General features: G+C 37.7%; 5 protein-coding genes and 1 non-coding gene across 9 annotated transcripts; all 6 read right to left on the bottom strand.

Annotated features, from left to right (window-relative positions):
- Positions 1–575: 575 nt before the first annotated feature.
- LOC121247946 lies at positions 576–675 on the bottom strand. The gene has a single exon (XR_005937347.1). It is a non-coding gene; the product is annotated as a U6 spliceosomal RNA (small nuclear RNA).
- Positions 676–12,028: 11,353 nt separating this feature from the next.
- Positions 12,029–18,725, bottom strand: LOC121246233 (extra-large guanine nucleotide-binding protein 1-like). 3 transcript variants are annotated; one of them, XM_041144321.1, is made up of 9 exons: positions 17,134–18,725; positions 16,905–17,042; positions 16,716–16,820; positions 16,442–16,627; positions 15,162–15,342; positions 14,311–14,552; positions 13,672–13,835; positions 12,876–13,003; positions 12,671–12,795 (listed from the first exon to the last, which is right to left on the bottom strand). In XM_041144321.1, exons 1-9 carry the CDS (start codon positions 18,430–18,432, stop codon positions 12,755–12,757), a joined length of 2,484 nt encoding a protein of 827 aa, XP_041000255.1. In that variant the 5' UTR covers positions 18,433–18,725; the 3' UTR covers positions 12,671–12,754. The 3 variants fall into 3 exon arrangements, with proteins under 3 accessions (XP_041000254.1, XP_041000253.1, XP_041000255.1); XM_041144320.1 differs by having other exon boundaries at positions 12,029–13,003; positions 14,311–14,459; positions 17,134–18,724; XM_041144319.1 differs by having other exon boundaries at positions 12,029–13,003; positions 17,134–18,723.
- A 4,693-nt stretch (positions 18,726–23,418) lies between these two features.
- Positions 23,419–24,891, bottom strand: LOC121246516 (protein JINGUBANG-like). The gene has a single exon (XM_041144695.1). It carries the CDS (start codon positions 24,889–24,891, stop codon positions 23,419–23,421), a length of 1,473 nt encoding a protein of 490 aa, XP_041000629.1.
- A 2,207-nt stretch (positions 24,892–27,098) lies between these two features.
- Positions 27,099–35,485, bottom strand: LOC121246515 (putative B3 domain-containing protein Os03g0621600). The gene is made up of 10 exons (XM_041144694.1): positions 35,351–35,485; positions 34,552–34,750; positions 33,296–33,854; positions 32,993–33,177; positions 31,920–32,157; positions 31,762–31,820; positions 30,308–30,514; positions 28,611–29,000; positions 28,370–28,504; positions 27,099–27,624 (listed from the first exon to the last, which is right to left on the bottom strand). Exons 2-10 carry the CDS (start codon positions 34,654–34,656, stop codon positions 27,316–27,318), a joined length of 2,187 nt encoding a protein of 728 aa, XP_041000628.1. The 5' UTR covers positions 34,657–34,750; positions 35,351–35,485; the 3' UTR covers positions 27,099–27,315.
- A 476-nt stretch (positions 35,486–35,961) lies between these two features.
- Positions 35,962–42,042, bottom strand: LOC121247676 (B3 domain-containing transcription factor VRN1-like). 2 transcript variants are annotated; one of them, XM_041146081.1, is made up of 7 exons: positions 41,639–42,042; positions 40,836–41,034; positions 38,463–38,973; positions 38,196–38,347; positions 37,798–38,074; positions 37,222–37,424; positions 35,962–36,424 (listed from the first exon to the last, which is right to left on the bottom strand). In XM_041146081.1, exons 2-7 carry the CDS (start codon positions 40,938–40,940, stop codon positions 36,179–36,181), a joined length of 1,494 nt encoding a protein of 497 aa, XP_041002015.1. In that variant the 5' UTR covers positions 40,941–41,034; positions 41,639–42,042; the 3' UTR covers positions 35,962–36,178. The 2 variants fall into 2 exon arrangements, with proteins under 2 accessions (XP_041002015.1, XP_041002014.1); XM_041146080.1 differs by having other exon boundaries at positions 38,196–38,371; positions 41,639–42,040.
- A 5,375-nt stretch (positions 42,043–47,417) lies between these two features.
- LOC121245069 lies at positions 47,418–51,421 on the bottom strand. Its single transcript, XM_041143353.1, has 2 exons — positions 51,281–51,421; positions 47,418–51,020 (listed from the first exon to the last, which is right to left on the bottom strand). The coding sequence occupies exon 2, from the start codon at positions 50,827–50,829 to the stop codon at positions 47,992–47,994; it is 2,838 nt and encodes a 945-aa protein (XP_040999287.1). The 5' UTR covers positions 50,830–51,020; positions 51,281–51,421; the 3' UTR covers positions 47,418–47,991.
- Between the last annotated feature and the right edge of the window lie 2,525 nt (positions 51,422–53,946).

Below are 53,946 nucleotides of genomic sequence, written 5' to 3'. Positions count from 1 at the left end.
CAAACGCAAGATATTTTTAAAATTTCAATTTTTAATTTTTTATTCAATCATTATTTAATTATTATAATTTTTTCAAACTCTCAAATAAAATACAAAAAATAATAATACATTTTCAAATTAAAAAAAAATATTCATATAATTTTGTAACTTTATAATATTTTTATTCAATATTTTCTTTATCATTTTTAAGGTCTAATAAAATAAGTTAACTTAAACTATTTAATTACTATTCACAGATATATTAAATTATTCTAAATATCCAAACGGATCATGAGTTATTCTATGCTTAAGTCGTTTAGAATATACCATTCACACACTTAAATTGTAATATTTGATTTATAAAATTTAAATTTTTAAAAATTATTTTTTAAATAAAATTATTTCACATAAATATTTTATTATATGTGCTTTATCGACTTACTTTCATGTTGAGGGAGACTTTATATTGACTTTAGATCCACACACCTTTAGAAGTAGAAAGATGGGATAGCCACGGCCCACCACATGCACAAAACACCTACGCACCAGCATATGGAGGAGCTTAGATGATTAGCTACAATCCAGATTTGTTATCATTTCGCGTTATGAATTTCTTTCATTTGTGTGTCATCTTGCAAAGGGACCATGCTAATCTTCTTGTATGGTTCTAATTTTTTCAGTTGTCTTCGAAGGGATTTCGGCTTATGAATATAAATATGAAAATCTCATTGTTTGTAATATGGCTCACTCTTTAGATTTTTCATTCTTATTATCGAATATTTTATGATTGTTGTGTCTTTGATTTTTAAAATTGGATGATTTGTATGACCCGAAAAAAGGGCACATTTTTGTCTGTCAATCAATTGCTCACCAGTACTGACCTGCCATATGGTGCAGAAATCATGACGACGCCGCTCTTGCCAAAGTTCAAGGTTCTGCTGATTGAGATGTAAGATGGATCCAAAGATCTCGTCGAACACTTGAAAACGTTCAAAACTCATATGAAACTCCATGGGTTTCTTGGGAGATTGCATGCTGGGCATTCCCTTTAACCCTGAAGGGGGCTGCCTAGGGATGGTTTGGAGCACTATAGCCAGGCTACATAGGCAGCTTTGAAGAACTAGGTAGGCAATTCCTAACGCAATTTATGGCAAGCAGAAAGAGAATGAGACATATTGCGTATCTCCTTATCGTGAAACAAAGGGAAGACGAAAGCCTAAAATCATATATCCTTCGTTTCAATAAAGAATGCATGGTTGCGGATGACTAAGACTAAAAAATCACGTTAGTAATGTTGTTGGGAGGAGTTTGGCCTAGAAACCCATTCATGGCAGAGTTGGCGAGGAAGACCCCAACCACTTTGAGTGAATTCATGGACCGTGCATATGACTTTGTCAATATTGAAGATACCCTATGAGCCCTCAGCGCACTGAGAAAGTTGAAGATGGATTAGTCAGAGGATTGGAAAAGGAAAGTCGGTTAAGGAGGAGATTGAGAAAGGGACCCGAAGACAAGAAAGAACCAACAGGACAAAAGGTAAGAAGGAGGTGCTCCAATGCGAATGTTGAATGTCTGAGTCCAATACTTTAACATGAATGTCCAAGACAGAACTGAGGAAACAACTTAGGGCGACGACCACCATGGTCAAATGACCCAATGATTCTGCACCTATCACACCATAGGAGGACACCAAACGAAGGATTGTCACTCCTTAAAGCGAAGAATTGAGGAAATGCAAGGTAGCAGAGAGCTCGAGCGGCTAGTTGCCCAGAACTCCTCGCCACCATGGCAACCGAGTGAAAGGAGATAGGATCGAGAGCAAAGGATTCGTAGGAATTAAAACTCGAGAAGGAGAAGGACAACAAGAGAAAACCACACCCAGGTCCCTCGCCAAAGTCAAGACCGAAACACTGCTCCCCTAGAGGAAATATGCACCATCGCTAGAGGGTTCGTTGAAGGTGGCTTGACCTCCTCCGAAAGGAAAGGCTGTGTCCGCAAAGGAAGATGTGAAGAATTCTTCAACATCGGAAGACTGAATAAAGAACTGGAGTCATGACAAGCGGCCATCATATCCTTCATTGACGACGACTGCAAGGGAGTAATCTACCCTTCATGATGATGTGTTGGTAGTAACGATGTTGATAGCTAATTACAACACATATAGGATATTGGTCGATAACAACAGTTCAACTTACATCCTTTTTCGGGATGCTTTTATGAAGATGGAGATCGACCAAAGTAGACTATGTCTGTCGCCCACCCTACTAAAAGGGGTTTTAGGAGAAGTGGTGCAACCAGTCAAGTCCATCACCCTACCAGTATCCGCAGGATCTAGCCAAACATAAAGATGTCGCCTGGAGCCACAAGGACATGCTCGGTATAGATGCGGAGGTGATAGAGCACCACCTATGTCTTAACCCACGTAAAGGGCTGTCGAGCAAAGAAGGAGAGGTTTCAGTATCAAGAAATATGCAACGATTGCAAAAGAAGTCAACCGCCTTTTGGCAGCAGAGTTCATCAGAGAAACCCACTGCCCAGATTGGTGCTCAAACGTAGTACTCGTAAAGAAACTTGAAGGAAATTGGCGAATGTGTATTGATTTCACTGATCTTAATAAAGCATGCTCAAAAGACAGCTTCTCACTACTAAGAATCTATCTAATTGTAGACTCAATAGTGGGACATTGGATGTTAAGTTTCATAGACACCTACTTTGGATATAACTAGATTCGGATGAGCCAAGACGACTAAGAGAAAAATAACCAACCAAGGGTTAAATTGCTACGAAGTAATACCTTTCGATTTGAAAAACGTCGAAACAACATACTAGAGGTTAGTGAACCTTTCTCTCGCCTAAATATAAAAGCCGAGTGTCTCAACTTGCCCATGGCGAACAAAGGAGAAAACAAATTAGTAAAGTACTTCTCTCCTCGTCCCTAAACACGGTCAAACTTATCTCCGCCTAAATATAAAAGCCGAGTGTCTCCACTCGCCCATGGAAAACAAAGGAGGAAATAACTTGTAAAGTGTTTCCCTCCTCGCCCCTAAATGCGATTGAGTCCCTCTCTCGTCCAAAACGTAAACCAATTGTCTCCACTTGTCCATGGCAAACAAATGAGGAAACCACTTAGTTTCCTTCTCCCGCCTAAACGAAGAAACTAGGAGGCCAGTTGTAAAACTTATCTACCGAACAACAAACCAAGCAAAATAAGCAAAACCACCATCTACTCACATACGAAATCAAAAGCACAAAACAGACTAATAGAGAAAAGGAGTTTCAAATGTCTTAACATCATTACACACTGCTCAATGTCAAAACGTTCTTATGGTAGTGTAAATAATAAAAGGAAAAAAAAATAAAGCATTGTGGTGAACTGGGAAAGAAAAGGTGCCAAGCATCGTGTCCCTACCCTAAGAGTCAAAGACTTGGTAGGAAGTGTGACTGACCTAGATGGACTTCAATTTCAGCGATCGCAAGTTAGCCCCAGGATGAGCCATCAGATGGTCTTTTAGTTTTTTAAGGCCAAGCTTGTAGCCAAGGCCCCACGTCCTATCACAGACCTTATGGGCAGCCACCAATTGCGGAGAAAGGTGAACAACCTCCTCTTGGGAGACCTCCAATTTAGCATTCAACTCAACCACTTTTAGCTTAGAAGCAACCGACTTCCTCCTATGGCTCTTAGAGACAGTGTGCAATTGCATGAAGCGTTGGTCTTGCCCCTTTAGCTCCGGGCTCACCTCTGCAAGTTGGGCCTCAATGCTAACTTTCTAACCACGAGCAAGGCTAAGATGGATACATAGTTCCCGCTGAGCCTCTTCAGATTGAGTCAAAAGGGCAGCATAATTGGAAATATGCTGTTGAACCTCCTCCAGTTCCTTATCCATATGACCAAGATGATCGCGTAATGTGTCACACTCTTCCTCCAAAATCTTTGCCTCAGAATAGCATCGTTTCTCTTCTCCTTGAGATTTCCCAAGTCATACTAGAAATCGCCCACCTAACCCCGGAGAAAAGAAACCTGATCCTTTAAATAGTGGGAGTACGACTCTAATTGAGATAAGTTTCTCGCCATTTCATCCCTATCTACCCGGGCAGCCAAGATAGCACAATGCGCCCTCTCAATATATGAGCACATCGATTGGTTGTCCTCTTCAAAGTCAATCTAACGATTGACTATCCAAGCCACAAGATGGTCAACTCCCTAGGCCATAAAACAAGTAACGATCAAAGAGTTGGAAATGCATAAAACAAAGATAGAACTTATCGGAGACAGAAAACCTTGGAGCTTATGCGCCATGGCGCAAACGGCCTCCTCCCTATAACCACCTGCTCGTAGGGTACGTCGAGCAACACAGGAACTTAAAGGTCCAGGCAACCTTAAAAGGTTAAACGTCTCCATTAGGGGGAAGGAAGTCACCCACCTCACCAAGGCCCCATGGGGATAGGTGATCCAGAAGATGTTGAGGAAAGGCAACAGGAGTTGCAAAAACACCCTCCCCTAGCTGCTCAATTGAGTCCAAATGGTGATCTCTAGCCATGGGATCACCTAGAGGCACAGGCGAGGAAGCATCGCCCCTATAGGTCAAATACCAGGGTTCCCTGGCTGTTCAACTAAGTCTAAAGGGCGATCTTGGGGACATGATCACCCAGATGAACGGGCAAGGAAACATCACCCCTCACTAGCAAAGTACTAGAAAGCGATGAAGGGATGGACACCAACCTCCACTAAAGTCCAATCCCGAGGGTTCTTCATGAAGACACTCATGAATAACAAAGGGGATCTCAAGGGTTGCACCACCAAAAACCGTGGAGGGAGTAAAGAGTGAAGCAGGGCCGCACTCTAACCCAAAGGGACCGACACTGCCACCAGGGGTCAAAGGCGCCTCACCCACATCATTAAAAAGGGCGGTAGAACTCTTTAGGATTGTAGGTGCAATTTCCAAAAATGAAAAATGAAGAGCCACTTCAATATCATCTTCGTCATCGTCAGAACCAGAAGTGTCACCTTAACATTCCGCAATAGGAAGGGTTAGTCAGACGACCTCCTGACCGGGCGCCATAAAGGACTCCACATCCAACACCAGTGCTAGGTTAGTCTCGGCTGGGTCCATGATTTCCTCCAGCAAATCGAAAATGGGAGAAGTTGGGCTAGTTGAACTACTTTCCCCAATAGGCACAGAAGCCTGAACGGGCCTTTCCCCAATAGATCTTGATTCTTCAGAAGGCCCAACCTCACCATGAAAAGGCTACGTTCTAAATGAGGCTTATTCCCCCTTTTGGCCTGAAGGGGTGAAGACCCTCTTTTTCGTCCCCGAGACAATGAGGGAGTGCCTAAGAACTAGCGACCAAAAATATGAGCTCGATTGGGTGAAGCCAAAATCCTGCCAATATTGGCACGGGTGAGATGAACATCAAACTAAGTGGCGTTGTCATTCCTTTCCACCCAAGCATAAACCAGAGGCAAATGGGCATCTTCCAGATTAGAAAGAATGATGGCAAAGTCACGGTCTTTCGAAACAAGGCCCCATAATGCACGAACGGGGAACTCACGACGGGCAACCTCGCCTAGAGGAAATTTCCAACCACTACCAGAAACAATTCCTTTGCCACTTGTTGGCATGAGAGTAACGGCGTTCCAAAAGCACCACCCAGTTGCCAATCCAAGATCGGAAATTGCACAAGTTTCCATCTATGCGTCTAATTATGTGAGTAAAGAGGAATTTCCTTGCCATAAGGTCTAGGTAGTCTTCACTAGTGGGTTCCAAAACTGTCGTCACGCAACGAAGCACGCCATCAATATCCTCCATGCTTTAGGAATAAGCTGTGAAGGAGCAAACCCCAAGAAATTGAGCATATCACGAACAAGGCGGCAAAACGGCAAGCGAAGCCCTATAAAAAACATCAGAGAGTACAATGTCACTTGGGCGGTGAAACCCCTGAAATCAATGGTCCTGTGGCTAGATTCCAGTAAACTCAACACCACAAAGTTAGGAACTCCGTATTGATTTCTCACGAAGTCCAAGTCGGCACGCGACGTTGTATCCGACTACTAAGTCCACTCAAAGTCAGGGGAATGACGCGAATCAGTTTCTCCAGCCTGACGAAGAGAGTCGCGGGGTCCGGAGGACCTAGAGACATGGGCGCCAGAACAGAAGGAATTGCCCAAAGCGATCAAGGGAAGGAGATTCAAAAAAGGGAGAACAATAAGTCGAGAAGGGGAAATAGAGAAAGGGAAGAACACAATAACAAAGAACGAGTTAGTGTTGGAGAAGGAATGAAGTGATAAAGTTGGCAGTATAGAGAGATAAATAGCCCAGGAGACACAACGTTGTTTGAGCGTTCCCCTATAAGACAAAGAAACATATCACGTACAAAGGGGGATAGGAAAGGGCGCAAAGGTGGAACGACGCATGCCCTTGACGTACGGAAGTGCACCTACATAAAGCTAAGAGTGAGGGTATAGTCCGAGTAACGAGGTGGCATAAAGGAAAAGTCTCATCACATGAAGGCTTTGCAAGATAACTAGAGGGACCAAAGTCCTCCCTCGCTAACAGGACTGCTCCCACACCTTAAAGGCCCAACAAAGCCAGCCTGCTACACCGACACCAAGGAATTCCCCATGGCTAGTAATAACAAACCCTAAACCACTTGGCTTAACTATCGGATAAGATAACCACAAAGTCTTCCCCAAATAATATGGAGATTCAAATGCTCCTCCAGATAACCACGCAAGATCAGATAATGGAAAGTTGAAATAATAGCAACCCCAGACCTAACTTGAATCAAAGGCTTGTGTTGTTACACAAACCTATTACTCTCTCCCCTACTTTATATATACTAGAGGAAATTAACAATTGAGGTAAGTTGAATTAGTCCTTCGATTCGCAGAGAAACAGTGTATACAATTTGATTGACTTTGACATTGGAGGCGTTTCACACCCATCAAACCTTCCTTGATTCTTCTAGTACAGGTAGGAGTGTCAAATCGTGTTAACGGGTCGTGTTTGTGTCGTGTCAAGGTATATACATTACACTTAACGGGTCAACACGAACACGACCCGTTAAGGATTTCATGTCAAAATTCTAAACCCGAACACGACACGGTAAGATAACGGGTTGACACGACACGACCCGTTATGACCTGTTAATGAATAATAAATAAATTGACACGAAATCACACGACACGACCTGTTCCGTTTCAACCAGTTTACGTTAATGGGTTGAACAGACACGATACAACACGATCTGTTTGACTTAATTGATTTTATATAAATATTTAAATATAAATAATATCTATAAAAAATAAAAAACTAACTACAAGTCTAAAATTACAATCCAAACAAATATGATCCACATAATTTGTAATAATATTCATTATTAAAATTACATTCCAAATATAATAAACAAAACATACAATGTAAATATATTATTGTTACAATCTCAAATATAATAAAAAAATTTAAAACACAGATCTAAACAAATTTAGAACTTAAAAAAGGAAGTGGAGCGTCCTTCTTGCCCTTTAGGTCTAAGGGTATAAAGATAAATTTAATTTTCTTAACGGGTCACTAACGGGTTGAATCGTGTATTAACGGGTCAATCTGTTTTAACCCGAACCCGTTAAGGCTAAACCCTAACCCGCTTTTATCGTGTCGTGTTCGTATTGGATTAACGAGTCGTGTCACATATTGTCATCTCTAAGTACAAGTTTATCGTAGGAATTTACAGGAGTGCGAAATACGCACATAATATTAATAATTGTATCAGGTAGCAATAGGGTAAATTACAAAAAAGAGTTATATTTTGAGTCGAGGGACTTGGAGTGACCATTTTCATAATTTTAATATTTCCAATAGAATTCTATTTTGGCTGATATGGCTGATTGGTTTATGAGAAATTAATCACTCTTTCTTCAATAATAGGACAAAAATAATTAGTCGAAACAAGTAGCGTCGTTGTCATTGGACATGACGACTGTAGTGTTTGTTCAACACGTATTTCTTTTCAAGATTTTTAATGACTGCAGTCCGTTTCTTGTGACCAACAGCTTCTTCTACTCGACTTGGTCCGTTTGCCGTAAACACTAAGCTGTCCTTTTATTTTTACGAGTATTTTCTTTAAAACTATTTTTTAAAAAAAGTGCTCCGTTTGTCAAATGATCTTATGTCTTTATTTTTTATTTCTTTTGTAAGGATGAAAAAGTGTTTTGAGATAAAAAAAAAAAAGATAAAAAAGTTTGTGCTGAAAGATGACACACACATATATATATATATATGTATGTATATGTATATGTGTATTTATATTCATATAATTCTTTCAAGAAATACCCATGTATTTATATTCATATAATTCTTTCACGCATAGAACACGTACTGGTAAATCGTTTTTAAGGTAACGTTTATTTTTGTTGATGAGATGAGATGAAAATTAAATAAAATCTTGTTAGAATCTTTTTTTAATATTATTTTTATTTTGAGATTTAAAAATTTTGAATTTTTTATTTTATTTTATGTGAAAAATTTTTAAAAATTATTACAATTAGATGAGATGAGATGAAAAATTTTATAAAAATAATGGAGGCAAGAAGAGTAGTCTGTAGATAAGAGTAGGGATGTGCAAAAATACCGAGAAACCGAAAGACCCGATTAAAATCACCCGACCCGACCCGACTTTATCGGGTTGTTATATGGTTGGGTCTCAACCCGACTAGAAACGGGTTTTTATCTTCGGTGTCGACCCGTCCTTATAAATACAAACTTCTCCTCAAGCTCAAACCCTAGCCGCCCAAATATTCTGCAAATTTCTCAGTTTGTGATACTCTACAAATTTCTCACCTCCACTTGCCTTCATCAACGCAGAATAAAGTAAATTTCATTTCACTACAACCATCAATGTAGCAAATTTCTCACCGCCAATGCAGCCATTTCCTCGGGCTGGAGTGGTTGCTTCAACTTCCTCAATGGCAAAGCAAAATAAAACAGAGAAGGTTGAACTTTGAAGCTGTTCATCTTCGTTCACGATGGATAAGACGTCGTCGAAGTCCATCTCTTCGAGTAAACTTGGGGTTCTTTTGCAGAACATAAGAAACCTTAGCAATCGAAGCGGACTGTCTTGTAATTAGATGAGCTTGGTCGTGGCGACATCCGTCGAACTAGACGAACTACAAATAACCATTTGTGTTGTGCCAACTGCCAACCGGAGCTGATTCCAATGAGTAAGAAAAAAATAAAAAATAAAAACCAGACAATTGAAGTGGGCGATAAAGGAGATCGAAGATGTAGTTTGGGAAAGGAGAAATTATGGAGATCGAATGTTGTGTAACACTTTAGTACTGCAGGTTGGGATTTAAAAGGGGGTTTCTCACTTCAGACCAGACTTCTTCGTCTTGTTCCTTCCCGAGACCTCCAAGATTCTGCCTTTCTTACCTCTCAAACCGCTGATTATAACATGTTGGAACCCTAGATCTGGGAACAAAAGACTCGAGTTGAAGATGAAGTGGAGAAAGCAACTGGGCTGAAGTCGTGGGCTTTGTTGCAGCGTCTGTTGAAGGCTTGGGTTGGGAACTGTGGGTTTCTTCAGTAAATGTTGGGTCATACGGATTCGACCCGATTCCATTTTATAGGGTCGGATCGAATCGATTTGGCACCTTAAATAATTGCTTTCGGGTTGGATCAGGTACAAACTCGATTATTTCATGTCGGGTTGCAGGCCTAGATAGGAGAGATGTTGAATGAAAGGACTCACCAAAACTAATTAGATTCTGGATCATGTTGCAATATATCATCTCTTTTGACAACTGATCTTTATGATAACTATCAACAAAATTGTCTTTTTCCCAATCACATTTCTCAAATATCAATAAAAATTTCATTTTCATTAAAAAAATATAAAAAATAAAAAGGAATAAATTTTTATTAATGATTGTAAAAAGAATTGTCATCATTATATATACATTGTGGCAGGCTCTGATATTTTATCATTAATCTATGATGCATGGTGTGATACATATATACATATATATGTATGTATGTATGTATGAGAAGATCAGGTTGAAATTTAAACGCAAAAAAAGTCAAATATTGTATAAATTACGTCTGCAATTGAAAATATCCGGTGGTTACGTATACTTGAAATCATGTGATCATATTTGACCTTAAACGTGGGTGAAGTATGGGAACACACACACACACATATATATATATATTAGTGTATACATACGTATGTATATATGCTGTCAATGGATTTGGTGCAACGACTTTTTTTCATGGACGTAATACTTTTTGAAAATATTTACTGTTCATGACGTGCTGATCATTAGGTTGTTAAGCAACTGCATGCATATCTTTGCTATTTATTTATATAAAAGGCCAAGATCTCATATAAATTAAATTATCATCTATAATTGTAAGATATTTTTTATTTATTCCAAAATATTTAGAAAATATAACTATAAAGGGAAAAAAAATCTTATTTTTAAGGTTGCGTTTGGTTGCAAGACTCAGTTGAGCTCAGTATAATTTTAAACTGAGTCTAACATCTAAATACTCAACTCTTAAATTATTAAACTCATCTCAACTCAAAAATTCCTTACACGTGAACTCATAACTTTTTTCAACTTCACACATATTTATACGTGGTATCCATAACTTTTTTTAACTTCTTATAAAAAGTATTAAACTCATCTTAACATTAAAACACACTTTAAAATCAATTTAGATGAATTCAACATAACTCATTTTATTACTCGACTCACTACTATTCATAAAGAACTAAGCTCAATTAAACTCAGCTCAATATATAATACAAGCTAAGTGAGAGGTGATAAGGCGATCAAAGAGGCGAAAAGTCTATGTACGTGTAAAAGTGGACAAAGCTAAGCGAAACACGCCGTGTAAGCCAATGCACAGAGCCATCGAGGATAACAAATGAGATGAGGGAGAGGGTTGTCAATGAAGTCAAGCAAATAAGACTTTTTTAAGGCTTGTACCATTCCCTTTAATCCACGCATGACTATATGCTTATATATTTCATCTAAAAGATTTACAGATCCGCGTCCGCCTGCCCGCTCCAGATAATTGATGGAAAAATATGACCATTATCCCCAACAAACGGGCAATTTGGGCAAGGGACGGGGCTCGATCGTTGTCATCACACATGCAGTATCTAGAGCCGATATACAGTGGAGACCAGCTAGACAGATCTGACTAAACCTAAAGCCTAAACGACAAAGCAGCATTAGTTGACCGACAGGCTTAGTCCATGTTAATTGCCTTGTCCAGACGAAAATGTTAGCATGTGGTGGGCGTTGCCGTTGTTACATAAAAATAGAGGGCATCACTTTGCATTGCATAACTCGACATATTACGTCAAGTTATGTCTGTTTGATATTTAGTTTCAAATAATCTTTTTGTGATTATTAGATAAAGTAGTTATTTTAGTACATGGCTTTGAGTAAAAACTTTTCTTGTTTTACAAAGTTTTTATCATGATTATTTTTCTCTTTATTAAAATAAAATATGCTAATAATATTATAACTCTTCATGTTTTATATATGTGAGAAATATTATATAAAAAAGAGAGAGGGAAAAGAAAAGAAATAATTCAAAAAAAATTACAAAGATGAATAGTGCAATCAAAATATAGAGAAACGCTTGATCAGCACAAATGCCTTTTGCACTTAAAATGAATAAAAATAATAATATTTAAATGACAATAAACAATTAATAAGTCGATGTATAGTGTACTGTAGAAAATTAAAATCATTAACTAAAACAGCTCATGTGAGTTTTATTAACCATTTTCTATAGAAATTTAGAAAAGCCACTTGAAATCCTCTACGGTGCTCTCAGAAATCTGTCTCTAAAGATAATATTGTGAACTGCATGCTCACCTAGCAATCCTCGTACCTATGAAACAGTTGCGCCTATGGCCTTGAGATCGGAGGAGAATATCCCGGTGGCATTCAGATTACAGAAATGCTTGTAACACAGGCAGTACATATGGAGAAGGAAAAAAAAAAAAAAGGATCGTGGTTCTTCAGTTTAACCAGTTATAGTGAATCTGCATCTTCTCATATTCACGTATGTTGATTCAGTACAACCAACATATCATATAAAAGATCACAAAAGGGTTGGCTACAATGCTTACATACCTACATACTCCTGATGAATTCCATATTCTGTTTCCAAAATGAATATTTCGAATCATGTTCTTAGATGGCACGACCACATAACCATAGTAAAAAAACAAACACATGGAAATCCATTCAGACTCACCTTTCTGATGTGGTCCTGCCAATCTCAAGTATCAGCAATAATAGCCTATGCGAGGAAACAATCTTCTCTTTTCCATTTACTTAACCATTATATTTACAACCGAAAGAAATGTGTCCCAGAGGAAATTGACCCAATTGACAAGCCTTCTCTGCCTTGAACATCACTGAGAGGAGCTCACCTCAGTACTATAAATTGAATACTCGCTCAGGCTGAAGTTGGCTCTCTCTTCATCCCATTTCAAAATCTCCCTTGCATATTTAAGAGCTGCATCAACAGTATCAGGCTCCAGCCCCTTCACCAGAGAAACATACAGCTTCCGCCCAGTGAGAGAAGAATAAAGTCTCTTGAACTTCACAGCAATGTAGTGGGATGCCAGATGACCCAGAGAAGGGCTATTATTGATGCTGTTGCTGTTGCTATTGGAGTGATGACGACCGAGCACCGGATGAAAATCATGAAACCAGTCACATTGAGTCAATGGTACTCGTTCTATCTTTTCCTCAAATAGATCGAATTTGTTTAGTATCAAAAGGAAGTCCATCTGATCAAAGGTTGAATGATTCACAATAAATTCAAATAACTGTCTGCTCTGCACCATCTTGTTAGTGATAGAACCATTACCATCAACAGAAAACTGGTCATAGTCACTGAGGGCAACACAGAAAATGACCATTCCAACATCTTCAAACATCTCTAGCCACTTGCAGTTTTCTCCCAAGCCTCTTGCATGTACTCTAATTAGCTGGTACCTGGGAACCAACAACAGGCAATGTTAAGGACAGCAAACAAAGAACCATTTTCCAAGTGTACAAATAGGATGATATATAGCCACTGATTCAGATCAGTTGTAAATTAAGACTGAGGTAAGCAGTATAACACAGGTTCAGGCTTGATGATAGCATGGGGAAGTAGTTTTCTCCAAATTTTCGTGCATTTGATAATGTGCCAGAGTAAAATGACCAGTATAATAGGATCTCTAGTGGTGATACAAGAATTTATCACTTGAGGGAGAAATGTACTTAATGGTCCCTGAACGTAGAAGGTAATAACGTTGTGCCTTCGTTCAATATAGAAGTTCAAGGGACCGTGCAGAGAATAACATATAATCTCACACATGTATATCCATCATTAATAGCACTAGCTGAACACAGATATTGATGCATGAAAGTGTAATTCTCTATGGGTCTGATTATAGAACCAGACACAGATGGTCTGATAGTTAACCATAGAAGGCACACAATTTTCCTTATGCTTCATACAACGGATAGTGAACAGTCACACATGTTTGCTCCTCATGGGTATATGATCTATCGGATAGTGATGTGCACTCAACTTGATGGGGAACTATCATTATCAGAGCTACCCATCTTCAAGGCACCAAAGTAAGGAATTTAGCCAACAAAACATTTGCAGCTACCTAAGTAAAGAATCATGCTGATCAGCAGCATCAATGTCAGCATCAGGTGCTGACTGGGGAAATGAGAAGTCCACACAAGCAAGCCCATTTAATGAAGTAACACCTTCAGCATTTAGGATATCCAAATTTGACGGTTCATAGTCTGTTCTCAATACTGTAATGGCCTGAATAGAAAGCAAAATCATATATGAAGATATCATCAAGAATTGCAATAGATCTTTATAGCAAATAATCACATAAAGAATTATGTATCAATACAACTGTGATCCTCATTGAGATTGCAGGACAGCTTAACAGAAGGCTGGTAAAAAAATGGGAAACTATTATCAATTTAAGCTTCGGTCATTAAAAGCTCAATCAGCCTCAAAACTGATGATCCATAGGGAAAAATAACTAAGATTAAGCAACACCTGGCTCAGCTTAGTCAGGCTCATAAACATAACATCTTGTAAACCTTCAATTCCCTGTTTTCATGGTAATTCTCATGTTTACTGCAAACCACCTCTCTAACAAACTATTACTTTTCCACGACAGCAAAAGTGCTCCCAAAAACCATCCCAGGTTAAGAAGCATAACCTTAAACAAGTTTTTTCATAATTTTGCAAATTTCACCCAGCAGAGGAACATGCAGCTTCTTACCCGCTCTAGGAAATAACTAGCAACAGTAGGTAGCATTTCCAATTCACTTCTTCGATTGTATGTGGCCTGAATGGCTGGATCATTCCATAACTCCTCAACCAGTGGAGCATATTCCCGAGTAGCAGCTGGAAAGATAGTTTCCAAATTTCCTGACACCATAGTTTTGAGAAGCCAATCGGAGAAAACTTTCAGCCTTGGGCCAACAGAATAAATAGTTTTGTCATCATTGTTGCCTGTGTTCCCTGTTAGTTTGCCAGAAACTAGTTTCAGATGCTTAATTTATACAAGTCAGGCACCAATGTCTATAAGGACCAGATGAAGCTAAATTTCTATCATATTTGCAGATCGGGGACCATCATCCAGTTAGTATACTTCACAAAGCATCTTGATTAAGAGGAAGAAAACAAACTCAATCCTTATACTGATATCAATAATTAAGATACCAATGTTTAGTTGAGTGCTTATTATTACATACAACCGTCAAAGCACTATATAAAGGAAGATAGTTCTCATTATTACATACAATGAAGCATCCTCTAAATTTCAAGATATGTTGATAGATCTATATGTGACAGATCAATTAGTATTTTGAAGACATTGTTCCATCTAGAAGCTAAAATTTCAAGAAAGTTTGAAGTAGGGGGAAACACATGGAGTATAGTAACTAAAGCCTTATTATAAGTCCTTGCGGAAAATATTTAACATGCCTAATATATGCTCATACAAGTTAAAGATAAGAATGGAAAATGACAGAATTGGTTTCCTGTGTACTTGCGCTCTTGCCTATCCTGATTATTAATAAAAAAAATTCTGTTTACAGATATATTATGAGAATTAATTTAAACTGGTACCTGAGGGGTCAATGATACGAGAACAATGCTTTTTCTTTAAATCAATGAGCTCTTCTTCTTCAAAAATTTCACGACCCTCAAGCAGTATACCAAGATAGCCATACACATTGCTCTGGATCTTCAACTTAATATTTTCTCGCTCTTCAGCAGAAAAAGGAACTTCGTTATAAAGAATCTTGGCCTGAACATGCATATAAAAACAAAATTAAACTATTTGGAAAATCAGGTGTGACTTAGAACATGACTTTTGCTAGCACCTTTTATTGACAAGTTACCAATTCACCCAATGGGTCTTTAACCCACAATCTCTCCTACCAGCCTTTCTTGGGGGGAGGAGGTACCTTATTATGACATCATCAATCCCTTAATAGAAATAAAAGAAAGTGGAACACCCTTAAATCCCAAGTACTTGGGGCCAATAACATAAATCCTTTCCACCATTTAGCTTTATCTAGGACTATGTCCCCTGTTCATTATTTACAAGATTCAAGTTCATAAAGTGAAAAGTTAAGGTCTATGTAGCTAGTTTGTCTATATCACAAATCTCCTGCTTCATAGCCTTCGGACAATCCAGAGAAAATAAGACTTGGATCAAACTACAAAAACACCAAGCGCCATAATTGGAGCTGACTAAAAATAATAAAATCCAGAAATCTTCAGAGTGAACATATCTAATGGATGCAAATTTATATTTCTCAAAAAAGAAACTTTTGTTCTGGATGAAGACCTTCAAAAAATAAAAACTCTGAAGCCAAGTAGAAATCACATCACATATTTAAGGATGATAATATAGAAATTTTCTGGCAATACTTTTAAAGGTAACACATTACGTACTATCTTTAAGCAATAGTCACATGTGTTCTTCTAGAAGTAGCAGGACAAAAAGGATTTTAAACACCACTAGAGAGAGAGAGAGAGAGAGAGAGAGAGAGAGGAGTTGTGAACCACAAAAAGCTTCCCAAAATTCAGCCCAACTACACGGGATCTGCAAATTACAGCTGATTATAATTACCATCCAAAGAAAAGAAAAGAAAAACAATATTATAATGGCATCACTCTCAGATGTTAAACCCATCACGAAATCTCTCTTCACATCAGCTCTATTTGATAAAGTGGATTACTTCAGTATTTCTCTTCAACATAAATTGGATGTCCGACAATAGAAGGGAATACAAAAATGCATGAGCTACCTGGCATTTATATAGCCATATTTGAACAAATTCACGTAAATAAAATAGTGAACATCATAGGTTTGGGACATGATTACACTAAGATATTACCTGCTTAAATATAGTACTCGTTCCAGATCCATTATATCCAACTAATAGAAGCTTCTGAAGTATTCTCTGCTGAAGGTAGTCAGGAACAGTTCTGTTAACTATATTACTCCCTTGTTCTCCACAAGAATTTGAAAATTTAGAAGGAACAGGAAGTGACAAGAGAGCACAAACAAGCTTTGTTCCAGCCTGAAAAGTATCATGAAAGATTTATGTCCAACGCATGAAAATTAGATGAAGAACAAGTCAGAAACAAATATTCAACAAAAAACCATACCTTGCCCCATAGATAGCCTCTTGTATTCTTTTGTCCCTCTTCTTGGTATGATCCATCATCATGCAGCCAAAAGTGTGGGTTACCGGCACATTGAACTCCTGACAACTGCAGTATACAACAAAATGATCTTAGCTTTTTCGTACACATAAATCAGTTCCGTTCTGTCTTTGATCGTCTAGAGACTTCAACCTGTAGCATCCGAAGCTCTACTTTAGTAATCTCCCGTCCATTTATAAAAACTTGTGTGTTTCCATTGCTAGCATCTGGCTTGATGGGACCTCCAACATTCAAGTGGGGACTAATAATCTTTGAAGGTTTCTGTCCTTCCTGTTAAATTCAACAGAAAGGTCAAATTCCATAATGATGCATGCAACAAATATAAGTAACGGAAAAAATGTGGAGAGTATATCACATTCACCTTTCCCCACAGACCAGATACTTTATCATACCAATATTTCCCCGGTTTGAGCTTCTCCGGTGGGTTTGCGCAGGTCTGCAATATAATCAGTTCCTCATGCGAAAGAGGTTGTGCATTCACACAAATATACTCCGGTGGTAGCTGATTTGCGTCACACAACTTCTCAGTCCTCATTATCTGTCGAACCTCCAAGTCATTAAGCAGCCGCTTAAGCATCCGAGAGCACTTCCCCAAATTCCCTCGTTTTGACTCGTCAATCGGGAATCCAATGCAAGTAACACATTTCCTACCTTCTGGCATCGATCCCATAGCTCTAAGAACACAATTGCTACAATATTTTGCATCACAGACAATGCAAACCTCCTTTTCAGAGAACCTATTTCCCATAAAGCATCGATAGCATGAACCTTTCTTCCCTTTCACTTGAGGCATTCGCTTCTCAGACGCATCCTGAGTATATTCCTCATCAAAAGCATCAACAGACTCGAAATCACGAAAAGTCACAACTGGGGTTCGTATAAGTTCGCATTTCGATTCATTATTGCCATCCACAACCTTCATAGAAGACACCTGAGATGAAGGGTAATCAAAACTCGACACCGACTCATTTGAAACCCAATCTGCTTGACTCAAGTCATTATTTGTGTCTAAACTCTCCTTTTGACTACACGAAACCCTTGAGGCCAGCGAGCTTGTTAGTGACTTGTCGAAACTATCGGAAAACTCTATCGTGCTCGAGATCCCAGCTCCACCTAATAACTCAGGGGAATGCTCATGACTGATGGACGAGAACCCAAATTCTCTCGAGCTGTTTGCTACATCACACAATTCACCGGAAGCGTACTGGCCATTGGAAAACTCTAATGCACGGGAGCTACTCAACTCATCTGACCGGAAATAACACCGATTGCTCGTATTTCCCTCCTCAAAGGCAATCACAGAAGTAGGAGACACAGTTGCTTCAGAAACTAACTCTAGCTCTTTGCAATCACGACCATTATTTCGGTCGAACGCAATCACCGAAGTTGGAGAAACCAAAGTAGAAGAGTCAGAACCCAACGTCTTTAGCTCTTTGGAGAACTTTTTACCCCGAGGATCGGGAGCTAAGAGCGGCTGCACCACTGGCAGGGACAGTTTATCAGACAGGGAGACCTGGGCGACAGCGGCAGCAACGGGAATCCGCTCAACTTTAATTGGAACGGCACAGGGGAGATCGTAGGTTACGGGCGGGCCACTGTATTCGACGGCAAACGAGAACTCGGCACCATAATCGGCATCGGAGGTCTCAAATGGAGGCATCGTTGTCAGTATAGTTTAAAACTAACTTAATCAGAATTCCAAGGCAAACCTTCAATCCCAATCCCCACCAATAAAACACGAAGCTCAGCTCTGAGCCTAACTATCTTCAGTTCAAAATTGGCAAGCAAAGAAAAGAGCCTAACCCCAAAAGCCGGAGAGAGTTTGTAATGGTTTGGATTTGGGGCTGGGGAGGAGGAAAATGTGTGGGATTGGGAAAGTGTGAGACGAAAATGACAGCAAGGGAGAAGGGAGGAGAAGAGTGAGGGAGGATTAGGATTTGGAATGGGAATGTCCAAAATATAGAGAGAGATTGGTATCTGGGATTTGTCATTTGTGGGCAAAGGACAAGGAGATTGATTAATAATGATGATAGTTGTGAGAGTGGCCCTCCTCTGCTCAGCCCTGCTATGCTCTGTCTTCCTGCATGTGTTTTTATATTTTTCTGTACGAGAATTAAAATCCGAGTCTTTTTTTTTTTCTTTTTGAGAAAAAATCCTAGTCTTGATTTGGACTTCCACCTCGGCTCTCTCATTTATTTTTTCTAATCAAAGCATACTTCGTGTATTGAAAATTTGAAAATATAAGTAGCTACATAAGTTCTAAGGATGGATTCTATCACTCTCAATGTACAAAATACATCTAGATAAGATATATATATATATATATATATATATATAAAGGTATACATCAGATAACTTAATTGATTGTTGCCTATTTTGCCACATAGTGCACATATCAATCTTGTATTCAATAAATTTTTTTAACGCTCCAATCATCACACTAGCAAATATTTTGACGAGTGTCATTCGTGATTGGAGTTATGTGCCATACTGATGAGGATTCCACATCTTCTATTGCTGAGATAACCCGTTGCCATATCTTTTATTGTTGAAATAACTTGTGCATCTCCTTCTAAGGTGAGGAAATTTAGTTGAAGAGAAATGCTAGTTGTGACGCCAAAAGTGCAGTTGATGCTTCAGCAATTATTGGTATTGTTGTCTCGATTTTTTATGTCAATCCTTCTGAATTACGGCAAATTGCTAAGGATATGGAAAACGAGTCTCTGACTTCTGCATCAAACGAGATGCTCCATCTATTTGGGGGCAGTGGAGTCCAGACTGTGATAAGATGTGCTTGAAGCTTTTGTCCACATGCTTGTTTATAGGCCTAGTAACAGTTTTCTAATTATGCACCAGTTGTCTGCAAATAAGGTTCTATATGATCATGGAGTATTTCATTTCTATGCCTTCAGACAAGATCTAGAAATTGTGTAAGTCTTGACCTTTTAGTCTCGAAATTGGTATAGGATCAATTATCATTAGTATTCGATTAGAAATAGAGTTGATTGGCAGTGCATCCAAGTTCAAAGGCCACTCCATAAAATCCTAGAAAATGGACCTTGGATAAAGAGACGAAACAATGCTTCTTCTTCACAATTACCAAGAGGGTAGGACACTCTTCATCTTGGAGATTTGAGAGAATGTTACTTATCCTCTCTTTGGTTGGAAGGATATTCCAAATGAATTTTCAGATAAGTAATTTGTGATGGTAGTGGACTTTTAACTTCCACATTTTTTTCAATACTTGGCTCAGAAAGCTTTGCAATGGGGCTGAAAAACTTTCTACTTCTAAAATGATATGTTGTTTTAACAAAGAGTTTTCCAAAGTGGTTTGGAATCCAAATCAAAGTATCTTGCCTATGGTTGTTCTCTAAGGGGGAGAGAGAGAGAGAGAGAGAGAGAGAGAGAGAGAGAGAGAGAGATTTCTTGAATTTCAAAAATGCTCTCTAATTCAAAAAGGGAATGTAGTTGTTGATGTTGTGTTTCACACCTTGGGCAGCTCTTCGCAACGCTTGCTGGTCCTACAAGATTCACTAGAGTGGAGATTCAGGGTGGTAAGGGACACCTCCATTGCCTAAGTTAGTATTTGGGTCTTGGAGGCTCGAGAGAGGAGAAATCATGTAAGACGCGTTTTCAAAGATCCTTTACTTGAGCTCGGGTGGGGGTTTATATACCCTGGTCGGGATGGCCCCAAGTGCTACCAGTAAGTTGTGCAGGGGCCATATGGTGTGCCGCACAAATGCCAGGATGACCACCTACCATGACAATCGTCATTATGTCATTTCATGTGTGTTTACTTCCCTCCCACATTTGTCCTTTACGATAAGCAAGGGGGGGCGCACCCATTACTCCAGCTTCAGGGACAAGTGAAAGGTTGGCTCTGGACATTGTTAGTTATCCTTTCTGACCACTCCGCGTGGCATGCTTCTTGTCTTATTGCGTGGGCTATGATTTGTCCAGGTGATGTAACTATTCCTCTTTCCTCCCTAGATATGTGCTTCATGGGCCCTGCCTGGTCCTTCTTCTGGGGTGGGATGTCTACCCATCAAGTGGGCTTTTGTGGAAACAACCCCAGTCAGCCTAGCATAGGAGGGTGGAAAACATCCTCTCCAGTTACCCCGCGAATTCTCACCGTGTGCTATGAGAATTCAAAAGTTGTTAGCACGTTCTACCCATGCCATTTAACCTTAATGGTGGGCCATGCCTACGTTGAGGTGTTAGTTATTGATACCGCGTGTGAGGCATCGATCCATTGTCCCGTCTGGCAATGGACTGGCCAGTGTCACCCCACGCGCACGACTCTTCCTCGTACGTGTTTACTTTCCTCCTCATTATGCATAGCGGGGATCTCGAGATTTGTCTCTGGCATTATGTCTCTAAGGGCTCTAGTCATTTCCATATGTTGGGCAGCCCAACCAGCTCAATTCCCTATTTAAGCCTAGTTTCCTCATTATTTTCCACTTCCCTCCTACTTCTTCTCTAGGCCATCTTTCCCTATTTGCTTTGTTCTTCCAACCATTTTCTTAAGCTTCTTCTACTTTGCTTGTCGTCAGCCACCCTCCTTCTTTCATTCACTTAAAATGGCTCCCAAGCATGCTCCTCGCCCTAGCTCTAAGAAACCTCATTCTGGGTGCCTGAAAGGGACCTCGAGGGTGTGGTGAGACCCGCGGCCAATGAGAGCTCACAATTCTTCAAGGGTCGGGCTTGGGAGTTGATTGCCTCTCCCTCAAACCTCCGTATGCTAAAGGTGCTTTCGGCGTTCCTGATTCGATGGTTCTAGAGGTTTTTGGGCCTCGCGTCCCGACTGTTGATTCAGATGGCATGGTTGAGAATGTGGCCCTCTTCCCTCTAATGTTTGCGAACGGGCTATGGCTGCCTTTTTGCCATCCTATCTAGGATGTTTTGGACTACCTCTAGCTACCCCTGCCCAGCTTCATCTGAATGCTTGGCAACTTTTGGTTTCAAGCTGCGTGATTTATAGCATGATGTTGAGCTACGGGATCGAAGAATACCCTGACCTAACTGCAAGGGAAATTTTCTCTGTTTACAGGGTGTTGCATTTATACGGGAACTTGTGCAGTTTCTATTAGGATCAAATGCAGAGGCACAATTTTATTTCCTTATACACTTTGGCAGTGTAGAACCCCACATCTATAAGTGTTGCAGGCTTTGCAGTGCACACACGGTGCACCAGCGGGTTGGGTTGTCAAGCACCGAGAGACTCCCATAAGTTTAGCAAGTCCCTAAGGGAGATCGCTAGGTCCCCTAATCCAACAATTTCAAAATGAGGGGTGGGAAGCAGATCGCCGGTCTGGAGAAATGTTTTTCTCACATCAAGGACTGGACTAAGCATTTCTTCTTCGTGTCGAGCTTGGACTGGGAATGTCTCGATGGGGGAAGTCGTTCACTAGGAGTTCTCGATTCGAGCCATCTGGGAGGTTGTCTCAGATGGCAAGGCTATTTTCATTACCCTGTCTGAACGGGAAGAGGTTAGGTTGGTGATCGTTCTGGCCTGGGTCAGGGCCCATCCCGACGATTCTATGTCAGACGTGGTGCTAACCAACACCAACGTTCACCGCCATCTTTCCACGACAGATTGCTTTTATGTTAGATGTGGAGCGGCCTGCTCTAAAGATATTGATCTGGTGATAGTTTTTTTTTTTCTCTTTTGGCGACTTTACTCATTTATCAGTATTCGATGACTTAACACAAAGTCAATGCATTGTACCAAGGTATTTTAATCTAGCCTAGAGATGATCACCCCCTCCATAACTTAAACTGATGACGTGGCCCCTAGATACTATGATACCAATTGTTAAAGACCCATCCATAGATTCAAAAGCTCTAGAGGCGCTGTTGGATACTAATTAGGTTAAACCTTTAACCTTCGTGATCATAATAAATTATCCATAAAAAAGAAATGAAGATGAAGAAAATGGACCATGCAGATCATGATATTATTGCAGTATTTCTAACTTTCTATCGTAAATATGAGAGGTATTTTTATACAAGACTTGAGCTGCAAGTGCTCCATTAACAATAATGCTAACTAGATTCTAACAAAATAAAAAAATAAAAATAAAAATTTGCTAAAATCCTTTACCTCTAATACATTCAGAGACATGATATGAGATCAGTTTGGGAACTATCTAGAGAAAGTATTGAGTTCGAAACTCTTTGGTTCTTAATCGATTTGCATAAAAGAAATCATCAGTCGTAGAACGATATAATTAATAATATTCACGAATCACATGACCTCCTATCCTCACTCTTTAATTTTGTTTTCTTAATTAGAACAAAGAAATAAAAACTACAATCCACATTTATAAAATCAAAAGAATAAATATATTTGTAATATTTATTTTAAAACGCTAAACATATATATATATATATCGTAGATACACTAGTTAATACAATATTATCGTTGATGTAGAAGCCTAGTACATGATTATTTTAAATCTTTTTGTCGATATATTAATAGGTCCACGATGAACTGTGTTAAGCATCAAATTTATAAATGGGAAAACTCAAATCAAAATGGCAATAGAGAAGCTAGCTGCTTTTTATAATACGACGGCATGCATGCATGGGACATCGATCAAATTGACCCACGTACGTACAGATCACAATATATATCCTCGTCCGTCTAACGTATTACTGGGCTCGATCGTCCACGAGTGGAGAAGCTTAAAGCTGAGCTCAAAATCGGCGCGCCGGTAGTACTGTTGTGCTGTTGATTGTACTGTGCTATGTTGTTTGGCGCTTGCTCCGAAAGCTTCCACACCCTCACGGACTCGTCCAAACCGCCACTGTAAAGAATCCACCGCTGCTCGTCCGATGACTTGGATTCCATATCCTTTTCCACTGCCAAGCACTTGATCGGCCCGGTGTGGCCCGTAAACACCGACAAGCAAGTGTGCTCTCCCGCCGACGTTCTCTTCCACGCGCATATTACCAGGTCCGCGGATCCGCTAAACACTAGGTCCCCAGCCGTGGCTATGCATAACACTGCCAATCTATGGCTTTTCAAAACTCCCCCGTGAGACAGAGAGCTTTCGCGCTCCCAGTAGTTAACAAGCCCGTCCGATGATCCACTGTAAACAATAGTGGATTTAGGGTTAATGGCCAATGCTGTCACCGCACACTCTTGCTTTAACAATGTTTGAGAGAAGAAATGCTTCGTTCCCTTGCCTTGTATTTCTCTCCGCCAAACCTTGATAGTACCATCAGCAGAGCCAGTGAATACCAAGCCGTCAAAACCCGCAACCAAGGAATTCACATCATCATCATGAGCAGTGACAGATTCCAAGCACTTGGAGTCTGAGATTCGCCAAACTTTAAAGGTTTTATCCCAGGAAGCTGAATAAAGCAAAGATCTATCTTCGCTCAAGCTAAGGCACGAGACGGCATCGTAGTGCTTGATCCACACCACGCTATGATGATGCCTCACTTCTGCGTATTTCTTGGGTTTCATCGAGCTTTTGATGTAATCTCCCATGGTTGGTAGCGTCCCTACACGCTTGTAAACGCTTTCATTTTTCTTTGACACCTTCCAAACTCGAATCCCTCCGTCTTTATGACCCGTAAAGACTCTGCGCCCAGCAATTGCTATTGCTTTAACCAAACCGCAGTCCGCTTTGAACGCAGAAAACTCTTGATGATTCTTCCAAACCCGAATGTTCTTGCTGTCGGACCCAGTATACAGCAAGTCCCCCGTGGCGGCCATCGAGTAGATAGGGCCTTCTTTGCGGACCAGCATGCCGAGGAGTGCGTTTCCGGATGCATCGGTCGACGAAGGATCATGAGGTCGAGGACTCATGTGGCATGACCATGGCGACTTGGAGAAAGGAGAATTCGACGTCGAAGCTGGCTCGAAAGTACAACGGTCTTCCAACACCATTAGAGAATTGCTCGCGTCATAATTAGGCGCTGCTGGATTATAAATCTCCGAATCCGATGCCGCCGAAGCAATATTGCTGCTGCGCCGACGAGTAATATTAATGCAGCGATCGCCAGCCTCCTCCTTACGATGATCATCCAAATCCGAGTTCTTTAGCTTGTCAAATTTGCGCCCACGTTTGGTTCCCTCTTCGAAGAATATATGGTGCCCTCTTGACATGCTTCTCATTCTATGCATCTCTCTCATGCACAGTAGTAATATTTCTCGCTACACGTACGTCCAACAAGAACAATATGAACCAACAAATAAAAAAAAAAAAAAGATGGTATATATGGATTCTTGAATACGTATGTATATATACTAGGAAGAACAAATTAGTGGAAATTAAACTAGACATTAATAAAGCTGAATTAAATTTCATACCTTCCAGACGTGAAATTTCTGTTGGCCGGGCGGTTGGCCCAACAGAAGTAATTTGAGGTTTTAAATAAGAATAGAAGTATAACTCTTTTTTATTTTTTAACAGCTTTTTATAAATTAAATTAACCATAATTATGTAAGATCAAAGTTTAAACAAAAATATTTTAATAATTTTAATAAAATGACACTATTTAATTATGAAATGGACGATATATTAACATGGTACATGAATCTGTTGCATGCCAGGGGGGGGGGGGGTGCAGTGAAATGACGATGTTATCCGAAGAAGGCCAGCACAGCGCCTTTGGATCATGTGGGAGTGGGACAAACAAGGTCAAACGACTCAAAACAGAGGCACCGGACGTTTGTTTGCATGCAGTTTGGTCTGCAACTGCATGCATGCAGTAGCACGTTTGAAGACCGGGGAATTAGAACGGAAATTACAAAAAGATGTTAATGGAGGAGTTTGATTTCTACTGGTACAAGGAAAATCTGACATTTGACTTGGTCTATATATTCTAAATTTATCTTAACTGTCTCTAGTCTGCATTAAATGTGGTAAAGAGGATTTTTAGGGTCTAATAATAAATATTAATTAATTAAATATTGTTCTCTATGACTTCGTAGATAAGTGGCATTCATAAGGATCATGCAATGCGTTCGTTGAAATATGTGAAATGATGGTTTAGAGCTGTGAGTATAAGAGTTGCATAATTATTTAAAAATAAATAAATAAATATGGAATTTATATAAAAAAAAATTAATTTTTTAATAATAAATATTATTCTTTTTCAAAATTACTGCATGCACTATAAGCTATATGTAATATTACTCTTGAAATATTGATGACCTTGGCAACCAACCCGGGATCCAATAAATAGATAGGGTTTTACTACTTATAGAGTTACTATATATATTGTGAACACGTACGTACAACTTGCTTCGTACGTAATCCATTGTAGCCATATATTTGTATTGTGACGTTAATGTATAGAACCCTAAAGTAATTAAAATTTTTTGAAAAAATTTAATTGTAAGCGATTCTGCGTATTAATACGCGTACCAATTCAATATGATTGATTAAAAAGTAGATTTTATTAAAAACAGTACTAATTTAAATTTAGAATATAAATATAACAACATTAATATACAGATTGATATGTAAATTTACTTATATATAGTAAAATTCAAATTCTTTACATGATAGTTATTCAATCGACTAAGAGGCATTTAATCCAAATAATACACCATATATATTTATATACTATATGCCTGTTAATGTCAAAGGCCGGTTTTGGATAAATTCTGCTTCGTTTGTTTTTGCAAACAAGATAAGATGAATTGAGATTAATAATTATGAAAAGAAACGAGGTAAAACAGTTTTTTGTCAAAAAGCATTGTAAAGAGAAGGTGAGAGAGTACTGTGCGTGTGGGGAGATTTGTGGTTAGAGAGAGTAGTCAGAAACAGGCGTACTGCAGACCAGAGTGCCACAAACGGGAAGTTGTGGTAGTGGCGAAAACGTGGCAAATATTTTAGAGATTATACGATTTTATCTAGAGACTAGAGAGCAACATGAATTACTCCAATTGATGTCGCCGACTATTGACATCGGTTTTTGCGCCCAATGGTCCAGAACAATGGCCGGATGATCCGAAGTCGGAAAGAGAACAACAATCACTTTATGCACGGAATGAGCTATTCTTTTTTTTTTTGACCTTGCTATGTATTTAATTTAGGAGAAAATATATTTATAATCGTGAATTATATAATTGTCGTGTAATTGTTTTAAAAAAAATAAATAAAATATAAAATTTACATGAAAAAAATTAATTTTTTAATAATAAATCTTATTTTTTTTCAAAACGATTACGCACCGTTTATACAATTATATGTAAAATTACTCAATCTCGGAAAGGGGCGCCATGCTATAATTCCTTAGTTGTTTAGAGGGCGTCCTCACGGGTATTACAAAAAGAACAACAAATAATGCCTGAAACTTCAACTATAACCAACATACAAAACCAGAAACCCCAGCACTAATTTCAGCAATTTGTTCTTGATCATCAAAAGAAGTGAAACCAATTTCGAGTCAACAGCAATGATATTTAAGAATAAATGAACAAAACTCGATCGTATACACATACAGATAAATACACTAGAGTATGAAACACTACAACCTGACTAAAACGATCCTTGAGAGAAAGCACTGTAAGGTTTGCAAATCATGCCTTCTTCTTCCTGTACTGATACCGATGCTTAGAGAGTTCCTCTACTCTCGCCTTCCCTTGAAGAATTTGAACACGCATTTCGCTGCATATATTTCCTCTTCCGAGGACAAACTCAAACACACATTGGTCTTTAGGTTGAACATTGTTCTTCCTTGCAAAAGCAGACCACCCCTTAGAAATAATGATTCGGCCACTTTTCCAAATTAGGATTTTCACAGGGAACTTCTCTTCATTCGGACTGCAAATCACCATGTCTTGATTCAGTTTAATGTTAAATGCCTCCACCACCGATTTATGAAGACACTGCAACTAGAAAGAACATCATGAGAAATCTATTCTAACATTTACAAAAGCACATCAACATGGCAATATAACTGTTAACTCACAATGGGAGGGGAATTATTTTGATATATACAAACAACATATAGGGCAAGGGTCAATTAAAAGTAATAATTCCTTTGGAGGTTTTGATATAATCTAGGATTATGTTACATGAATAGAAATCACTTTTGTTTCACCCCAACAGACTTTCGAAAAAAACTAGGTGTTGTTTTCCAAAAAGATGTATCTTATAAGACAAATGGCAAGTGTTGACGTTCTTCTATCCGGCTCAGCTTTTACTCCACTCGTCCAAGATGATACTTCAAGATGTTTCTAAACTTGAAGTTTCCCGGAGGCAAAACATTCAATACATTTACAATAAAAGGAAACAAAATAAAATGATAGCCTCTTCATCTAACTATCTGCAAAAAAAAAAAAAAAAAAAAACTCAATAACCTTCTCACTCTTTCTTCCAATATCAAAATAGATATACCCAGAAGTTAAAAACAGAAAAAAAAAAAAAAAAAAAAAAAAAAAAAAAAAAAAAAGAGAGAGTAAATATACATCTCACTGCAGTCCATCATTGATCCTTGCACTCAGAATATATCATCAAATCTGAACAACATGCTCAACCCTCACCCTCAATATACCAAAATCCCAATGTACCCAATAGATGTTGCAGAAAACAATAAATAAACGCCGCAAGATACAATACCAGAAAACTCACAGTGAAATTTTTGTCACGGGTAGAAATGGACACCACACAATACGGATTCTTTGGAGTGACAAATCGGGCAACGTCAGTGCTCTTTTTTTGTTCAACAATTGTTCTTGATGTTTGTCGACCAGCTTTAGACAAACCTGTAAGCATAAAAATTTATAAATATATCATTTGTATGAATTTTATACAAAACAGAAAAATGGGAGAAAGGCTAGTTGAGAATAACAAGTATTAACTACAACTTAGCACCTGCTTCTTCATTTTTCTCGAGGCATATCTCCAAAAGCTTTCGCTTGCCGGCACGAGTCAATCTGCCACGAACCTTCTCTGCTATAGTATCTTCTTCAAAAGTCACATATGGAATAGTCTTACCAGTAGCTTCAGCTTCATACTTCATGCATCCAGTTTTACTAAATATCTTAACCTTAAACATACAACTTTTAGTGTATTTGAAAATTATGAAGTCGCCAAATTCCAGAGAATGATCACTTGCAAACTGTTGCCAGCCATACTTAAAACACAAGCCCCTGTTAATTTGTTCCAGTCCGACAGTCCAAGAATTTCCAGTATGATCAATGAGAATGGCCTTCTTTGGGATGGTTCCATTGAAGTGCTTGATAAAGGCAGGTGGTATGGACTGCATCACAAAATAGATTGGGATTTCATCAGATATCAAGCAGTCTATCTACCAGTAAAAAAAAAGGCAAAAATACTCAATCCTATCTAGTATGCTTCACACGCTCTAATCTGTATCATATTGATTATTAGGATGTTTCCTTTGAATACATATGATGTTTTAGGATAAAATAAAGCCAACATGAGCAGAGTAATGACCTGTGTAAGTTCTACCGTTCTAGAAAGAACCTAAAAAAATTAGAATCTATTGTCATGTGAGAATAAATAAAACAGTGAGAATCTAACAAAATTTGCCATCAAAAGAATAAATAAAACAGCTTGTAGAAACATGGGAATATAAAAGTGGGAAAGTTAACTGAAGAAGTTACTCCCTCTTACATGTGAGCTAGACTCCCCCTTAACATGGGGTTCAATAAGGAGAATATTTAACTAATGAGGTGAAATGTAAAGTGAGGGTTCAAACTCATGAGATATATATATATATATTTTATAAGAACCACTGTCAAACACTGAATCTGACATATGTAGAACTCATGATATTTGATATCACGTAGAATTACCAATTGTCTCAAAAAGTTAAGGAGATGGGAAGAGGGAGCTTAATCATTTATATTTATATTAGCATTAACATCTTCTTATCGTGTATACATGGGAAATATTGAAACTCCTGATACCATCCTAATCTCACCTGCATGGACATTTTAAGCTGTTTAGAAAATATATTTGCAACCGTGAATTGTGCAACTGCCACGTAATTGTTTTGAAAAAAGTGAATAAAACATAAAACCCACATAAAACAATTAATTTTTTAATAGTAGACTCCACTCTTTTTCAAAACAATTACGCAATATTTACGTACTTCACGATTATATGTAGAATTAAATCTTGGATAACAATATTTATCTAGAGTAATTCTACTCATCCTAATTCTTATCCTTCCTCGTCATCCTATAATGTGGCACTACATGATTGGAGACTATTTATTATATTTCATTTGTGAACCTATCATCTAATACTACATTATAGGATGATGAATAAATTTTTTCATTTATCTATTGTCAATTAACCATGCTCGTAACAAAACAGAGCCGCAAGATTTTGCGTATTTGGTCCAAAAAAAAGAAAGAACGTGATATATTCATACAACTAATTTTACGAGTTTATGAATAAAAAGGAAAAAAGAGTCTTTTTCTGTTAGATGCAAAACAAAAAACAAAATCTTGAATAAGAAAAGTCTCCTGCCCACCAATTATTAGAAAACTCAAAACAGAGAGAGAGAGAGAGAGAGAGAGAGAAGAGGGTGCGTACCATTTGGTGAGAGCTAGTAAATGGGAGAAATACTTTGAAGAACTCAGGGGCGTCGTCGGGGAAAGAGGGTTGTCTCCGTACGCGAGACATCGCCATTGTTGTTTCGGCTCGCTCTTTCTTCCTCTCGTTTTTGTTGGATACTTTCCTCTGAACGTGGGAAACACTGTGACGGTACGGAGTCGAGAAAAATTTTCCGCAATCGAACATCTATAGGACTCTTGCGTTTTTAGTAATCCGAGTCGTACAATTTCCTTCTTTTTTATTTTTCTCGATAAAATGAGTGTCAACTAATTAATAATTGAGAAATAAATTCAGGATCCAAAAAATGTTTCAAATGGAATTTTTTTTATTTTTATCGAATGATTAAAAAAATATTTTTTAATAATATTATGAATTTTTTATATTTTTAAAAAATATTTATGATGATTAAAAAAATACATAAAAAAAAAAGAAGAAAAAAATTTATACTATTTGGTAACCTTTTTAGATTTCGAATTCGAGATCCATAACAGTATTCTTAATAATTTGACCAATTGTTATATCAGATTTAAATAATAATAATAAATAGTTAAAAAATAAAATTATTAATAAATAATATAATGCTAGAGTTACCGAGAGGCTCCGCTTAGAGCTGTAGCTAAAATTTTTGTATTTTTTTTTCTTTTTTTACATAAATTTTTTTAACACTTTTTAAAATAGTGGGAAGATTAATATTTTTTTATTTATTTTTTATTTCGTGATTAAAAAAATATTTTTTTAATAATCTCGTGATTTTTTTTATTTTAAATAGTTAAAAGTATTAAAAAAATCTACGTAATGTAAAGAAAAAACATAAAAAACCTAGCTGTAGCTCTCAACGGGAGCCCGGTGGCTCCAGCATTATCCTAATAAATAACTAAAGAAAGTCGGGTAAATATTTGAAGATCTTAAAAAATAAAATTTATAAATTAATACTACTTGAAATAATATCTTAGAATATAAAATTATTTTAATAATAAAATAAATATATCGTATTATTAAATAATCTTAATTTATAAATTTATGTTTAATAAAAAAGTTTTTTTTTAATAAAAAGTATTTATATGGTAACCAATTGTCAAAGTCAGTTTGTAGGGCCACTATAGTTTTTAAAAGAGATTTCATAACAAGAGTTGCTACCTTTAACTCTTGAATTCTGCCTTTACTATAATAGATTTCTCATTAAATATGGACTGCGGCTAAGTTTGATTGCCTTACAACAAATTTTGGGTTCCAGAAAGAGTTCATCATGTGTTATGAGATGCAGCAATAACTGTCACAATAATTCTAAAATATATGGAACTACAGTCTCAATGACTCCTTTTACTCTCTTCCCTTCACCCCAACTGCAATCTAACTCCAAAAGCTAGCCATTTTACCTTAAGGAAAAAGAATATGGAAAAGCAGTTCAACCAAGTGTAGTATTAACTATTAACAGGAAAGAAGTCCCAGTGGGGATGGCCATGGGTCCTTGAACAAACCAAAAGATCACTATCTCCACCAGAGAGCAGAAAAAGAGATCTGAAAATAACTACTATGAAACAAACAAGCTCCTAAAATTATAATTACGATGCATCTCGAGCAACAACTTAACTAAGGTTTCTGAAAATGGAGACTTTCAGCATAGCATCATCACTCTTAATCAGCTCAAAGGCACAAATATCTCCTACTTGCAGACTATTATCCTTCACAAAGGTAGACCAACCACTAGTAAAGGCAACAGAAGATGAATGTGGATAACTGCGAAACTTCACCGGCCAGGATTTATCCCCAACCAGAAGCATCACCATCTGCCCATTTTGTTTGATGTCGAGAAACCTACCCAGTACAGACTGCAAAAGAGCGATAGTCAACAGTAGTGTCAGCATAAATCCAGTGACGAAGATTCTTTGGCATAGATCACAGCTCTGAGGAATGGTACAGCTGACTCAACTAGCTTTGTAGTTTTTCCTTGTTGATAATATTGAACCTTCAGTTGCACAAGAAATATAGATATGTGTTTCTGCTTATACGTTTTACCCTTCCCAATTACTATGTTTCATACTTCCCAACATTGGAATCTACTATACAAAGAAACAATGATCAACTCTATTCTCTATTTGATTCAATGCAGTAGAGTGAGGCAAAGGACCTAGCAACTCTCTCCCACGTTTTCTGCTACAAAGCTAATCCAACTGCATGATATTTCATAAGGTCTGGAAAGAGCTATGAATAATATAATTCCTACCAAACATCTAAATTTAGAGGTTCCATTTTGCGATGCTTGAAAATCACATGCATTAATGCAGTAATCATATCAGAAACCATAAATCCAGAAGACTGTATCATGTATAAGGACATCTTTCATAAAAGTGCTTCAAATGTAGCAGAGAGAATGTTCATAGCCTTACAATAGCACCTTCCTCCTCACAAGCTACTGCATAGAAACTTTAAAGGGATTATCTTGGGATGAATTAGCTGGGAACTTCAACAACCGTAGGTGCCCTCTATGATTAAGGCCTTTGAGTAATATGCTCACAGGTACTCTATTCACGTATCAACAGTTTGAAGTCATCTTTGTCAGATTTAGATAATTAATATTTTTATGTGTATAATTGTTGCTGCAATCAGATTAAAATTTAAGTTAAGTTTTCACTTCTCTTGGACTTAATTATCATGAAGGCTTACCATCTTACATCCACGACACAGATATGATGGCTGCAGGACAACCTTAAAATAAGGACTTTCAGGTCTAAAGCCACTTGCCCTCTGAAGAGCTCTAGCCTTCTCATTCACATTCAACATTCGAGTCATTCTAAGAGTCTTCGATTTTGGGCATCGCTTGGTAGTAGGCACCGGTTTAGAACCTTTTGCTGACAAGCAAATGATCATAAGAGAGTATTCAAAACTGTGACCCACAGAAACAGATAACATAAAATAGTAGTAGCATTAGAGATTCCAAACCGTCAAGTAGCATTAGAGATTCCAAACCGTCAAGCTCCTGTTTGGTAGGATACAAATTTGCTTGCGCTTTTAACTTCTTCACCTTTGCATCTTTAGATCGATAGGGAGGAACCGACCTTGACAGATTGGAAGTATTCGCAGTTTTAGCACTTCGATTGGTTCTCATCATCTTGTGAGGCTGAGGACTTGATAATTGTGATTTCTTCCTTGTTTTTGGGAGTGTTGGAAAGTCATCCAATATTTGAGCATGACTATCACTATCAGTTTGTTCCATCCAAGAAACTAACAATTCTCCATCAAGATTTTCCCCCTCACCAAGGGAGCTACTTGAAGGATAATCTATCTCTGTTGCACTCTCATCAAATACAAGTATATAAAAGTGTGAGTTTCCTTCATATCGAAAAACCAGCAAGTGCCCCAGCTTAAGAGAATAATACTCCATGAATTCTTGCCAACCCTTCTGTAACCAAACCTTTCCATCGCATTTCGTCAATTCAAGTTTCCACTCTGCACCATTTGGAAGCTTGAGAAAAGCTAGATTTGACAGGCCTTCTCCATATTTCCTTATAAATCTTCTTGGAATCATCTGTAAAGAATCTAAATTTAGTTTACATGAAAACCATAGAACTCAATAGATATTAGTAACACAAGCATACATACACGCTGTTCTTATTGTGCAATAGAAACAATCAAAATATTCTTTCTTAAGAGGTCTACGAAAACACAATCACCTCAAGGAAAGGACAGCCCGATTAATATGCATTTGGTCTAAGGTATAGCTACTGACTTCCCTAGAAAAATCCTAACCAAGCTGAAGCAAATTAAAGATTTTATTTTCTGGTGTACAAACCAAGACATCAATCTAAGTCTTCAAATCTAGGTTCAGCCAATTGCTGCCATGAAAGTGTTTAAACATTTGCATGGCCTTGGCCTTAAAGAGATGGCACAATACACTGTACAGGACAGCCCTATCTAATCCGAGATCAATAACGTACTTTGTTGCCTGTTGAAAAATCTGAAACTTCTTTTCTTTTGTACCTTTTTAGTTTTTTTGCTATCGGTCTTTCACAATGCCAGCGCCATGCATTATAGCATCAAACTAGACCAAAAATTTGGAAATTACAAAAACAAAGAAGCCCCACAAAAGTTGACTAACAGGTCACTATCATAGAGTATAATCCAAATAAACTGTTTTGTATTTAATTGATTTTATAAATTAACAATGTCAAACAAATAGTAGTGTTTTGTTGTTAAACCAGAGAGAGATGGAAGAATATGCTCACAAGTTTTCTTTCTTGAAGACAACGAGGGAGAATTATCTTGAAGAAATGTGGGACTTTCGGTGTAATTGCTGAACTCTCATAGTCTCTCCGGCCTTGAGAAGTCATGGTTGAACTTCGAGTAGTTACAAAGAGTAAAATGAAGCAGAAGCTTTTTAAAGAGGGCCTGAACTTGAGTGCTTGTACTCCACAAATGTACAATCTGTCAATGTAATTGTTTTTCAGTTTCTGTACCAGGTATAACAATCTTTAAAGAGCGATCAATCGTGCATACTGGCTCAATATGAAATTACGAAAGTTAACATCTTTTGAATCCTAGGGCCTTGGTTCAGTTATTCCATCAGATGCATCTTAAGCAAATTTCAACTACGTTTATAAACTATTATACACGCACAAATAGGAAAACAAAATGGGGGTAAACTTTGTAGCCAAAGCAAATATCTGCTGCATATTCTGGCTGACCTTCCAAAGGTAAATCTTATGATAAGATTTTACAAAACAAAATATGAAATTCTGCGTATGGAAAAGATTCGAATCCCTGAAAACTAAAACTGGGCCTTCTGTTTCAATTTACTTTGTTTGCAACAAAACAGAGCTGTTAACTTGACCAAATAAATATAAAAGAATTTATGAATCTGCGAAACCAATAAGAAAAAAAGAGACTTTTTACCCTCGCATGCAAAGCAAACACAATAATCCCGAGTAAAAACCCCTCGTACCTACCAACCATTTTCTGTTCAAGAACAGAATGCTAATGGAAATGCTAGAGAGAGAGAGAGAGAGAGAGAGAGAGAGGCAGTACTATTTGGTGAGCGCTGGTAAAGGGGAGGAAGGCTTTGAAGAACTCAGGGCTATCGTCTCCATCTGCGAGATATCGCCATTCTTGTTTCGGCTCTGAACGCGGAAACCCAATGAGTAGGAACCGAATCCGCATAAATATTTAGGACGTAATCGAGCAGAGTCAGCCCAGCAAGTCTACTTTCGAGTTCAGCTGCATTGCACATAAAAACACGAGCTCGAATCAAAGTGCACAACTTCTGGAGCTCGGCTAATCTCGTATCAACCAACATCGATTATTTTATGCAGAAGTTGTCATGTTATTATATAAACCACGCAAGCCAATACATGTTTTATGTAGTACCATGGATTAGGTCATAGTTCATACCGCAACTCACACTATACTATAACTTTACTAGGAATGTTTGTTTTAATATTCATTTGAGGAGTGCTACGTCTATAGATATAAAATTTACCACGTTCTTCCCTTATCTTTTGAGCACCAAAATGCATTGCACCATAGGCAATTCTTGTGTTTCTTTATTATGAAATCAGGCATTAGTAATACAATTTTCCATCATATGTCAGTAGAAATGTATGCCAGCGATTACTGGTATTGGAAGCCTGGCTCTGCTGTTGTCACAAACCATAAGATTACTCGATTCCAATTTGTGACAATAACTCCAAATATAATTCAAGTCATTAACAGATAATAGAAGTATTAGGAGTGCGACGATCACAACGAGATCAGTCTCCATCAAAGTGCAGAAGATGAGGTCTGTAAATTACCACCGGTCCACCACCATACAATCAAGTTCCTAGAATATAATTATAACACAACTCTAGCAACCACTTAACCGAGGCATCTAAAAATGGATACTTTCAGTATATCATCGTCACTCTTAATCAGCTCAAACACACAAACATCTCCTGCTTGCAGTTTATTGTCCCTTGCAAAAGTAGACCAACCACCAGACATGGTAACCCGAGAACTAGTACTCAAAACAGTCACTGGCCATGATTCATCCCCGACCTGAAGCATCACTATCTGTCTCCTTTCTTTCATATATCTGCTCTTGAGAAAGCTACCTGGCACAGCCTGCACAAAATAGAAATTCAATGCTAATCTTTGCATACGTCCCCAACCAATGATCAGTGATGGAGACACTTTTCAAAGGGTTGCAATCTTGAGAAATAGATTCACTGAACAAACTTTTTTCTTTGTATGCAAATAATCCATATATTGAAGAAACATACATATCATAAAAGATATCATTGATGAGGAATTTGCGGTTATATGCATTTGCATTTCCACTTACTATGTTTTAAACACTAACACTTGGAACCTGTCGGATAGTTTGCACTGATCTTGAACCGGTCTACAAAACTGTGTCAACTAACAAGTCTCCTCTTGCATTTGAATCAATGCATGTTCAACGTGGAAAAGCTAACAGATCATCTTTCTTAGAAGTGCTTAAAACAGCAGATAGAATATGTTGATCATAACCCAAGAGCATTGCCATACTCACCATAAGCATGCTACAGTATAAAAGAAGGGATTCTCTAGAGATGAATTTGTTGGCAGCTTCAACAACCCAAGGTGCCCTTTAAGATGAAGTTCTTCAAGCAACACGTTTACCTATACTCTCCTCAAATATCAATGTTATGAACTTGCCTTTGTTAGATTAACTAGATAATGAGTATTTACTGTTCAGAATTTCTGGCACAATACGATAGGAGATCAATTTTGATCTTGAACTTAAAACTGGTATCTTCTAATACATAGCGTGGATTTTGAGCTTAAAACCACCAGGTTAGCCTCTATCAGTAGTCACTGCATCTTATCTGCAAATTAGAGGTTTTGATGATCCAGAATACCTGGAATTCAAAGCTTACCAAGTTGCTATTATTACAAACGTGCGACGGGAACATGGCAACCGTGAGAAATGGATTTTCAGACTTGAAAGAGCTAGCTCTCTCAAGAGCTCTAGCTTTGTCCCCAGCAGTCCATCGTTGCTTCTTGAAAATGTGAGATTGACGGCGCATTGGAGAATTAGGCATGTCTCTAGTCTCTCCTTTAGCAGAAAACTTAAGCTCCCCTGTCCCATTTTGACAACCAAAAACACCTTAAATTAACTGACATGAACTTGATAGTTTGAACAAACATGCAAAACATATAATTCAGATCTTCGACCCCAAGAATGCAATTAGGTGAATTTATATCGAGTCCCTAGAGGTTCATAAGAATCTGGTCTGTGAACATTTTTTTTGGATTAGTCTGTCAGGTCTGTTAACTTCTCAAGCATTAGATTGATTTTCTTGAGGTTCATTTTTAAAATTTACTATAGGAACTTGAAGTTCTTTGATTACCTCCATTGCCAAGAGCTTTAAAAGAAAAGAGAGAAAGTGAAGGATATATGAAGTTCTACAGACAAAATAGGTCACTACTGAAAAGAATAGGAGCTTCCTCACCTGGAGATTGAGGGCAACATTCTTGAGTGGCATGGAAAATCACAACTTGGAAAGAAGTTTTGATGCCCTTAATCAGTTCGAAAACACAAACGTCACCTACTTCCAGATTATTGTCTCGTGCAAACACTCTCCAACCACATCCAAACACGCCTCTCGACATTGTAGCACTCATTTGGAAAATGTACTTGACAGACCAGTATCTCCCATCTGAAACCCGAAGGATGATATCATCTACCTTCTTATTCAAATAACTCTTTGCAAAGCTTATAGGTAGATTCTGGTTTATTCAAGACAGAAATAAAGATGTTAATTACAGTGCTGTTCTGAATGAAAGTATTTCTACAAAATTTGTTCTCTGTTCAATACTGAATCTGCAATTTGAACATCAGAAGTCTTACCAGGTAGTTTCTAGAACCCACATACGATGGCTGCATGACAGCCACGAAATAAGGATTTTCAGGTTTAAAGCCACTTGCTTTTTCAAGAGCTCTTGTTTTTTCATCAACACTCATTGTTCGAGTCCTTAGGAAATTATATTTTGGGCATTGCTCTGTTATAAAAATTCCTTCAGCACCTTTTGTTGACAATCAAAGATAACGAGACATTGTTAAAAATTTTGAACCCAAGAAATACATAACATATACAGTATATAAAAGATTTCAAACCTTCAAGCTCCTGCTTGGTAGAATGCAAATTTTGTTGAGCCAATGTTGGCATATTCGAAGTACTCATGGTTTTTTCACTAGGATTGGTTCTCATCATCTTGTGAGCTTGAGGACATGGTAACCATGATTTCTCCCTAGTTTTTGCGTCTTTTGGAAAGTCATCCAATATTTCAACAGAACCATCAGCCCGGGTTTCTTCCCTTGGAGAAGCCAAGATTTCTGCATCAAGCTTGTCCTCTCCAAGGGAGCTATTGAAAGGATACTCGATTTCTGTTGCACTCTCATCAAATACAAGTACACGAAAGCGAGAATGTCCTTCATATTTAAAGACTAACAAGTGCCCCAACTTTATAGAATAATACTCCAAGAATTCTTGCCAACCCTTCTGGAACCAAACCCCACCATCACATTGTGTTAACTCTACTTTCCATTCTGCACCATTTGGAAGCTTAAGAAGTGCTAAGTTTGACAAGCCTTCTCCATATTTGCTTACAAACTTCTTCGGAAACCTCTGTAAAGACTCAAAGGTTAAGTTAACATAAAAACCAGAAAATTCAGCAGAGTAAAAACAACATACAGGCTCATACACAGTTCTTATTGTGCAATCGAAACCCTTAAAAAAAGTATCGTTTCTTAAGAGGCCTACAAAAATACAATCAACTCCAGCAAGCAGCAAATCGATTAAAACTTGGATTTGCACTAGATTATAGCTACTGAAGTCCTCTAAAAGTTCCAAGCCAAACTGAATCAAATTAAAGATTTTTTCTTTCCGGGAGTACAAAACCAAAGACATTCTATGTTGATACTGATATTGGTCATTGACAATGTCAGTTTCATGCATTATAGCACCAAACAAGACCTTTACAGTCTGAAACTTAAAAATAAAAATAAAAATAAAATTAGAAAGGCCCCTGATATATCAATTACTAAGAGATCACCATCATGCAGTGGAATCAAACTGTAATCCAAATGAACTGTTTTTTATCTGATTAGCTTTACAAAATCGTGATGTCAAGTAAAATAATAACGTTAAATTGTTAAATAAGACGGATGATAATGGTTACAAGCTTCATGTCTTGCAGAGAATGAGGGAGGATTATCTTGAAGAAATGTGGATCTTTCATTGTTACTGCACTGCACAGTCTCTCTGGCCTCAAGAAGTAATGATTAAACTTGGCATATGATTGTTTAGTTTGATTCTTTAAGGGAATCGGGGGGAAAGAGAAATGCCGTTTAAGAGTTATCAATCCAATCGTACGGAACTAAACTTTCGTTTGACACATTATTAAGGCAGTGTTTGGACAGCCAGACAAGATGAGAAACTTTGAGATGCTTTTGTACGGATAAGATAACTTTGTATCCAAACACGTTAAGATACTATGATCCCAGTCGTTCTCTTCATTTATCAACACTATTCACTGAAAAGGCCATACACTCTTAACACTCCATTACATCAAGCTGGCACTCCCTTAAACCATGTACCACACTTCATCCTACAAGTTTGTCCAGTTTTACTACACAAGCAAATTTATTTCCCTTTTGTCCTTTTGTGAAAAAAAAAAAAAAAAAAGGTAGGAGGTTGGTATCCGAATGCCTATAGCATTCAAAGTAGGAAAAATCTAAATGGAAGCCTCACACCCCGCACACCTCCACCTAAGCAAAATGTAAATTGTCATTTTTGTCGTCCTATTTAAATACACACAATTCCTTCTCTCCCTTTCCCCTTCTCTCCCTTTCCCCCCCTCTCCTTCTCCCTCCCCCCTTTCTTCTTCATATTCACATCCCTGCTCCTTCTCCCCCTTTCCTCAACTTTCTGTATTTTGTGATAAATGTCATTTTTATTCAGGTTTCTTTCTTACATCATTCAGCACCGCAACTCTGGTGTACAAACCAAGACATCAATCAGAGTCTTCAAATCTAAGTTGAGCCAATTGCTGCCATGAAAGTGTTTAAACACTTGCATGGCCTAGGCCTTAGAGAGACGGCACAATACACTGTACAGGACAGCCCTATCTAATCTGAGATCAATATATAAAGTATTTTGCATAGGACAGCCCCAGCCAATCCAAGATCACTATAAGTACTTTGTTGCCTGTTGAAAATTCTGAAGCTTCTTTTCTCTAGCACCTTTTTAGTTTTTTTTAACATCAGTCTTTCACATGCCAGTATCATGCATTATAGCATCAAACTAGACCAAGAATTTGGAAATTACAAAAACAAAAAAGCCCCACAAAATTTGGCTAACAGGTCACTATCATAGAGTATAATCCAAATAAACTGTTTTTTTATATAATTGGTTTTATATATTAACAATGTCAATCAAATAGAAGTGTTATATTGTTAAACCAGCGAGAGATGGAAGAATATGCTCACAAGTTTCCCGTCTCGGAGACAACGTGAAAGAATGATCTTGAAGAAATGTTGGGGTATCGGTCTAATTGCTTGACTGTTATTGTCTCTCTGGCCTTGAGAAGTCATGGTTGAACTTCAAGTAGTTACAGAGAGAAAAATGAAGCACAAGCTTTTAAACTAGGGCATGAACTCGAGTGCTTGTACTCCACAAATGTACAATCTGTCGATATAATTGTTTTTCAGTTTCTGTACCAGGTATAACAGTCTTTAAAGAGCGATCAATCGTGCAGACTGGCTCAATATGAAGTTACCTAAGTTAACATCTTTTGAATCGTAGGGCCTTGTTTCAGTTATTCCATCACATGCATCTTAAGCAAATTTCAACTACGTTTATAAATTATTATACCCGCAAAAATAGGAAAAAAAAAATGGGGGTAAACTTTGTAGCCAAAGCCAATATCTGCTGCGTATTCTGGCTGACCTTCCAAGGGTCTATATCTCATGATAAGATTTTACAAAAAAAAAAAAAATGAAATTCTGAGTATGGGAAAGATTCGAATCCCTGAAACCTAAAACTCAATTTACTTTGTTTGCAGCAAAACAGAGCTGTTAACTATACCAAATAAATATAGAAGAATTTTATGAATCTGCGAAACCAATAAGAAAAAAAACAGGACTTTTTACCCTCGCATGCAAAGCAAACACAATAATCCCGAGTTAAAAAAAAAAAAACCCACATACCTACCGACCGTTGTCTATTAAAGAACAGAATGCTAATGGAAATGCTAGAGAGAGAGAGAGAGAGAGAGAGAGAGAGGCAGTACTATTTGGTGAGTGCTGGTAAAGGGAGGAAGGGTTTGAAGAACTCAGGGCTATCGTCTCCATCTGCGAGACATCGCCATTCTTGTTTCAGCTCTGAACGCGGAAACCCAATGAGTAGGAACCGAATCCGCATAAATATTTAGGATGTAATCGAGCAGAATCAGCCCAGCAAGTCAACTTTCGAGTCCAGCTGCATTGCACATAAAAGCACGAGCTCGAATCAAAGTCCACAACTTCTGGTGTTCGGCTAATCTCGCATCAACCAGCATCGATTATTTTATACAAAAGTTGTTACATTCTTTATAAACCATGCAAGTCAATACATGTTTTATGTAGTACCATGGGTTAGTTCGTAGTTCATACCACAACTCACACTATACTATAACTTCACTATGTATGTTTTTTTTTTTTAATATTCATTTGAGGAATGCTACGTCTATAAAGATATAAAATTTACCAAGTTCTTCCCCTTATCTTTTGAGTACCAAAATGCATTGCACCATAGGCAGTTCTTGTGTTTCTTTATTATGAAATCAGGCATATGGAATCGAATTTTCCATCATTTGCCAGTGACTACTGGTATTGGTAGCCTGGCTCTGCTGTCGCCACATAGCCATTACCCGGTTGGTTGGTCGAATCATCTAGCTCACCATTACCCAGCCCGACATAATCTTTCACGTTAACATTACGAGTCAATTCATGCATGCAACTCGTCATTCGGGTCTTATGTTTTGGAGTGGGATAAGACGAGAATTTTGTAAATATTAATAAGATAATTAATAAAAAATAGTGAAATAATTTGAATTATTTTTTAGATTTTGAAAAATGAGAGAGAAAAAATTGAATAAAAAATATTATAAAGTTAAAATATTGTAATAATATAGTTTTATAATATTATTTTTATTTGGAGATTTAAAAAAATTGAAATTATTTTTTATTTTTTATTTGAAAGTTTGAAAAAATTGTAATGATTAGTTAGAAAATTTTGTATTTAAATTACGTTTGGGAATAAGATGTGATAAGATGAAATAAAATCAGATGCGAATTTTGTATCTCATCTAAGGCCTCAAACCTTCCCTTGGTCAAGGCCTTTTGTTCCCAGCCAAAAGATGACTGCTACATCCATAAAAGAATTGTACAAAATAATTCTACAAATTGATGTGGCTTTATCTAATCTGTTAGATCTACTTTATAATAAAAATAACTTTACAATCTGATAAATCACATCAAGCCATGTCAATTTATAAGATTATTTTTATATAATCACTTTATAATTAGAGTATTTCTCCAACCAAAAACTCCCTTCAACTCTCTGCCTATTCCGACTTTGATTGGGCCAGATGCCCCTCACTGGCGCTGTACTACTTGCTTCTTCATTCAACTTGACAATAGCCCCATCTCTTGGCGTGCCATAAAATAATCCACTATCTCATGCTCTCTTGTTGAACCTGAATATCATGCATTAGCTTTTATTACTTACAAGCCTACTTGGCTTAAGACTCTTCTCCATGAATTATTGTTCCTTATCCACAGCCCATGCTCCTTTATTATCACAATCAAGTCGTTCTCTACATCACTCAAAACCCTGGTTTTCACGAACGTATCAAACACATTAAAATTGATTGTCACATCATTCATAAAAAAATTGCATTCGAGGCTCATCTCCACCACTCATATCTCCACCTCTGAGTACAATTGCTGTTAAGAAAGCGTTTAACCTCTGGCGTGGCCCTAGCCAATCCAAGGTCATTCCACGAAAGTATTTTGTCCTATGTTGGTGCCGATATTGGTCATTAACAATGTCAGTTTCATGCATTATAGCACCAAACAATACCTTTACAGTCTGAAATTAAAAATTAAAAAAAAAATTAGAAAGGGCCCTGAAATATCAATTACTAAGAGATCACCATCATGCATTTGAATCAAACTCTAATCCAAATGAACTGTTTTTTATCTGATTATGTAACAGACCGCTCCTCACAATTAATAATAAAGTCACTTTTAAAAATCACGGGAGCCGAAGTATTACTACTGAACCTAAATTAAAACTATATTATTACTTCTTTTTCTAAAAGAAGCACCAAGTACAAAGATTCATTATAATAAATAAACTCGTTTTGAATTAAAATACTGAAATCATAAATGAGAGTGCGGCGGAAGTATTTATTAAAATTTCTCAACATTTGTTCTATAAAAATCATAACTTAAAATCTCTATACATGATCTAGACTACTAACACGCCTCCCTGGACTAAGTCCCGCCCCCTGAACTAAGCCTCGTCCTGCAACTCTACCTTCATAAATATTCTGACCTAAGGTAATTTAAAAACATAAAAATAAACTAAACTCAATAAAAAAACACATCATAATATAAACATACTTAATATAAGACTTTCATAAAATATTTCATGCTGAGTTTAAAATAATGACTGATCATACTGATGTTTATGCTATGCATGATTGATTTATCTAAATTAACTAACTGATTTAATTTATCTAATTGATATCACTGATCTGACTAGCAAATACATTTAACCCTGTGTGTGAGGTTGTGCATCAGCCCCACGTCTCGCTGCCATAAGGGGAGCCGCATAGTATTCTGGCATACTATAGTGGACTACGCTTGAGTTCGTGGCTTATACATCCACCCTGAAACTGCATTGGTGCCATGAATCTAAATAGTCATCTGATTAAATTGTTCTGATCTTATCTTACACTTAATCTTATGAAAGCTTACTTGTCTTATGTAACGTGAGATGTATGAGATGTATAATACATATATCACTATAATATGTGGAATGAAATATGATGAATGATGTGTTTACAAATATCATGACATTCGTGGTACGTAAACACTAACTTCTAAATAACTGACTTTAATAATAATATATATAACTAGCTAACGTATGTTAATTCTAATTTATGATTAAGCTACTTACTATGTAGTGTTGCTTCTTAAAATTTTCAATATAAAATCGATCACGGTGCGATGGAGAGATGACGTTGGTTGTGATTAGGAGGGAGGAAGAGACGATGGTGGCTTTGCAGTGTTTCATGGTGGGGGAGATAAGGCTACGACATGTTGAAGGTAAAAAGAGAGCTAAAAACAAAAAGTCTAGACTTGAAGAGGTAGGTGCATGTACAATGCATGAGACTATTTATAGGATGATATGGGTTGGGTTTAGAAATTTTAAGGTGAAGAGGATTCTAGAATTGTAATCCTAGTGTGTTTGAAATTAACGACATACTCTAGTAGTTCATTTAATGTAGGATTGAGAGTGACTAAGACTGTGTAGGAAATTTCAATCAATAATAATTTTAAATTGAAAGACCAATCTTTAAATTGTAAAATGAGTCCATTCAATAAATAATAATTGGAATTTAACTTAGCTATTGAGTCTAATTTAAGCTCTTAATCAACCTCAATAATTTATCGTTTATGAGCTTATCTAATATGACCGATTAAATATAATTTAGATCCAATAAAAATTATCAATACTCAAACCTTAGAATTGTTGGGCTCGATCGTTACAAATTAGCTTTACAAATTCATGATGTCAAGTAAAATAATAATGTTAAATTGTTAAATAAGATGGAGGATAATGCTTACAAGCTTCTCATCTTGCAGATAATGAAGGAGAATTATAATGGTTGTTGAAAATGATGGAAAATTGTTAAATAAGATGGAGGATAATGCTTACAAGCATCTTCATACTTTGGCTAGGCATAGTTAAGGTAGATAATATAATGATTGTTGAAAATGATTAAAATATTATTTTGATGAGTGAATAGTGTCTAGTCAAACATAACTAGGGTAATTTACTATAGCTTATATGTTGAGCTTTAGTAATTTGGTTAGTCCAATGTAGAAGATTTTATTCATGCCTAGCCAAAGTATGAAGATGCATTGGCATTTGACTAGTCCAATGTCAATACTCTTATCTCGAAGAAATGTGGCGCTCTATACGATGACCTCAACCAAGAACTTGATGGCCACTGATGATCCGTTTCGAAGACAACTCCACTCCGGAGAGTCCTCGATAGCTTCCATGGGAAGATTACATCGGATCAAGGTCGTTGATCGATGCTTGGGTTTGTATGTGTCGGACCACAATCCAGCACTTGTACTCCCACTTCAGCCTCGCTACTCTCAGATCTCTCTGACATGAACTTTCCAAGTCTCAGTTCCTTTTTGGTCTAAAAAATGAGACCTTAGCAGCGTGGGTTGCTCAGAAACGGACATTAAAGACTACCCTAACTGTTATAGCTTATATATCTTTTGACGTTTAATGAGCCAAGGACTGAACAGTTATAATGGGGCATTCACTATAATTTTGACATGTTTCAGATTTGGTGTGTGGGAAGCTTGCAAGGAATCAGCATTAGAGACTGCATTTCTTATCTTATAACGGTATTCGAATCTTAGATTTCCTTGTACCAATTCTGTTGATCTTGGCAAGACATAAATGTGACCCAATCAGGGCCTAAGCGCAAGGATTCTTTATTAGATATGGAAGTCTCTTTTGGTTGTTGCAGTGCCATATGAAGCCTGCTTTTTGGCCTAAAACTTGATGGTTCATTTCGGCTTTTTATAGAGCAGCCAACGGTATCATGACAAGAAGGGCTTTCTGTGGTAGTTGTAACGAGAAGACTTTTTTATCTTTTATTTTTTATGGTAATGACGTTAAATTACAGAAACTTCTTTTTCCCATCATCTATAATGCAATTCTAGCCAAGTATTTCCTGATGATGCTGACAATCATGACATGCAAAATCTTGGAGATCTATTACTTTAGTAGCCAACTACATCTTGTATCACCTGACAACTACAATGTCATATCCACCTCAGAAGGATACTTCCTCGCATAAATCAGTTTTGTCAAACAGCAAACCCTTCTCTCTCATATTTTATCCCATTTTTTAGAGAGTAATTGCAACTTGCAATAATGAAGTACATAAATATCATACAATCGCTTTAAAAATAAGTAAAATCTATCTTCAAAAATTAAATTTTTTTTATATAAATCTCGTATTTATTTATTTACTTTTTAAATAATTACACGACGCTTACACACTTATAACTACAACTATCATTTTTTTTTTTTTTTTAAGATGGTATAAAAGAAATACCTTAATAAAAACATATTGAAAGTAAAGCTTGTCCGGGGTAGGTTGCATGTTTCGTTTTATTTTCTAGAAGAAGCAGGTTTTGTTTAGGATAATCATTCCTACCAAAGGAAAAACAATAAAGGTAAATTTGGATAAATCACGATTCACTGTCAGGTTTTGGACAGTGTCATGACTAATGATCATACCCTACCAGCTTTGACGAAGGGACCACTAAAGCTTCCCTAGAACACACAATCCGCAAGTCAAAAAGGAGAAAAAAAGAAGCAGAATGATTAAACCTACCATTATATTCTCATGGAAACAAAATTCAATGGTTATGGCCCAATTATGACAAAGACAAACGAGAAAACAGATCCATTACATTGAAACTAGTCAATGCTTTTGATTACTTTCACTTTTTTCCAGTTTGATAATGCTCTCCGCATTATGCAAGGAATATCTATTTCCTGTTAACATCAGATCATGCTTTCTAGGTGGTCGAGTATGCCCGGTCTACCTAGAATATTCCTCTATTTTTATTCCCTCCAAGGAACAAAGTTAAATCCAACTTTGTCAGTAACATAAAACTGTGACCTGAAACACATCTATTTTACTAGTGCCTTTGACCAGAAACACGATTTAGAAAACTGATCAAGATGGGTATACGACCATGTTCGATCAGAAATTAAGGGTTCTAATCTTTACCAGTGATGAGTTGTGTTCGCAGAGTTCTCTCAAGTCTTTTTTTCCTGAGAGGGAAAAACAAACATGCCACTGAGTGGTATTGCAAACTACAATTGGAAAAATAAGCTAATTATATACAGAACCAAGAAATTTAATATAGCAGGCCTAAAAACATAGAGAAATATATTGTAGTGTAATGCAAAAGCAGATCGTAATCGATGGAGAAATTGTGCCCACTTCATGTTTACTGTGACTTCCTGTAAGACATGAGTTTCTAGAGCCAACTCTACAGAAACCAGCGGTTGAAAAACGGAATTCCGAGTAACAACAAACATGAATTAACCAATTCACCCATATGTGCTGAGGAGTCCTGAGGAATAGCTCCAGCACTGGTATTTGACCGGTGCATAAATGATACCTTCCGATCCTTGCTGGGGCCTTCCAATCCTTTTTTAAGCGTCTGAATCTTTCACTTTGCGGGAGATCCTTCTGAAGAAATTTCCCAGCTAAAAGCATTCAACTATATTGAAAATAGAAAAAAAGCCATTGATACCCATATGGTCCTATGTCTCAGAACCTTCTTCAACCGTTGGAAGGCTACCCTCTCTGATAAATGTTGGGTTAAGAAACTTTGCCACAAAAGCCCACAACTTGTAAACGTCCTCAAAGTTAGTTAGAAAACCTAGAGAAGCTGTAACAACTTCAACCCGTATGAATCTGCCCTTTCCTCCATCATGTCGACCATTTTCCATTGGCCTGCACAGCGTTGTATCTTCAAAATTCAAACTACCCCGTTGATGTCTCGGGCTATCTAAAATCTTTATGTGACTAAGGAAGCCAATGCCAAGAGAGATACCTTCTCTTTCAGCCAGCTTCTGAACAACTTCTGGATTGATTAGCCCCATGTTTTTGCCCCTCACGTTAAAAGCCACAGCTGCACCTCTCTCGTATTTTATTTTCGGGCCATATATTTGAACAAGATTCGTGCTGCCATCCCCATCTGAACCAGGTAATCTAAGTTGCAGTAATGAGGTTACTAGCCAATTGGTCAAAAACCGCAGCCTGAGGGTGGTTTTATTGAGACCTAACATGTTAACATGATCAAGATGCCTGCATTCTATCTCAGGTTCCCTCCTGTCCCAGTCTTGCCCATCAGCATATTCACCATCACTGCTCTGCTCTTCATCATCCAGGCTGGTCACAGAGATTTCTCCTGTCTCCAATGTATGGCTCAGGTTATCTTTATGATTGTCCTCCAAGCTGAAAGATACCCTCCTCTCCCTGCTTGACGATTCATTCTCTTCCAAACCAAAAAATCTACCACCAGTAAATTTATTCCCTTCCCTTCTCCCCAACAACCTAAATTCACCTTCAGTTTCTCTTCTTATGGCACTCTCTTTTACCTCCTGAAAAATTTCAGAGGTTGAGCCATTCTCTTGGCTGCGATGCTGACAGGCAGAAGTTGATATGTTCACACAGGATCCATTCACTGCAGAATTGGACAAAGACCCAGCAGGAAGGGGTTTGCTGGTCTCAGGTTCTTCTTGGATCTCCTGAACATGATCTAAACGCTTTCTACTATTTTGTAAAGTGTGGTTTGTCTCTGCAAATTGTTCTTCTTCAGGGACCTCCTTCACACAGTCCAGTTCTTGGGAAACTGACTGGACAGCAGCATCAAATGATAGCACATTGCGGTCTTCATAAGGCACGAGGTTTACCACCTTGTCATCGTATATAGGGCTGCCATGTATCTTGGAAGAGGGTACTGGAGATAGGCGTTTGTGGTTCTTCCTGCCAGTAAACCAAAAGGGTGGTAAGGGAGAGGCCACTTTCTGTTTATTCAATTGGCTTGCTGTGTCAGACCCCAATGGACTCTGACCCAAATCGATCCACAGCGAGTTGTCTGATGACTCATCTTCACTGAAGACGGGGCTCTTCATCACCTCCCCAACCGAAATGCTCTCGGTTTCCTCAAATATGGTGCTTGTCCCATCTCTGTCAGAGCTGTTATCATGATCCATCTCAAATACATCCCTCACCTGAGCAGATGTAAATGCACCGGAAAAGGCAGGTAGCTGTGTTCCCGGGCGTGTTTCAGAGGTTTTATCACCATTTTCAGCAACTTCATCATCTTCAATTCCAGCCAATCTGTCAAGACAATCCATGGAATCACTCAGATACAAAGGATACTCAGGGGTAATCTTCACCATTCCAACCCCAGTACGCCCAGATTGACTTTGAAGGCTTCCCATCACGGATTTCTTGATCAGAAGGCATCCAAAACCAGTTGGGTCATAACCAAATACCCTGTAAAATGATGTGATAATGAAATCCGGTCGGAATAGGGACAACCCAAGGGAATCCATGTCCTTTGGACCCAATGACCCAGCATCAAGCAACACATGCCAATTGTTCTGCTGTGCTAGTGCCATCCATTGGTACGAGTACTTGGCCCCAGTAACTCTAGACTGAACAGGAAACACAAAAAGACCAACTGCAGAATCCTTCTTCCTCCTCTTACTAGAAATTTGCTTTCTCAAATCAGTGGAGCACAATTTCAGGGTTGGCCATTTGAACCATGCACTATACACTTTAGCACCCTTCTCCCTAGCACTCTGAGCCATCCAATTCACAGACTGGCTCTCATAATCAAACATTGTCAACAACTTTTTGTTGGTACGAAAAGGGTACGACTCGGCCAGCAATTTAAACGCAGATCCTCTACTCACTGTAAAAACTAGACCGTACTCATGCTCAGGGATGTTCAAATAATCAGTAATTCTAGTCTTTATGTCATGCTCAACAGTCCCTCTCTCAGCACCCCCATATAAAACATGATTGCTTAAATTTGCAGTAATTTCTGATAAGCTAAACGTGGAGGACTCCCAGTAGTGAAGAGTCTGAACATACGAGAACAAACCAAACCCACAGTAATCAAGGCATACCTTTGGGGACAAGTGCGAGTACTCTTCAGCCCTCAGTTGATCGATCTTCTCCAAAGACTGGTACTTCGGGTACATGATTAGGAACTTTGAGAAAGACTCGTTGAGGTCTGGAATGGCATCCTCGGACTCGAAGGTGCGCTCGGCAGCGAGGGCAGTTGCTCGGAGGAACTCACGCTGCGCGTGGAGCCTCGCGAGCGAGCGCGAGCGCCCCAAACTCTCGTCCTGGTCGGCCAGCGACTCGGATTCCTCCATATCTTTGGATTTGAAGAGAGACCCATCTTCGGAAGCTTCTTCGAGAGCCTCCCTGAGCTTGTTCTCTTGCAATTTCTTGAGAACCGATGAGTTTTTCTTGTTCTTAAGAGATGAATCAGACCCATCTTTTCTTCTACCGCTGCTCTTCCTGTCCAGAATCAGAGCTGCGCATTGGGAAATGGGTTTCCATATGGAAAGATGCATCAAAGCAATTCGGATGACCCCAGAAATTCCAGGATCTCAATTTCCAATACCAAAGAAATGCGAGAAAATTTTGAATTCAACTCCAAACCACAAAATTAGGACTCTAAGTAGACCATTCTCGGGTAAAACTCCGCAACAGAAATACAATTCCAAGAAAACCAAAGAAAGATCGAGACTTTAATGCTCAAATCCTGCAACCCAGATCCCAAAAATTCACAAGACCATTGTTAAAGAACGTAGAAGAAGAAAAAGTGCTTCCCTAGAAAAAAATGAACACAGACCAGAAATAAGCAGAGTCAAAACCACCAAACACCTGACAGAGCTCAAACAAAGAACTCTCTCTCTCTCTCTCTCTCTCTCGTTAATGCAATTAAAAGCAAAAAAAAACCCTCCACAACATATGCTCTCTCATTTACTTCGATAATAACTTATTAATTAATCCAAAACATACCCGGTTACGATAAATCATAAAACTCCACTCTGTTCTGTCTATCTCATTGACCTCTCTAGGCTCTCTCTCTCTCTCTCCCCAATCTTCGACGCTTACTGCCCTCAACAAACAGTGAGAAAGGGTATTGACTTTCACGAACCGAATATGTAAATGCTGCCTAGTTTTATTTCTCTTATTAATTAATTTTTCGTTTTGTTAAAATAAATTATTTAGAGTTTGCTTATCTGTGCTGAGGTGGGACCAACACACAACCACATGTATAAAAGTCAAAGAATCAGCTGGCCTCGTGTAAAAGCTGTTTTCTGTCCAATTAGGCAACCCTAGTGTAATTGCTTCTAGGTTTTTCTTCTCCCCTCGTATGTTTGACCTTAACATATTTCCATGTTTATCATAATTCCTTTTTTTTTTTTTTTTTCTATTGATAATTGTTTGTCTAAACCACTTTTTTTTTTTTTATTTACTATTTAAGCACCTCATTGTCAGGTATATTTTAATTTTAATTTTAATTTTAATTTTAAATTACCCTCTTTCTACAAATATTGTTATTTATCATCTTTTTAATTACTATCTTTTTATTCTTTTCTAACATGAACTTAAATGATTAAAAACTATTTTTATTATTTAATATCATATCAAATAATAATGGTTAAAAGATAATGAATATCATTTTTCCTCCTTTTATTAATATCATTTTTATTTGCATCTATAGATTTAAAATATATTGTACACTATGGTCAGTACCACTTCGATTACTGCCTTATTACCCGTGTGAACTGATAATTAATTAGTGCAAATATCTATAGATGTTGGCTGCATCTAGAATCTGTTATTGGATTAAGGGAGCTGAATTGTTTTACTTGTCTTTTTCTTCAGAATATAAATAAAGTTTTGAGTCTCCTATTAAGAAAATGATAATGTACTCAACTTTCAATTCATCCTGATCTATTAAATGAAGCAAAATTCAATGCTCATCCTTCTCTAGCTTTATCATATGCTCTTTTAAAGAACATATCTTTAGAGTTTTGGTCAAAGCTGATCACCGGCCTCCAGAAAGATTGTATGACTTGAAACTCTTTGAACTAATGGCTGGAAATTAACAACCTAAAGTACTTTATTTTCTATCAAGGGAATGTGCAGATCATAGTGAATTCTCTTGCGTTTCCCTTACAATTAGGGTTTTCAAATGGCAGCCAACTAGTTAGCATGCAGTCTCCCCCGAGAAAAATGTCTACCGCATTCCTATTCAAGAATGTTTGGTGAAGCGGGGCTGGCCAGAACTCCTTGACCATCCATGACATATTAGGCATGGAAAATGTTAGAAAATCCGTTTTGCGTTCTCGTTTAGGGCCTTTAGGCTGCCCGCTTGATGTTTAAAGACCATTTAGCCCTCTTTTTTTTTTTTTTTTTTCTCTCTCTCACAGCTCAATTGCACCTCCTGCTACCCCTCCCCTCCCCTCCCCTCCCCTCACTCAGTTCGTCTCCATCTCCATCTCCCCTACCCCGCGTGTCCATCTCCATCTCCTATCACCTAGTTTGGCTTCTTTAAAGTACTCAGAAAGAATTTTTTCCAAGATAAATCTACAATTTTTTTAGATATTTTTTTCGAAACAATTGTACTTTATTTCTGAAATTTGTTTGTAGTGGTTTCGGAACTTGTTTGTGACTGAGACTCATTGTTAAGTTTCGTTTTAGACTAATGAGGTGATTGGCTGAGCATCAAGTACTCGACAGAATGCCACAACAGTTTTTTCTTTGCATATTAAAGGTTTAAATAATCCGACACCACTTCCACAAAAATGTAGTTATTCATTACAATAGAAGTTCTTTTTTAGCGCCATTGTTCATTCACAAAAATGTAGTTGCTCATTACAATAGGTTACTTTTTTTTTAATTTATTTACGATTCAACATATTATAGACGTGTATAGCTAAATTATTATCTTCAATTTTGTTATTTCTTATTTCATTTATTTTTAAATTATACTTGATTATTAAAACAAAAACAAAAAAAAACAATGGTGCTAAAAAAAACTCATATTCTAATGAGCAACTACCTTTTTGTGAACGTGGCATCGGATCATTAAAATCTTTAATATGTAAAGATAAAACTGTTGTGGCATTCTGTCGAGCACTTGGTACTTAGAAAACCATCTCATTAGTCTACAACAAAACTCAACGATGAGTCTCAAACACAAACAAATTTCAAAACAAATTCCAGAAACAAAGTAAAATTGTTTAAAAAAAAATGACCCAAAAAAAATTGAAGATATACTTGGAGATGAACTGGGCAGGGGAGACGTTTCACTGGGCAGGGGAGGGATCTCACGCGGGGCAAGTGAGAGAGAGCTGAGTGAGTGGAGGGGAGGGGTAGCATGCAAGGCAAGTGAGAGAGTGAGAGAGAGAGAGAGGGAAAAAAAAAAGGCCAAGTTGGCCATTATACGTCAAGCAAGCAGCCTAAACAAAAATCCAAAATGGGTTCTTTCCTATTAGGCATAACTGTCTAATGATATTACAATAGTTGAATGCATAAATGTTGCGTAATTTTTTTTAAAAAAAAATAAATAAATATGAGATCTACATAAAAAAAAAAAAAACTAATTTTTTAAGATTACCTCACTCTTTTTAAAATAATTGCATGACGGTTACACACTCTATAATTATAAGTGA

Source organism: Juglans microcarpa x Juglans regia, chromosome 1S, assembly GCF_004785595.1.
Source record: "Juglans microcarpa x Juglans regia isolate MS1-56 chromosome 1S, Jm3101_v1.0, whole genome shotgun sequence".
In the NCBI taxonomy this organism is placed as follows: Eukaryota; Viridiplantae; Streptophyta; class Magnoliopsida; order Fagales; family Juglandaceae; genus Juglans; species Juglans microcarpa x Juglans regia.
This window is presented reverse-complemented; position numbering and strand designations above follow the sequence as displayed.

Coding starts and splice junctions, on each gene's coding strand:
- LOC121245069 (XM_041143353.1), bottom strand. CDS start 50,829: ATGCATCTTTCCATATGGAAACCCATTTCCCAATGCGCAGCTCTGATT.
- LOC121246233 (XM_041144319.1), bottom strand. CDS start 18,432: ATGCCTCCATTTGAGACCTCCGATGCCGATTATGGTGCCGAGTTCTCG. Junction 17,043..17,133: donor TATCTGGTCTGTGGGGAAAG/GTGAATGTGATA, acceptor TGAATTTAACAG/GAAGGACAGAAACCTTCAAA. Junction 16,821..16,904: donor TAGAGCTTCGGATGCTACAG/GTTGAAGTCTCT, acceptor TGTATACTGCAG/TTGTCAGGAGTTCAATGTGC.
- LOC121246515 (XM_041144694.1), bottom strand. CDS start 34,656: ATGACTTCTCAAGGCCGGAGAGACTATGAGAGTTCAGCAATTACACCG. Junction 29,001..30,307: donor TTACTAGCTCTCACCAAATG/GTACGCACCCTC, acceptor TTTGTGATGCAG/TCCATACCACCTGCCTTTAT. Junction 28,505..28,610: donor AGAAAAATGAAGAAGCAGGT/GCTAAGTTGTAG, acceptor TTTATGCTTACA/GGTTTGTCTAAAGCTGGTCG.
- LOC121247676 (XM_041146080.1), bottom strand. CDS start 40,940: ATGACTTCTCAAGGCCAGAGAGACAATAACAGTCAAGCAATTAGACCG. Junction 37,425..37,797: donor ATGTTGCCCTCAATCTCCAG/GTGAGGAAGCTC, acceptor AAAATGGGACAG/GGGAGCTTAAGTTTTCTGCT. Junction 36,425..37,221: donor TTTGTAATAATAGCAACTTG/GTAAGCTTTGAA, acceptor TATTTTGTGCAG/GCTGTGCCAGGTAGCTTTCT.
- LOC121246516 (XM_041144695.1), bottom strand. CDS start 24,891: ATGTCAAGAGGGCACCATATATTCTTCGAAGAGGGAACCAAACGTGGG.